This window comes from Protopterus annectens, chromosome 7.part0 (assembly GCF_019279795.1).
Source record: "Protopterus annectens isolate FY-2018-M chromosome 7.part0, PAN1.0, whole genome shotgun sequence".
Taxonomy (NCBI): Eukaryota; Metazoa; Chordata; order Ceratodontiformes; family Protopteridae; genus Protopterus; species Protopterus annectens.
Window position 1 is genome coordinate 1,369,136,106 of NC_056739.1, and position 72,089 is coordinate 1,369,208,194.

Below are 72,089 nucleotides of genomic sequence, written 5' to 3' on the forward strand. Positions count from 1 at the left end.
TATGGGTTACATAGTCAGAGTGATAGGAAGAAATGTGATAAATCTTAATATGTACTATAGGGAAAATATGAACCAAAACGTATGGGAAAGAACAAATGTTACAATGTTTTCATTGAATATTTGAATTATTTGTACAATTGCCACATCTTGATTATTTTTTGTTAATTTAATAGGATATATTTTATGCTGATTTTAATAGAAGTCTCTTCTTCTTGTCTATAAGTTTTGTGGGATCTTACACATCTGTGAAAACTACCACTAAACATATTCTCCAACTGTCCAGATATGTTTCAGAATGTCCACATTTTGCCTCATATGTTTGGTCTCTTCTTTATAAAATTTGTGATTTCTGGCAAATTCCTGAGGATTGAAGTCACTCACTAATGACACCAACGTGAGCTTTAGTCATGGTAACACAAAACCCATTATTATACCAACTTTCTAAGTTTATAAGAGCAATATTTAAAATATGTCCCTATTTAAGGGCCTTTGTCCCACTATTATTTTTGGCTTTGTTCAGATTTCTTGCTCTAAGATGTTGGGAGATATGCCAATAAAACAGGCAGATGGGTTCATTCTGAGTTTAAGATCTCATTAGAAAGGCAGTATCTTAGGAGTACAGTGACTATTGTATACACTACAGTTAAGACATAGGATCATGAATCCAAGAAAGAGGTGAGGGAATAGAACCAACAAGCTTCAGATCTTCCTGACATCAAAAGTGAGTGTGCTATATGTTTAGCTACTGACAGCTGTATTATAAAATTGAAAATTAACTATTCACTACATCAAGACACATGCAACTTAGAAGATACCTTACCACCGTTTAGCAAAAATACTTGACTTAGTAAGATATGCTGTAAAAATTATCAGAAAATTATGCTTTTATGGTTTATAGGAATAATTATGTCAGCTCAAGCTTTTCTCGTGATGTCATTTTTAGTATAATTTCTGGATAAACATTATTCTGCTATGTATTTTCCCCTAGTGTTTTACACAGCATTCCCTTTTTCTTTTCTTCATTTCTGCTGATGTTTTATTTATTTATTACATTAACATAGGGTAGGTGGGCTGGTCAGAAGACCCTTTTCAGGCATAACTTTGACCTGTGGGGCAATAGCCGAAGTAACAAAGCAAATCCATACATCAAGAAAATGTATAGTTTAAATCAACACAGTTGTGTCCACAATGCCATGCATAAGCACTTGTTTTACAATACATACAGTAAAGTTTAGAAAACAACAATGAAACAATGTGAATACATAGTTTACTAGACCTGTAAACAACAATGAAACAATGTGAATACATAGTTTACTAGACCTGTAAACAACAATGAAACAATGTGAATACATAGTTTACTAGAGCTGTAGCTAGCTTTTTTGGTAGTCTGTGCAATTTCCCGTTTTGTGGCACCCCTTCAAATTGAAGCTGAGGATAAAAAAAAAAACAAACAAAAAAAAATTGTAGTACTCCAGTTAGCCACTTGCTACAAATGTAACAAGTGGTTTGCTATAGTCATGCTGTCTAAACGGCACACAAGGGAGTGCTGAAGCACTTGATCCCTGACTGAAAATGCAGTATCATCATTCATTTTTGAATGCTAGAACTACATCTACAAAACACGCAATGCTGAAGTGCTTTAGCCCTGAACAAAATGCAGTACCATCACCCGAATGGCATCTGCTGATCATGCCCCTGACACCCTGTGCCTGGAGAAGCTGTCCCCTTGTCCCTGCCCTAGCTAAGTCACTGCAGTTTGCATCTACACAGTAAGTGCTTTGCCAATTTTTTTTTTCTAACATCTTTATAAACTAACCATTTTACATTCCTATAAATTCTCTCAAACAAAGCAAATAAGTGACGTAAAATGGATTGGTTGATTACATCATAACATATAGTATTTAAAAATATATTACAGGCACTCTATAAATAAACTGCCATGCTTTGTTGAAGCTTGCTGTTCTGTGCAGTTTCAGTTGTAATGTTCTTTTAGTAAGGCTGTGTTAGTATGCAGAGAGGTATAAGTGTGGCTTGAATGCATTTTAAAACATTGATTACTTGTGTGGCTGGGTTTTATAATACCAGCAACATTCTGAAATGTACATTTGTTGTAAAAATGTCAGTAATACTTTGTAATATTGGTTGTGATTATTATTTACTTTACTTTGAAACATTTCATTGCACTCCTCTTTTTAGAATCACATTGAATGAATTCAAGCTGATGAGGAGTGCTCAGGCCATTAGGCCTGATTGAATTAAATGTCTTTATGTGGCCAATTGCTCGATTTCTTTTATATTGAGCAGTGAAGATCAAATGTGGAACATTATTCTTTTACAGAAAAAGAAATCCATGAATGCTGGAATGACGTTTGTACTGCTATTGTTACTTGAATATTCTTAGGCTTATTAATACTTTATTGTGCACAAATTACCTATGTAAATAATGTTCTGCATTCCTTAAAATATTTATTTTAATAAGGGCTATAATACTTTAGCATGGGTTTCAAAATACATTTTCAAGTCTCATTTACCATATATGCTAATAATCACATTTTCAGTGGGCTCATTATGTATACTGAAAACAGTTACAGACTGACTCATTAGAATCAATTGGAATTTATGTAATTATCTAATGCTAAATATAGTCAGGATACAATATATCCTCAGGGTTCTGCTACCATCTACAGAGAATGGAGAGCTTTTCTATTGTTATTACAAATCATTTTCCACTGTATAGATGGGTTTACCACCGTATAGTCGACGGACGGATGGTCCAGTCCTGATGACCGAAAGGAGTGCAGCAAATATGCACATTGCCGAATGCAACTGTATCGAATCGCAAACCTGCGCCCTCTTTGTGACCCATGTTAGCACTCGTTTTGGATGTAGAGTGGTCGAAAAATGTCGCATTTGGTGGTTTTGCGACATTCCAACCGTTCGACATGCAAAAATTTGGTTATTGGACTCGATCATTTTTGGGTTCGACTGCCATGTGTTCGGTTATGCGGTGGTATAGATGCACACTTCCTTTGAAATGTTTGTAAATGCTAGGTTTGCTGTGTTTTAAACAGTGTGACTCCATTGTGGTTTATTTTTCATTTTACAAAGTGGCTTGTTTTGGATATTGTTTCTGCTTCTTACACAGCCTATATCACTAGTTACATCTTGTAGATAAGAAACACATGATGATTAGATGGGTACTAAATGTGACAATTCATTTCCATTGATAGATATTAAGAGGCATGTAGGTAACAGCTAGATATGAGACAACAGAAGAATGGACAAGACCTTATGAAGCATGAAACAGCTATTCTTCAACAAACAGTTTGAGAAGAAAAAAGAAACTTTCCCTGGTATTCAGAAACATCACTATCATGGCCACGCAATAGCTAATTAGTGCAGCAGAAGTTGTGAGATGTGGCCCAGAAATACTTTCTGTGTGATAGGAGGTAGTTAGCATTACACAGAGAAAATAATTAAAGAATCTGCTGGTGCAAACCACACAGCCCATGTAAAGAGGAGCATACCAAGATGGTAGTCATAAGGCCTATAGATGCAGAAGCATGCATGTAGAATATCCACAATTATGCATGTCCACATGGCCATAGCCGCACCACTAACAGGCTGCTGAGAGCCATAATAAAGGCTTCCTATCAAAATTCCTAACAATTTATTCATACTAATGGGGAAGAAATGGGTATAGGCAGTAATCAGGAAGGGGAAGAGAAAACAGAAGGACAAGAGGATAGAAAGATGGTGATAGATACCTATTTTTTAATTAGGGTAGAGGGAAAAGGAAGTGAGGGGAATGCATGGAAAGGAAAGAGGGTATTGGGATGGCAGCAGGGGCATGCACACCAACAAAGAACACAGACAAAGACCAACAGGGGAGGTCCTGACACAAAATGTAGGCAGGACAAAGGAAGGTCACAGAGAGATATAGGGGAGGACAACTGGTAATGGGGAGGACTGGACTGGAAACTAGTGAAGGAAGTTACACACAAGGAAGAGGAACATCATGATGGAGGATAAAGAAGATGACAGCTCCCTTTCATGTCGCTAGTGTAGCACCCAGCCAGTTGTAAGTCCCCCTCTGTGTCTTCCCTCCTCCTGGGTCCAGACTTTGTTTTCTCTGTTTTCATGCAGGGCAGGACAAGGCAGTGGTGTGACTCTGCCAGATGCAGAAGGATGTTCTCCAGGTACCAATGTCAAGGTGCCAGTCCATTGCTGCCATCATCACTGCGCACAGACTTTTGCATGGGGACTTTATGATGGTGTCCCCAGAGAGTACAAAAACACCTCCCACTTGGAGACAGATAATGGAATCCACAGTGGAACTCTCCATGTCACCCGGTACTAATGTAGGTCCAGAGGCAAATGGGAGATAGCACAGCATGTCAAAACTGGGGTGACTACTGCTACACTACAGGCACAGCTCTAGCTGACACTTCAGAAAATAGTAAATAAATGGAGAGAAATAAAACAGCAAGCATCAAATTAATATAAAGGAAGGATAGTAAGAAAATGAGAGGCACAAAGGGAGAAAACATAAATCAGGCATAGAAGTACCTGGAGAAGTAAAATGTTATTAGTCATGCAGTGGCAACGTGGAAGATATTTCTGACCTGCAGGCAGTGGGTAAAGTGGTATTGCAGATAGTGGGTCCATAGCTCTCAGCTTTCAAAAATCATAGCAGGGTGCCATTAAAAATCATAGCACTAAAACTGTGCTTATGTGTAAATTCTTACCCTGGTGGGGAAGGGAAATAATGAGTAAATTTGCCCTGTTGGGGAGTATAACCTGTAAACATAGGACCCCTTTGGGGTAGATGCACAGCTACATAGCTACACCACATGTGTAATGTAGGTAAGTTACCAGCCCAATCACTCTTATCACCTGCACCAGGACAAGTGGTTTAAAAAATTATAAACACACACACACACACACACACACACACACACACACACACACACACACACACACACACACACACACACACACACACACACACACACACACACACACACACACACACACACACACACACACACACACATACCTGTACGTATGCATATATGTGCACACACACACATAGTACATATCACATATACACACAAAACACCTGAAGTGGCTTTGCAAAGAAACAACAGTACTGTGACAAATGTTTCCAAAAAAATATACAATACAGATGTAACAGATGCACCTTGCGCTTAAAAGTCATTATTTATGTAATGGCAGGGCTAGCCACCTGGTGGTGTGAACCTTGGTTCAAAATGATTGTCACTGTTGAAATGACATCCTGATCCCATGTGCAAGAATGGGAAAAGGGGATGAGGATGGATGGATGATCAGAGATAAATCAGAAATTAACAGCAATATGTCTATGTAAAACATTTGCAGAAAATTGCTGAAATACACTTTACAGCACATGTATCTTAATCTTTTATAGTGATTCTGACTACCAGAATAAAGTGTTCTAACTTATTAAACACTAATTATAAATAGCGTTATTAAGGAGTTAATGATAGCGCTGTCATAGTTAAAGTAAGTTTTCAGAAGAAAGTTTTAATAAAATGTTTAAAAAAATACTGAAGGATGCAAGTACTACCCCAAAACAAAGACAACTTTCCAGTGTTTTTCTCTTTTTGCTAATTAATATTTACCCCAATCCTACTACATTTTCTAAGAATCATTTGATTTGTTCCTCTTCAGTTCCACAAAGTCACACATAATGTAAATAAGTGCAGTACTGCATTCTATAGTAAAAAAAAAAAAGTTGTACCATACCATGTTCAAAGAAGAATGAGAAGAAACTATGAAAGGCTGTTTGAGCTTCTGGGCTTTATAAATTCTCTGAACTCTTGCAGCCAAACTTTCACCTCATGATAATGCGGTTACCTCTTTTCTACTCCATCAATTTATTTTCCATGAAGGAAAAAATAAGTGCTGCAAAAATCAACGTTTTTCTGCAGTTGTATGCATGATTGGGAACATATTGTGCATAGATAAATAGACACAATAATCATTAGCTAGACTGGGTTTTACACTCACCAACATACTGACTCTGTATCTGTGACTGCTACTGGTCTGTTTTGACCTCATTGAGCTCCAGAAAGTTTCTCTGTCATTGTCTCTTTAGCCTAGCCAATGATATGGGGGTAATTTGCATCTGTTATGGTCAAACTGGAGTAGCTGAGAGGTATGAGTGCATCACAAGGAGAAATAAGACATGGATCTTAGCCAGTCCCCTGGTGTGTATATTGGAGTACAAAGCCAGTGGTACTGTCCAGATCATCAGGGGCCATCAAAGGTGATGCATGACACCCCAATTGCAATGTTGTATAACAAAGGTACAAGAAAGAGCATGGTAGACATATCCTAGTGTATAGATGCAGTAGATAAAGATGTGAACCATACCAGTGGGGCACAGCAAAATCTGTAAAACCAGAGGCCCAAACATGAGCACCAGTCGGTGATTGGCAGTTCAGTAAATATGATATATGCTGCACTTGATAACTTACCTTTGCTAACTACATGTCCTGTACAGTCCTGTGTGACACTGGTTTCTCACAGTAGTGATTTACATGTATTCAGATGCAATGTCAATGAGAGATAGAGTAACACCATATGTCATCTATATAGATGGTTGATAAGGGACCTTTATTCATTGCAGTTCTATTTCTTTTAATTTCATGTTACTCTTACCTACATTAAAAATGTAACATTTTGTGTATGTAACCAGATAAATAATATTATCAGTTGCACATGTTGCAAAACATTTAAAAACAAAACTGTTTATCATTTGCTGGATGAGTAAAAGCATTATTTGTGCACTACAAAATTATGATATGGTACTGTGCCCAATGCTCTAAGCTTTAAATTATGTGAGATATGTAAATATGTAAAGCATAATCAGTGCTTTAAGTTATCACTTGTATAAGCAAATATTGGTCTAATTGCTAGTACAGCACAGATAATGAGTTAAAAGATTAATGTCAACTTGCTGAATGTAATTTCGGAAAACAGAAAATTTGAAAACTGTTCACCTAAACTACCTTCAGCAAACATCAGAGGAAAACTTCTTTCAGCGGGGAGGGGGCTTGTCCTCCTACACCCCCCTTCTGGAGGTACCCCAGACCTCCCAGGCTTTTATATATATATATATATATATATATATATATATATATATATATCAATGCTGAGGTTGCATAACAGTGGAGAAAGAGGCAAACTCCACTGTCAGCAAAGGTAGTTTCATTGAATAATGTTCCTAATTTTTACCTTCGCTGAAACTAACTTTGGCAACCTGACATGCTCCTGAGTGAAGTATAGACCAATTTCTTCCACTTCTGTCAGCAGCTTGTGTCATCCTTGTATTAAACTTTATTAGATACTTCACTGTGGTGCTACTGTCTTGCACATTTTGGTTGTTACACAAGTACTTCTAAGTTAATGGCTCTGAAAAAATAGGGTTTGTCAGAGGTGGTGCATTCAGTAAGTGCCCTGTTTTTGTTTAGTGTAAGCATATCATGTTTATAACATCTCTGCTTAAATGTTAATGTTATCCTGTTCACATCATGTTTGAAATCTTAATCTTTAGCATTTAATTGTCAGGTTGCCAAAAACTGACTATGTATAATGCCATATATATATATAAAATTATGGTATATACTCTTATAATATAGGTACTTACCTGCCTGCATATCTTTTGCCTGCCATTAGCAATAGAAACCAAAGATTTCAAGAAATATAAATCAGACTTATAAATGCACAGTGGATTAACAATATGGTGCACAAATGGAACCAGTAAGATGTACTTTTATTTAGCGCTTTCATCAACTGTTAAGTTATTGACTTCATCAGAATAGGGGGGTAGCTATGGGTGCCTCATGTGGGCCCCTTTTCGCTAATATAGTGCTAGCTGAATGGGAAACCACAGTAATATTTAAGACTGAATTATTCAAACAATGTCTATTTTATGGCCATTTTTTAGATGACATTCTTATTCTATGGGATGGAAGCTTCGAGTCTTTGCAAGAATTTTTAGATATTTTGAATTCTAGCACACAATTCCTTGAATTTACCATGGAAACTAATGATAATTCTATTAATTTCCTTAACATCACTATATGTAAGGATAAAGGAAATCACAATTTTGTATCTACACTATACCGTAAGCCAACCTACTCGAACACCCTTTTACATTATTCAAGTGCTCACCCTGCTCATCAAAAAAAGATCTCTGGTTAAGGGACAAGGAGTTAGGTTGGCTAGAATGGTAAGTGATAATCAACTTTTCTTGAAAGAAATAGAAATATTGGAATATATGCTTATGGCACTAGGGTATCCAAAGAATTTTATTGACCCTATTTTTAATGAAGTTATTAAGAAGAGAACCCAAGGTCATTTTGCACCAATATTGGGCAGATCTATTGAAAATAACTTAAACACCGATGTCATGGCTATTAATACCAATACAACAAAGTTTCACCAATCCATGGTTTTGACTCATACCCCATCATTTGAGAGTATCGAGGCCATTTTAAGGAATGATTGGATATTATTTGATATAGAACAACAGTACAAAAGTAAATTAGGTGAACATCCAGTAGTAATATACAAGAGGGATGAGTCGCTTAAAAATTTGCTGGAAAGGAATATAATTACTGGTGGCAGAGGCACTACGAGAAAGTGCGGCCACTGTAACCAATGTTCCCATATCTTAGAAAATGATGGTTTCACTATACAGGGATATGGGAAAGTATACCTTTCACAAAGGTTTAACTGTGCTAGTAAGAGCTTGGTTTATATTGCTATTTGTCAAAACTGTCAAGTATTTTATATAGGGAAGACAATTAATAATTTCAACAAACGAATTTGTCAGCATTTATATGACATTAGGAAATGCAATGTAAAAATGCACTATATAAGCATATCAAATATAAGCCTGATCATTGTTTCAAGTTTACTGCAATTGAGCAGGTTAGATACAAGGATAGAGGGGGTCCTTTTGAATTATTTTTAGAGTTTTGTGAATTGATGTGGCAGCTTAAATGCAATGCTACACCCCCCCCCCAGGTCTTAATGAAACAGTCTCTATACCAAGTTATCTTAAGTTAAAAGCAGAAATTCACATTTAGATTAATTGTCAATATATTTATTTAAATTGTGTACTTTGTAAGGGATTAGATAGGTCTAGGGTCAGTGTAATATCTTGTCACGGTATTTTTTGTTATTCACCCTGCTGCTGTAATTTTAACTTGATTTAAGTCAACATCTCTATATATTGATTGGATGAAATCCAGCTAATTGGTTTTAGTCACATGTTTTAAGAGTATATAATGCAATGTAATTGAATGAATTTGTTATTCTGATGAAGTCAATAGCTTAACAGCTGACAAAAGTACTAAACAAAAGTACATCTTACTGGTTCCATTTGTGTGCCATATTGTTCATCCACTGTACATTTATTAGTCTTTTTGTGTGTTTTGGTTGTTATAAATCAGACTTAGAATAATGCATTTTGAAATTCAGAATATCTGTAGTGGTGTGCAAAAGCATATTGAATTGTTCTAATTGTTCAATGCTACCAATCCATATAATAAAATATCAATAAAAACTTTTTAAAAAGGCTATACTAGGGCCTCCAATTCTAAAAGGCTTGATGTCAGTGTAAGTGACTTATCCCAGTGAAAGTCTGCTTTATAGATTGGCTTTACACTAGAGGAAGTCACTTACCCTGACAGGATGTCTTTTGCAATCCCGCCCTAAATGTATAATTCCCATTCAGTTTAAATATATGGTTATCCTCCCAACTGGATAATGTCATATTTGCATATGTGCTAGCCACTTGGGTGCCCATAGCTACCCCACAGTTTCTGATAATAAAAAGTATAATTAAACATACATTACTTTGTGACACTATACCAAGCAGCATACATATAGGTTTCAGTTTTTCTACCAGTCGTATTTTTAGGAATTCCCATAGATAATGAATTTATATTTAATATTGCAAAGATAATGTTACACAAATCATTTGACTGTTAAGCTAAGGATGCAAAATGATCCCTTCCTGAACTTCTTAGAAATGGGAAGATTATAGCTCTGCAAAAATCAGGCCACTCATCTTCTTCATACTCTCCTCCCATAAACAGTCACACTGTGAAAAACACTCCAAACCTACAACTTTGAACCATAGCAGGAATAAAAATGCTTTACTGATGGGTGACTCTATTGTCAGACACACTGACTAATCATTCACAGGGCTAGAAATGGAGAAAGTTGCAATGAATTGCCTTTCAGGTGACAGGATCTCTCATGTTATAAGGGCCTAAGGATCTCTGATCAGGTGACAGGATCTCTGATGTTACCAGGGCCTAAGTATCTTTGATCAGGTGACAGGATCTCTGAAGTTACAAGGGCCTAAGGATCCTTGACTATGATATGGTGTCGGTGCATGCGGGGGTGAATAACCTGAGGTGTAGACCACTGAGTGATATGCAGACAGACAAGTCTCTAGTCCTGAGTGGAACCCTTCTTTCACCTTGAATGATTCCTTGATACAAAGAAACAAAACAAACTCCTTAAATTATTTAGTAAAACAAAAACCCATATACTTAGGGATAATATAAAAATACTAAAAAAAGCTAAATAAACTGAATAACACCATCAGAGTCACTAAAGGAGCCCATGAACTTAAGCTGGCATCTGAAGCCAATGATAGTTATAAATACTTCTTAAGCTATATTAGAAAATTAAAACATAACTCCCTGCATTGCTCAGAACTTTTTCATAATGGGCCTTCCTACTGTGACCCAAATGATATTGTCAATATACTTGTGAACAAATGTAGTGCCAACACCACCTTTATTCAGTGGCCCAAAATATCTGAATGTCTTATTCCCCCCAAAATTTCTGTAGATCATTTTCTTGAAAGTGCTTACTAAAACCAAAAACACTTCCTCCATGGGACCTGATAATATATCTGGTTGCTTGGTTAATAGTGTTAAATGTGGCCTTGCAGATGCACTCCTCAAACTGTTTAACTTAGGATGGCCTAAGAACCAGTCTGGAGTCTGGGTAATTACAGATCTACAAGTCTTAACAAGCCTCATCTGCAAAGCCATAGAATGTATTATAGGCTCACAGGTTCATAGGTACGCACTAGGCTAGCTGCCCTTGTAGCCCATTTTAAGCCTAGCCAATTTCCATTTTAGTGCTTGAAATAACCTATCCCATTTGGTTATAAATTGGCCTTACCCATCCCATGTTCGATTAATTATATATTACCTCTAATGAGAATAACTGGGATCATAACATAAGTAATTTGAGGGGACCCATGCATGGAATAAAGCATTTAGGAGCTCCCTCTATCTATTAGTTATACAGTATGCAGTCTTGGAGTAAATTTCCTGTTTCCCATCCATATATCTAAGTTGTGCTTGAATATGGACAGGGTTAAATTGTGTTTTATGTGGATGGGGAAACTGTTCCCGAACAGTGATATCCTCTCTGCGAGCTATACCTGTCTCACCAAACCATTCTGTTGATGTTGCAGAAAAGCTTAGATCCCTAGACCTACATTATAGCTGACCTCATAAACTGTGATATGAAGACTCTTGTTAGACTCGATCCCCAACAGTTTAGTTTAGTGAAGGGTAGATTCTGTTTATTTAATCTGGTGAATTTCTTTGAAAGGATTGCAGAGGCTGCAGGTGGTGGCCATGTAGTGCATGCAGCATATCTTGAACTGGCTGAGGCCTTTGACACCATTATCTATGCTGGCTTCATACAAAAGCTAAATGCTTTAAAAATCAACCCATATATGGTAAGATGGATAGCAAACTGGCTGGAAGATAGAACCCAAACAGTGCAAGTTGCAAGTGCTTTGTCACTAAGTATGAAAGTGGCCAGCCATGTACCTCAGAGGTCAGTGCTGGGACCTCTCCTGTGTGTTATTTACTTCTCAGATCTCCAAGTTGAGAGCCAAGACCTCTGGCTAACAAAGTCAGCAGAAGATTGCAAACTGGGGGCTGTTGTTAAAATGCTATATGACACCCAAACCCTCCAGAATGAACTCACCCTAGTAAATACTTGATGTGCTAAGAATGGGCTCAAATTAAATGCTAAAAGGTGTGGTATCATTACTTTTGGCAGACAGCCCCTCCTCTCATCAGACTGCCTAGACAACACTTCTTTATTAGATGCAAATATAGTTAAGGAACTAGGTACGTGGGTTGATAGCATGCTCTCTCTTTTAATCATCATGAAACAACAGTTGTCAGGAAATCCTTTTATTTATCCCAGCTAATTACCAAAGGAATATCATCCAGGTCTAAAGACATAACTCAGTATTGATCAGGTCAATTATTGAATACAATATCCCCATTTGTATGTATTTAAGTAAAGATATCAAAGAATTAGAAAGATTCAAATGGTTTCTATCCCAAAACAAATCATTGGCTTAAAGTTCTTGAGCTACCAAGAAAGGCTGGGAACTTTCAATGTATTCAGTGCCTTACAGAATTTTGAGAGGAGATCTATGTCCCACTTACTTACTGTGCCACTAAAGACCCAATTCTCATGGACCTCCTGATTCTCCACAGGTTGAATATCTCCACCAATAACAAAGCCTGGGACCTAAGTCATCAACAACAGATAAAACATGATGGAGGGGTATGTTTATAACCCAGCGCCTCCCAAACCTCTGCAATAAACCTCCCCTGCATGTAAGCAGAGCAACTATCTGCCTTTAATACAATATAGATGACTGGATGGACATCCACAAATTTACTCCAGGACTGACCAGTGGTGTCTGAGGGAGAGTACTGGCCAGGTAAGAATAGTTATGACACTCAGTGGCCTTGTAACATCTATAAATCTATGACTTCACATTTGTAAATATTTAAAAATATCATAAATATCTTTTATGTAGATTTTCATACAAGTTAAATACAGTTTCAATAAAGCTTCTAGATAAGCAAACATAGGTTCACTATCCCATTGATTCGCAGCTACTGCAGGTTTCATAGGTGGACAAATTTTACTTTTAGGTAGTTTTGGTAATCTATATAGGACTGGAGAAGTTCATATTCATAAAATTATAAATCTATAGGGAAATAACATTAAATAACCCATAGATCATATAATATAGTTATCACTTTAAAACTTAACTGATCTGCAAATATTTTATTAACTTTATTAAACCTGATCTCATCAGAAAACAACCTTAAGAGAACATCAGGGTATGGCCAAGATGCTGACTGATTAGTAACAGTTTTCATCAGCTCTGCTATAGTTTTTATTTTACTGACATGAAATTTCATTTTTTATCTATTCCTTGCTTATTTTTTCAACAAATATTACTAAACTAAAACATCTAAATGAGGAATATCCCAAAAAGAACAATTAACATTAATGATTTCCTGTCAAAATACCACTTGGAAAATTTCTATCTTCAAACTCTAAGATGAGCCACACAAAAGGAACCTATCAGGATTTTTCACTAAAGAAAGATATACAGTTTGTTCTCTCCAGCCTGCAAGAACTGTCACTTAAAATGGATAAAATAGACAACAAAACTGAGAACTTTAAAGAAAATACATCAAGACAAATTGAGCAGATACAGGAAATATTAAATCAACAAAAATCCCAGATTTCAGGTATGGAAGATGCCCTAAATGACTTTGAAGAAAGACTGTCTGAAGATGAGCATAACCTGGAATTCTTACTGAAACAAAATACATTGTTACGGAAAAAATAGATGATTTAGAGTACAGATCACACAGAAACAACATCAGGATTTTTGGCTTACCAGAAGACATTGAAATTGGCAATATGACAAACTTTTTATCAACTTGGATTCCCAAAACCCTTGATCTCTCGGCAGGTATGTCCTTTGGTATTGAACATGCTCATAGATCTTTATCTAAAATAACACCTCTATCAAAGAAAACAAATCCAAGATCTACAATCATAAGGTTCTTCTCTACGCAAGATAAGGACTTAATTCTGAAGACAGCATTGACTAAATCCCTTATAAAGATCCAAGAACAAACAATAAGGTTTGACAATGACTTTTCATCTGCAGTGATGTTCAGAAGGAAAACCTTATTACCCTTAATAAAAGAACTCAAAAAGCATCAAATGAAAGTTCATCTACTCTTTCCAGCCAGAAAAATATTTCTTGCAGATGAAATTAAAATTTATGAAGACCTCGACAATGCTATAACATACCTAAAAACAAAAGATATACTGGATAAAATGGAAGATATGGAATGGAATAACAGCTTGTTAAAGAGGCAAGCAGAAAGAAACAGCTGGAAAATGTGTGAGAAGAAGAAGAAATTAAAAGAGAAATAACTTAATTATTTGTATTTTACACTCAACCAACAAATAACCAAAACTGTACTTCATTTAACCCGAACTAGCAGTTCTAAGTTAAACAAGGTAAAGTAAAACTTTACATTCAAAACTATTAACAGCATATGAAAGATACCTTTATTTTCTTTTGTCTTTTAATTGGTTAAAATATATCTTGAAATGGTATATAAGTTAGTCATAGATAATCAACACAAATAGACAGCTGTATATAAAATAAAATACACGTCTTTAAATATAAAAGTAACAGCCTTTTCCCCTTTCCAGTACCAGCTATCAGAGAGAGGCATTAAGCATCAAATCTAATTAAATGAGTAGCAAATATGATGTCTAAATTTTTCCTAGCTGAAGTATAAAATAACATACTAATAATGTGAATGTACTATTTATTTCTAAGAGTTATATATTTTATCTAAAGTAATGAACATCATATAGTAAGGAAAAAACATAAAGAGGTAGCCTTAATGAAGTTTGAATTGCAATAATATAGCCATCAGTGTTCCCATGCACTAATACATCGGGACTGTGATCATTGGGGAAACTGTCTTGAATGACTGCAGTTGTTGGACTGATTTAAATGTATCTGCTGTTTATGGTGCTGGTCTAAAATATATAAGGTCAATTGGGAAGGAGATGAATTGTTTGAGGAAGTTATAGGCTGTTGGATTGTCAGAAATGCTAAAATATGGTGAAATACATGCTAATGAGGTGCCCAGCATCTCGGCAAGCATTAAAATAAACTTGCAGCATAAAATATATGGCTACGAGAGAAAAAGAAAGTTAAAAAATGCACAAGCTAGATTTAAAGTTGCTCCTACCCTTTAGTAGCAGTTGAAAACTGTATTCCCGCCTTGGTCATGAGGGTAGTAGTCTAAAGAAAGCAAGAGAAACCCTCTGATGTTCTCGACAAGGCTGCACTTGTGCATGAATGCAACTATAAGCCCGGAAATACCTCTGGTTGCTCTAGCAATGTGTGTTTAACCAGTCTAGATGTGTGAACAACCAGATTTAAGTGGAAACGTGTAATTTAAGTTGCTGATTACAATTAAAATCAAACTAAAATATAAAAATGAAGTAATGGCTCAGTTTAAGACTAAATAATTGAAACACTATATACACATCAAAACAAAAAGATTAAAAAAAAGCGTAAAAAGAAGAAAATGACTTGAAAAATAAAAGAAGTTCAGATTTTAAACTGAGCACAATAGGAAGATAAGCATTACTATACAATACATGTTTCCTATCTCAATGTTTAAGTAAACATGCATAGAGAAGGCAAAGATTTTGAATGTTGACAAAATAAACTATAAAAGAGTACTGGAGACAAATAGATTTAAATAAACAGCATACTGTATGAAAACACTTTCTTTTAATAAACATGAAACAGTTGTGTAAGGAGAGTACATACAATGTACACCAGTCAAGATTACTATATAGCAATTTTGGAATTTAGTAGCATTGTACAAGTAATGTTGCTGGCTGCATTTATGAATGGAAGAAATATGTTGGGATACAAGGCATTAATGTGTATTTGGTAACATCAAATATCATACATTTAATAGAAACTTTATATTAGTAATTATTAAACTTTAATGCATTAGATAATGTACTTTATGACTAGATTATACTTCTAGTGAAATAAAGGACAAACAAATGCAGAGTATGTTATAAACATTGCACACCAACAATGTATGACATAAAACTTACTGAACATCATATTACATTAAACAATATAGCCTATTTCTTCCACAGACCAACTGATGTCATATGAGCTAATCAGAAGTAACCACAGCAACTGATACATTTACATAGAGTTTCTTAAATATTGTAATTGCAAGTACTTTAGAGCTCTACATATCTATGTTCTGATGTTCCAATTAATCTTGAATTTTTAATAATTAGTAACAAAAGTTAATGACAAGCTGTTGGTTACAGAATTAACTTAAAGTCATAGCTCATATTCTTATGTTCAAAGTGAAATAGTATATTAGAGTGTAAAAATGCTGTAAAATAATTGTGTTAGTAAATGTTTATTCCATATTGCATGACTGAGAAAGAGGGATTGATGGGATGAAAGAGGAAGTAGAATTAAATAGGGGGAAATTACAAGCAAGCAAGTTTTTATGATGGATAAAAAAAATCTTAAAGTGAAGAGTTAAAATCAGAATGTTAAACAAAACCTAAATGTAATAGGGAACATTTATAATGATTTTCATATGCCAAAACAAAAATGCTTTTGTATTTGAATTTACTTTTATTAACAGGAATGTTATGAAATGTAAGAGAATAAGGTTTATCCTTTAAACTTTTAAAAAGAGTGAATCAATGGTGTATCTTATTGGCTCTGATTTTGTTTTTACAAAAATAAGCAATTTAACAGCAGAGTGATGATTAGTCTTACTTCACCTACGATGGAATGAAAGGAAATGCTTGGATCGTATCTCTATCTGAGCAAGGAGATTTAGACTCCAGGTGGGAGGGGGATGTTAGGTGTATGTTATTTTTCAGTTGATAGGAACTAGTTGTAAGTTTAAGGTGTCTACAAAATCTTTCTAATAAGTTTTGTAAATATAAAGTTGAACAATACATATTCATTTATATACAACCCGTTAACATACAGGAGTAATAATTAAAATGGCAAGCAAAATGATCTCCACAAGAAGATTTAATCCCATCCACTTAATATAATGGCAAGTTTAAATTGTATATCATTGAATATTAATGGCTTAAACAGTGGAAATAAGAGAGGGAATCTAGATATTTAAGATCACTTAATTCTCAGATTACTTTCCTTGAAGAGATGCACTTACTACAGACTGATATTAATAGGCTCAAACTTAAAATGTATACTGTATTAGCAAGCTCACATCATACACAAAAAAGGAGAGATATGACAATATTTTGGAAGAACACCATTCCTGTTCCTAAAATAATTAACACCTATTCAGATGATAAAGGACTAATGTGTTCAGTTAAAATAGAATTTAATAAAAACATTATACACTTATAAATCTGTATTGTTTTCCTAGGATGGGAGTAAGAAGATAGTAAATTTGTCAAAAGGAAGTCTAATGATAGCAGGAGATTTCAACTGTATAACAAAAGAGGAAGACTTGAACTCCAAAAAAAAAAGAAAACTCTCCCCACCAGCTAAGAAACTTAAAAAAAAATTATAGATATACTACAACTTATTCAGAAATTTGCAGTCCAGAATTCTCTTTTTTTTTTTACACATTGCTCTTATAGATATGGAACGCAGGCAAGAATAGACAGAATATATATATATATATATATATATATATAGATTTGAGAAATAGTCTAGACAGAGTAAAAACAATAACATGTCCGCGTTTGGACCATACTGTGATAACATATCAACTTTTATTAAATCAAAACTCAAGAATCCCAAGAAGGAGAATACCTATGTATATAACTAATCTAAAAATAAATGTTAAGAATTTATACAAAAAGAAACTAAAATCTATCCAGATTCTAAAAAAACACTAGATACTTCTAAGATATACATTTAGGATGTTTTTAAAGTGTATATTTATGGTAGAAGCATATCTTGATATACTCATAAAAAAAGCAACGGGGCAAAGAACTTATAGAACTACAATAAAAAATAGATAAATGTAATTAGAAGGTCATAATTCAAACATAGATAAAATACGACAAATAAATGAACTGAAAAGTAAGTATCTAGAGATTTTAAATGACAAAACTAAAATAAATCTAGAAAGGATGAAAATCATAAATCATTCAGTTAATCCAAAGTATATGCATAAACTGGCTATGAGAGCTAATATATATAATAAGTCCAACCATATTAGTCTCTGATTTAGAAGATATATTAAAAGAATTTAAGGACTATTTCCAAAAATAAATGAGGAGAACATATTAATAGACTCTAATGAGAATAAAAACATTTCTTAAAAAAACAAAGATCAAATCAACAATATAGATAAAACCATTTCAATTTCAGAATTAAAATCACACATTAAAAAGTTAAAATAAATAAAGCTTCTGGCAGTGATAGTATCATTCCTGAAGTGTATAAAATATTAACAAAAGAACCTTTAAATATATTACTTGAATTGTTTCATATGGTAAAAGCATAGAAACAGTTCCCTTTCATGGAGATATTCACTTCTTACTCCAATATTAAAAACAGAAAAAAAAACAATAAAATGTTCATCCTACAGACCAATCTCATTATTGAATGTGGATTATAAGTTATTTATGGCCATGAATACAGATAGATTGAAACAATATCTCCCTTCTCTAATAGATAATGATCAAACAGGATTTATCTTGAACAGGAATGTGTATAACAATATAAAACAAATAATGTCATTAATTGATTTGGTAAATAAAACAAACAAAAATTTAATGATAGTAAGCCTTGACATACATATTAAAATGATTATTCTTCCAAAAATCCTATACATAGTATAGTCCTTTTCTTTACATCCACCCAAAAAACATAATAAAAAAATTTAACTCAGTAATATTAAAATGTTTATGATTTCCCCATATATGAAGAATAGCACTACATAACCATATTAGGGACTGGTCGAATGGAGGTATTATTTTACCAAACATTGAGCTATACTCCATTCCTTCTGTCATTAAAACAACAATCTTATGGTCAAATTCCTATTATACAGCCAAATGGAAATCCATTTTTAATCATTTTTCTCAACACATCCTAACAAATCTATATCTTCACAAAATTCCTTGTATTGGATACTAACAGAAGAGTTTATGAATAACTCCAACCCTAAAATAAATTCAGACATAATCAATATAACAATAAGAGCATTAAAAATCATTTTCCTTAAAAATCCAGCATACATTATTATACAATATTATTTTCCCAATAACCTACACACAAAATAATATTACATCCTCTAACGATTTGATTATGGAAGATTTAAAATAAACAACTTAATTTATTGGTCTCAATTGATGCAAAAATAGTATCCTTTAACAGGCTCTTACATATTGGATAAATTTAACCTGGAATAAGAACTATGGTTACATGTTCGAACCTGTGTACAATATGTTGAAAAAAAAGTAGAAATTATGCAACCAACAGTTAAAAAAATATCCAAAGGTTTATTGAACTTTTAATGATTTTCACACAAAAAAAGGATAGATAACAATATATTATCTAAAATATATAAAATAACAAGAACTGAGACACAATACATTAAATAACCATACTGGAACTATTTTAAGACAATAAACAAAAAATTCCCAAGTGAAGAAGATAAACAATTAATTTTAAGATCAACTAAACATACTACATCTTCACTGAAATGGAAACTGTTCTCATGGAAATATATACATAGATCATTTTATACACCACATAAATTAGAAATTATTTCCAAATCTAGAATTACTTGTTGGAGGTGTAAATTAGATAGGAAAGCTGATTGGGAACATATATTTTGTGAATGTGTTAATATCAAAACGTATTGGGAAGAAATTAATTTTTTACAGGCCTTATTCTCTGACAAGTTCTGACTGACCAAATCATTGGGTCTTTTTAATGCTCTAATACCTGAATTTGTTACAACGGTGACATACCCAATCTTATGGAGCATAATGTCATTCGCAAGGAAAATAATAATAATGAAACTGGAAGAGTGACATAATACTCTCATTTAAGGAATTCAGAAACATTGCTACTAAAGTTTGCCAGCTGGAAGTAATCACAATGAAAACAAGAACTACAAGAATCACATCCTCTTATAATGCATGGAAAAGACCAAATGACCTCTTAAATAAACAGTGATTGACATATGATATTAACTGAATCACACACACACACATATATATATATATATATATATATATATATGTGTGTGTGTGTGTGTTTATTTGTATATTAGTAGACACCTTCTGTAAATAGTTGTTTTGTTAGTAATTGATATCCTTTTCTTTTACAGGATAAGAAACTAATTCTTGTTCTATTCGGTTTGATACATTTGTAACTTTTCATTGTTATTAAGTATTTGATATTGTTCATGTTTGTTTTAAAACTTCAATAAAAAAATTATTAGAAAAAAAAGACAGCATCTGTATAAATATCCTTGTCCTTTATCCATTTTCTAATTAAATTCTCATTAACTCATAGTTTGTTTTAATGCTACTTGTTCTTCTGTTAAATTAAAATGTCTTTTTTTCCTGGCTCATGTTTATACAAATCATAAATCTGTTGTTCACGCATGATATAAAAGGAATTCACTACAGGTTGACTTATATACATAAAGGTGCTACGGTATTTCTAGCCAAACTCAGTGTTGTCCTGTTGATGCTTAAAAACTAGTTTTAGATTCAAATTTCTAATGAACATCAATAAATAATTAAGCATTTCACTTATATCATTCCCGGCAGAAAGAGCACATGTCAAAGCTTTACATAAAAGGTTTAATTCAGATTCTGAGACATAATAGTCTGAAAGATTGAAACCACAGCATTTATTCACTACTTGTTGGTTGTCAATCAACTCCTGTTCTGAGGTCCAGAGCAGGTCCCTCGTCCTCTGTTATGTGATTGATCTCTTGACTATATTTGAAATTTCTCTGGAAGCTGTATGGTTAGTGGATGTGGAAAACATAAAAAAAAAATTTTTTTTTCTTTACATACAAAAGCATCTTTATTAAATTATCATGTATGATACAGGCAATCTTACATTTATATAAATGAAAAAAACATAACAACAAAATTTCAGTTGCAAACATTATACTTTACAAACTAAGCCAGCACAACTATAGCTGCAAACATTATAATATATCCAGTCATTATCAGTCAACCATAACATAGCTCATTCAAATCCTGCCTTCTCTTAAACATCATTCATTCTCTGCATGTATTGATCCCAACCAGGTAAAAACATATGAAACAGTAAACCAATATATGGAAAAAGACAACAACAGCGTTGAACCAAGCAATTTAATCGTTGAGCACTTCCATCCGCTGATATATCAGGACTTCATCAGAACCAGGTTCTGATGAAGTCCTGCTATATCAGTGGATGAAAGTGCTCAATGATTAAATTGCTCAGTTCAACACTGTTGTTATCTTTTTCCTTAGCATTTACTGATCTCACATTTCCCATTTCCCCCTATGTAATTTGCTCCTATGTTTGTCTAAAAATCCCAGTTCCAGTTGTTTTATCTCTGTTACTATCTTTGTTACTTTTAGTAAAGTAGGTTTAGATTTTGATTTCCACTTTCTATTAATTGCTTTTTTGGCAACCATCATAATTAGACTCAGCAAGCTCTTACTATGTCAATTGTTATGTAGAACATTAATAGCATAGCATCAATTTCCCTTCCAAAGCAGATTTTTGATGGTTTAGCATTATTGCTGACAAAAGATGAAGTCACAGATAACTCAAAGTCAATGCTGGGTGTGGTTAGTGACATACTATTTATGTCAGTCTGCAAGGAGGATGGTTCATCTCTTCTTGTATCAATCTTGTATCCATTTTAGGCCACAAGAGTAAATTAGCATTTTTAAATTAGCAACATCTCTGTATTTTTTCTGTTTTTAATTGCGGTCAAAACTGTTCAAAATATTTTTCCAGTATATTAATAAACCCAACAAGACATTGGTCAAAAGATGAGTTCAAAATCTTATTTTCTATTGTAGTGATGTCTTCTCATAGTTCATTCTCAATATTTGTGAAAAATGCTTTCATAAAAACATATAATCATGACACAATTTTAAGTTCAATTCCAGCTACTACTTTAGTTGCCCAGGACTGGGAAGCTATTGTTATATGTAGGCATTTTCACAATAAGCAAACCTCTATGCCTGAAAACTTAGTCCTTTATACTGGAGGCATTTAAATGCCTGAACTTTTCCTTTCTAAAATGCTTGTGTCATTAAAATGTTGAAATTTGCACACCGTCCAGTAACGTCCTACATGTTTTAAGATTTAATGTATGTGACAAATATAGTAGTGCCAAATTTATTTAACATAACACTTAACATTATTGTTTTACTGGGAAAGTCTGACTTGGAACGAGCCAATTTTCAGTGGAGGCCTGGGGAGAAAAGCTCCAGATGCATGTCTTTGTGACATGGGAGGAAACCGGAGCACCCGAAGGAAACCCACACGAATGAAGGGATGACATGCACACTCCACACAGAAGGTATCCCAGGCGAGACTCAAACTGGAGAACCTCTTGCTGTGAGGGGACAACGCTAACTGCTGCACCACTGCTCCATCGAATGTCAGGTATATAACTGGCTTGGTAATGTGCCTTAAATGTACTTTAAATATCATATACACAATAGTTTTCATCCCAGGTCCTGTACATCCCTGTGGCATGTTTCACTCAGTGATGACCTACATTTGTTTAGATATCATGTATGTGGCAGACAATAATACCATATGATAGCTGTATAGCTGTGCATGGTAATTTACCTGTGTTACACATTTCATTCAATGGTGGCCTACATGTATTCTGGTATAATGTATGTGACAGGTGCAATAGTGTTTATATTATCTATACAGATGTACTTAATAACTTATCTTTACTCCCCAAATGTGCTGTACATCCCTGTACTGCATGTTTCAGCAAGTGGTGGCCTACATGTATTCAAATGTAATGTATGTGCCAGATACAGAAGTGCTTAAGTCACCTGTGTTGCTGTGCTTGAGAATTTATATGTAATCCCTGCAATACCTGTGCATTCAACAAAAAGTCCTTTTTTAAATATGAAATATCTTATCTGAGGTGCTAGTAATATTCTTAGTCCTTTAAATCTCAGTAGCTCTCATGTTATTCCACCAGAGGGTATGGCCCAGAATTTGTTGCTTTTAATTTATTTCAGCAGGTGACACATCTCTGCTATTTCCACCAAAGATGTGCAACAGCTCCAAATATTGATAAGGCTATAATATTAAAATATCGATGGCTTACAAGGTTATATAATTAATAATTTATAGGACTCTGTTCTGGATACCACTCTTTCAATTGTGTAAAAACGTGTTATATTTCAGTGAGGTCCAAGAAGTTTTCATGTAGTTCCAATCTATAAGAAAGGGGAAAGTGAGTTTGTTGAAAACTACTACCCCATAAGTTTGACATCTATATTGGGAAAATGTTCTGAATTCTGCCTGGCTGCTGCTGATAATGAATGTAGTTTTACGCAAGTTAAGTTACATTTTATCTTCACCACACGTGTTGTTTTCTTTTCTGTTAGGAAGACAGACTAGATTTTCCTTGTGAGGTTCTAAGTACACGTAAGCTTGGCAAAAGAAAATGTGCTCTCAGTCACTGTAATTTATTTATTTTCTGTGAAAGCATTCACCATACTCTCACATTGTCCATTCAGTCTTATTAAATGTAACGTCAATCAATACATAATGTTCTGGATTACAAAATGGTTATCTGACTTGATGCAATGTGTGCAGGTTCTGAGACTATACTCTGACTGGCCTGATGCATAGTCAGTTGTAGCTAAGAGTTCTGTGATCAGAGCAGTTTTGTTTATGTTTACATTCTTATCCTTCTTATTTGTACACAGGTGCTGAGTGCCCAGATATGCAGATAACTCTAAAAGTGTGTCCTGGTATCTGCCTCTGGTGATTATGCTGAGATTAGCATCTGTCTTAGTAAAATAAGTGAATGGGCAGGGCAGTGAGGACATCAGTTACGTGAATGTTAATAAATGCTGTATATCATATACTTTGGATGCACTTCAGTTATCACACTGATGGCCGATCCTTGTCCGCGATTACATTCATGAAGGAATTATGGATTACTGTTGGGAATAGAGTAAGATTTTATGAGCACATTTCTGTTATTCATGCTAGAGTTCTGTAGATGGTGTGTATAGTATACAAAATATTTTTCATCGAGAAACAAGGTTTTGTGCAACTTTAATAAAACCTCAGTTTAATCCTTCTTATTGTATAATTCTTCATTTATGTACATATACAACCAAGTAGAAAAGAACATGTATGAGAAAAATGTCCGATGTGGTGCCATTTCAAAAGTCAGGAATCTCATGAGTGAGCCCCATAATATGGAGACTGAATGTCTGCAAAAATGAATTTACATATACTAAGTGCAAGATTGCCAGTTTTTTGGAGTATTCCATTTTGTTTGAAGTATGGTGATCTTGAAAAAGAAGTTTGAAAGAAAAGAGTGATGTTCAAGATTTGCTCTTCTGAATTTACAGTCTTTTTTTTTTTTGGTGTGGTGGTGATCAGTGTTACAAGTGCTGACATTTTAATAGGGAGCCATCTACTGTTTGTCATTTCAAAGACTTGTGTAGACTTGTTTAACTTGTTTAATGTTACCTATAGGCTAATGACAGACAATTTGTTTAGTAATTATTACTGAGAAAGTTCCCATACTACTTGCAATAATGGGTTTGGAAACTTATTCTCTATCAAATTTTGTCCAGACAGCTAACATTAATGTTACTGTCCCCCTCAGTAATGTCAGTAACAGGGTCAGGTTTATGACACTGGCTACTGTAAGGTTGTGAAATCATCTCTTGGTTCATATATGGTAATCAAAAAATGTAACATATCCAAAATATGGCTTGCCATGTGGGTATAAACAATATATTACTCTGGAAATAGGTTCATAAGTTCATAGATGTGTACTAGGCTAATGACCCTGGAGCCTTTACAAGCCTAGCCCATAGGATTACCCTGGCATCGTGTTACTCAACCTTAGTTCCTAGTTCCTCTGTCGAGTAGTGCCAATAGGGTGATCCCCAGGGTGAATTTTCTATTTCCCATCCACTCATCAAGATTTCTCTTGAAGAGGGCCAGTGAGGTGCTCTGCTTGACATGTATGGGAAGTCTATTCCATTGCATGGGCAGTGTCTGGGTTATGAACCTGTCCCTCCAGCATGTTCTGTTGATTGTGGTAATGAGGTTAAGGTCTCTGGAGAGTGTGGTGCAGAGGGATTGGGATTTCTTTAGCTGTAGCATTTCTAACAGAGCTGGGTCAGACATGGCTTTGTAAGTCAAGCAGAGATCGCCTCTAAGTAAGCAATATGAGACAGAGAATAGTTGGAGTGTTTTAATTCTGTCCATATAAGACAAGTGTGTAAGGCCTAGGATCTTCTTTGTGAGGTACTTTTGCAGCCTCTCCAGTTGTTGCAGGTGTCTAGTGAGGTACATGCCAAATGGGTCACTGTACTCGATGATTGGCCTAATGAGGGAAGAGTAGAGGGAGACAATGACCTCTTTCTTCCTGGATGCAAAACTCTTAGTAATGAGATGTTCAACATAGGAGGACTTTCTGACCACAGTGGCAATGTGGTGGTCTAAAGAGAGGTTGCTGTCAACCTGTGTTCCCAGATCTCTTATACTGCCTTCTGTGTTCAGTGGACTACCATCGATGTGGTAATTCAAGGTAACCGGGTTTTTCCCAAGGGGGATGATGTCGCAATTTTTGGCATTGAGCTTAAGGCCATGGTTCTGACACCAGTTGTTGGTCTCAGTGAGACCTTTCTGCAGGATGTCAACATCACTTGGGGAGTTAATAATAGCTCCCTACTTGCAATCGGCTGCGGACTTTGTCAGCCAGAGTCCCTTCGTGTTGGCCTGGACTTCAGAGAAGTAGATACCAAACAGGAGAGGACCCAGGACTGAACCCTGTGGGACTCCACTCGTGACTGGTTGACAGTCTGACTTGGAGTCAGCTACTTTCACACTGTGGGTTCTATTTGTGAGCCAGTTTGCAGCTCACCTAGTGATATAGGGATTGATGCCCAGCTTAGTGAGTTTTTCTATGATTCCTGAGTGGGGAAATGGTATCAAAGGCCTTGGCCAGATCAAGGTAGGCTGTATGAACCACCTTGCCTTCATCCACAGCTCTGGTGACTGACTCAAAGAAGTCAACCAAGTTGAGCAGGCATGATCTACCCTTCACAAAACCAAACTGTGTAGGATACAGAGTTTGGAGATTCCCTATATCCTTGTTTATTAGGTCCATGATGATGCATTCCATAGCCTTGCATATCAGACTCATCAGGCTAATGGGGTGATAGTTCCCAGGGTCTGTAGTCACTCCTCCTTTGTAGAGAGGGATGACTGTAGCAGTGCACTATTCAGTAGGGACAAAGCCTGAGGTGAGGCTGTGATTGAACAGGGCACACAGGGTAGTTCATGTAGAGCACAGCTAGGGATATTGTCAGGTCCCATAGAAGCTGTATTCTTGGTCTTGGACAGTGCTGTTTTAACCTGTGCAACAGTAATACTGGGTGCCTGGCAATCTACTGGTATTGTGATTGGTCCTTTGGGGGAGGAGAAAATGGTAAAGTTGGCACTGAATCTGTCGGCCAGTATATTGACAATATCTGTTGGCTCAGTATAAGAGGTTCCGTTGTGCAGTAGCTCAGAGCAAATCTGGGTATTGCCATGGAGATTATTTGCATAACTATAGAAGGCCTTGTGGCTGTCTTTACTATCAACTGCAATTTTGTTTTCATAGCTAGCTTTAGAGGATTTGATGAGGGATCTCAACATTTTGTTGAGGCTGATAAGGGAGTTTTTCCAGTCTTGGGACTTCACCTTATTCCGCACCAGTTTCTTCTTTCTGTTGTAGAGTTTGTTTATGGCAGGGGATCACCAGACTGGCTTCTTTCTTTTTGAGGAGAGCGTCTTGGTTCTATTGGGTATGGCGAGATCCATGCATTTGTGTACGTGTTCGTACAGTGCATTGGTGTATGATTCGGTGGTCATGCAACTATTCTCCATTTGCATGGGTGTTGTGAAGTTAGCCATCTCTGTTTTTAGGAGCCCAAAGTTAGCTTTGGAGAAGTTTTTCATGGTGGTTACCTTTATGGGGGGGTGAATTTCCAAGATGATTAGTTTGTGGTCGGATGTAACCAGGAAGTAGTTGACTATTGGTGTAGAGCAAAGGTCGCCCATATTAGTAATGACCAGGTCAAGTATGTTTCTACCTCTAGTGGGGGTAAGAATGAGATGGTTGAGGGCATTAGAATTAATAAATTCCAGGAAGCGATGGGCAGGGGTATTAGTACATGAGTAGTTTTCCAAGTTAATGAAGGGATAGTTGAAGTCACCCAGTATGAGAATGTTAGGTTGGACCCTAATATTTTCCAGGGTGCTTAGGAACATGGAGTGTGAGTCTTGGGACATGGTTGGGGACCTATAGCAGGCTACGACCTGACTCACTGTCTTACCCAGTGTTAGCTGCATCTGAAGTATTTCAGATGTGTATGTTGGGCTACCAATCTGGAGGTGTGCACATCCTTTATGACTATGGAAATACCACCAACTTTGGAGCTTCAGTCCAAGTTCTGGGGCCGAAAGGTGTGGAATGAGTTATAGCCTGGTAATGCAGGGGTGCTTTCTACTGCCTTGAACCAGGTCCTGTTACAGCACAAATGTCAATGTTCTCCATTTTAAGGAGTGCTTCTTGCGAGTGCATTTTGAGATTTAGACTTCTAGCGCTGAGCAGCATGACCCTCAGATTGCATTTGTTTGTAGCTGTTACGGTGGTAATTTGGTCTTTGGAACACTGACTAAAAAAGGCACTGTATGGGCTGGCAAGAGCCTTGGCCAGTATCCGGAAGCCCAGGGGTGACAGATGCAGGCCGTCTCTGGCAAATCATCGAGGTATGTCAAACATGTCATCCGAGGCAGATATATACCGGATCCCCTTAGAATGACATCAGAAACTTAGCCAGTTGTTGAAATCAATCATTTTCTGCTTCTACTGTGGTATAATTCTGGGCAATAGTAGGATGCTGCTCAGGGCTATGGTCATACTTGCCTGGGCTACATAATCCGAGAGCTCCTTCATGTAGTCCAGGGAGGTACGTCTCAGGTCATTCACACCCACATGTACAATGACAGAGTCATATTCATACCTGTTGTTAAGGGACCTGAGTGTGTGCGTTATGTGGCAGATCCTGGTGCCTGACAGGCAGCTGACTGTTACTTTCTCCTTAGTCAATCTAGTGAGTGGGACATCAGTTGTGCCTCACTCTCGAGTCACCTATGACTAGTGTGTTGGGCATGCTGTTTTGCCTTAGGGGTTTTGGTTGAGTGGCACACTGTTTAGGAGAGTTATGTGTCTCATGATTAGTGTTGTGTTGTGGTGGTTGAGTGCGTTTCTGCCTTGGAGGTCTCTGCTGTTTGGGTAGATTTTTATTGAGAGCCTCCATGAAGGTGGGTGTGCGGTTTGCGTTTTTATGTGAAGACAGTGCTGGTGTGTGTTCTGGAGGGGTATATGTCCCATGTGGTGTGTTGCAAGTGTTGACCTTCTCCTCTTGACCAGCTATTCCAGTCTTGGCTGGAGAGTGTGTGGCTTCCAGTTTGGATATATAAGTGCATCTCTCACAAGTCTTAGTGTTGGGAGGTAAGAGGAGAGGATTGTCAGTGTACATCAGGCAGTTGCTACATTGCCTCAGGATGCCCAACTTCACCAGGTTAATAGGGGAAAGCATAGGGAACTGACCTTTAGACATGCCTGGAGCGGTGGACATTAGTAATAAGTACTGGAGCTGTTTCCTTGTAGAACATTTAGTGCTGCTAGCACTTTTGTGTGCTACAATAATTGCTACAAGAAGTCTGGTAAAGTGCTAAACTAATAAGCTAGTAAAAGTGCAGGAGAGGAGAGAGCTAGCAGATCTAAGGGAAATATTGAAGAGCAGACTTTGGCACTGCTCAAAAGCTTACAAACAGTCCTGGATACAGCAAATCTGTATCTGGACTAGACTAGTTACAGGAAAGGCAGGAAAAAACGCAAATGCGGGCTTTTAAACTAGAAAGTTGAAAGAGATGGAAAAACTGCCCAAACGGCCAATAAACTACAATTTCTGGACCAAAAACCACTCCTCTTGTGGTAGATAGGCTACCTAGTGCCTACCACTCCCACTGACAAGCTAGAAGGCTTCCTTCCAACACAGAAAGGCTTGGTAGGAGGGCTCAGAAGTTTACTAACAGTCCTGGATACAGCAAATCTGTACCTGGACTAGACTAGTTACAGGAAAGGTGGGAAGCAAGTGCAAACACAGGCTTTTAAACCCGAAAGTTGAAAGAGATGGAAAAACTGCCCAAACGGTCAATAAACTCCAATTTCTGGATCAGAAACCACTCCTCTTGTGGTAGATAGGCCACCTAGTGCTTACCACTCCCACTAATAAGCTAGAAGGCTTCCTTCCAATACAGAAAGGCTTGGGGGGCTCAGAAGCTTACAAACAGTACTGGACACAGCATATCTGTACCTGGACTAGACTAGTTACAGGAAAGCTGGGAAATAAGTGCAAATGCGGGCTTTTAAACCAGAAAATTGAAAGATATGGAAAAACTGCCCAAACGGCCAATAAACTGCAAAATCTGAGGGAGTCTCTGTTTCTTCATAGTCTTTAGGCCTAAAACACTGGTATAGGTGAAATAACAAACTGACAAACATCTTTGTACTACACTTTTTCACTCAGTGGTGACCTACATGTGTTTGTTTGTGGCAGATACAATGGTGTTATATGTGACATATATCGCTGTGCTAGATAACCTGCATTTATTTCCCACAGTCCTATATACCTCTGCACCACACATGTTTCAGTTAGTAGTGACCTACATGTCTTTAGGTGTAATGTATGTAATACAATAATGCTATATGTCACCTGTATAGATTTGTTTGATAATTTACCTTCACTCTCCACTAGGGTTACCACCTGTCCCACTTTGCAAGGGACAGATCCTCTTTGGGCAGTTGTGTCCTGACAAAAAATATTAACAATGGCAAATGTCCTGAGATTGTAGGACATAATTATGTCCTATATTGTATGTAATAGTTGTATAACACAGTTATTCTGTATCTAAAATACCTAAATGTTATAAGAAACAGAATAAGCAACTAAAATGCTACAAGAATAAGCTATTATGTAGGCAAAAAAGTTAAGTTCTAGCCTTTGTACTGACTGTGGGTATGTATCAGCCTGTAAAATCTGATGTGTGTCCCAAAAATGTCCCACTTTGGCCATTTGAAAAGGTGGCAACCCTACTCTCTACAGGTCTTGTATATCCCTGTGCCACATGTTATAGGCAGTGGTGCCTACATATATTCTAATGTAATATATAAGAGTAGGGCCATATGCCACCTCTGTAACTGTATTTGATAACTTACCTTTATTGCCAACACTTCCTGTACATCCCTGTACAACATAGATTTCAAACAGTCAGGACCAAGATGTATTCAAGTGTAATGTATGTGACAGATACAGTAGTCCCAGATATCACTTGTATAGTTGATGTGAAATCTTATCTTTGTTTATCACATGTCACATACACCCCTTTACCCGATATTTTTCAGTCAATGGAAACCCATGTGCATTCAGACGTAATGTGTGTAACAGGTACAGTAAAGCCATATATCACTTGTATTGCTGTTCTTGATAACTTACCCTTACTCCCCACAGCTCGTACATCTTTGTGCCACACACTTCAGACTCTGGTGAACTTCATATGGCTGGGTTTGTGACTGTGCTCTCATCCTTTGAATGCACTTGTCCCATTTGTATTACTAAGGTGCATTTCGGTGCATCTCCACCACATCATGTCACTCATTGCAATTACTTAGTCTTCCAGTCATTTCTATATGCCCTGGCTATGTGTGTCATTACTGACATGGGATCATTCAAACTCCATTCCTGATAATCTAGCTAACTTAGAGTTGGATGATTCTATTTCTTTTGTGTGTGTGTGTGTGTGTGTGTGTGTTTATTTCAAGTTCCTTTTCAATGCTGTTTTTGTTGATTTTTAAGCCACAAATCTATCTATCTATCTATCTATCTATCTATCTATCTATCTATCTATCTATCTATCTATCTATCTATCTATCTATCTATCTATCTAATCTGTTTAATGACATTTGATTAGTGTAAAAGTCCACCTACGTAAGATCCCATTTTCAGCAGAGGTCCAGAGAGAAAAGCTCCAAAGTATTACAAAATGTTCTAAGAACAATAATTTTACAGTCTTTTAAAAATAATACAAAACAGCTACAGTTTAAATAATTATGCCAAATTAGACATAATATGAAAACATTGGTTAAAAATAGACATAATTATATGACAATGATTTAATAGTTAGAGAAATTGTATCCATTTCATAGAGAAATTAAAGGCAAGTTAGTATAATACAAACAGTAATTGCAATACAAAGTGAGAGAAAAGCAGGCTTATGATATATTTGACACAAAGCCAGGGGAAAGAAATTGATAGAAGTAAGGCAGTGAGTGAAGAAGGGAGAGTAAGGAGATATAAGGTATGAGCAGGTACTTGTTCACATTTAGTGATATAGTTTATTCTGATGCTGAGAAAGAACACACACGCACACGCACACATGCACGCATGCGCGCACACACACACACACACACACACACACACACACACACACACACACACACACACACACAACATGCACATTACTTGACATTTACACGCAGCTGCTGCACAGCAATCCGTGGTACATACGTAGAAGCTGTGTCCTGTGTCCTATTCACTTGTTCTCTTCTTTTTTTTCCCATATCATTGCCATTTACTGGTTTGATTACAATTATCAGTATCATTATATTCTGTTGTCTATAAAACTACTTCCTTAGTACAGTCTAAGAAAGATCTTGGCACACTATTTATCTGTTTTCCTACCTCACAAGTTTTACACTGCTGAGCAACAGACATCTGAACCCTGGCTTAAGTCTTATGTGACAGCAGTTCTCCATTAATCAGTCCATTCACTGAAAATACTTATTATGTCTGCACTGTTAGAACTGACTCCAAGCAGATGATCTATAAAGTGAAAAGAGATTAGCACTGGATGGGCACCATTGGAGAAACATTGCTGTCTTTTTATTTCAATCTGTTTCTTTCCTATTTACATGTTAAGATAAACTGGGTATGTTGGCATACCTTAAGGTCTACTTTTTCTGACTTTAACAAAAACCTCTGTTAGTTTATACAGTTTGGTTTATACCTCCCTTCTTGGCATCATAGATCAAATATTTTTAGTATTCCATCCCTTTATAGTTGTAAATATCTCAACAGTAATTTTGTTAAACAAGCAATAGTACCTAGCAGTGTGGACATAACTTAAAACTAATAGATGTCTCAATGACATTATAATCTTCCTGCAACAGGAGGAAGGCCTCAGACATCTGGATGAAATGGCCTCTGTAGAATGCAGTCCTTTATATAGAAAGTGATAGCATTATAATCCGGGAAATTATAAGGCACAGTGTTTCTTCTGTCATTCATCTTGACTATATGTAGGCTTTACAGTGTGCATATACTCTGTGTTAGAATTAGATTTACTTTGGTACCATATGTTGTATTTTTATGCTGCACTGGTTCTGGACATCTGAAGCTGTTTTTTGTAATCTGTGAATTCTTCCTAAAGACACCTCTGCCATATTGCATATACAAGGAGAATCATATGTCAGTCTTGCACAACCAAGTCTGATAACTGCTGTTCCTAGATCCCAATGGCCCATTCATTTCTCTAGTGGGGGCTGAGAACCTGACTCGTATATTATCCAACTTGAGTAACAGCTGTGCACCCCATATGTTCTCTGACCAGCGACTGAGCCCTATTAGCTCATTGTTTTTCTTGAAGGTGAGAGCGAGGAGCCATGCCATGCCATGCAAGCCCCACTCCCAAACATGGCCTTAACCCTTACCCTACCCATTGTAGATGGTGTCTGCTACATATGCTACTGCTTGGGTCAGAGGTGTGATACTGCACCTGGAGCCTCCTGGCTTTCAAGATGTATGCAAATAGTGCAGTGGGCCTAGTCATCTCTGTCCTCCTGGGAAGTGAGAGCCTATTCTATCACACTTTCAAACTCCTTTACTCAGCCCTTTCAGCAAACTGAGCTTTTAACTAAATTCAGGTCATCTGGGGCAGAGTCACAGCTTTATTACCTTGTGTCACAGGAACAACTTATTTTTGGACTTTCAGTGAAAAACAAATTATTTCAGTCCTGTTTTCACATTCTTGTATTAGTAACATAAAACATTACAGGCTTTTCACACAAAATGATGACTTTGGTCACAAATCTTACTCTCATAAATATTTTTTTTCACTTTTTCAGTCTTATTTTAGTTAAAGTGCCAGTTCTTCAGTTGCATTTCTTCAGCTTTTCTTTGAAATGTCTTCCCTACAATGGCCAACGTTCTTAACATTGAATGGAAACATTTGAACATTGGAAACTCCAGATTCAAAAGTTTAGGCTATATCTCACTGTGGTTGAAACTGCAGAAAATCTAGAAAAGATGTAGAGTGCAGTATTGCTTCATATCAAAGGTGAGGAAGCAACTAAGGTACTTAAATACTTTTAGCATTAAAGATGAGAAAAGACAAGGTATTTTCATGTGTGAAAAGTGTGACTGGCTGTAAGACAAAGACAAATTTTTCCATGTGTCATGCTTTTGATTTTCAAATGAAATCAAGGGGGATTCACGTGTCTGAACTGAAACACAGGGTGAAAAACTACAATTTTGATGACCTACATGACTTCGTAAGACAACTATGAGTGGTACCAAAATGGCTTTCTAAGGATCCGCGGTGGTGCAGCGGTAGCGTTGTTGCCTCACAGCAAGAGGTTCTCCCGTTCGATTCTCGGCTGGAGTGCGGGGAGTGTCTTCTGTGTGGAGTCTGCATGTCCTCCTTGCGGTCGAGTGGCATTCCGAAAGACATGCATGAATGGGCGTGCCTTCATTGAAGGTTGGGCATTGAGCTGGCAACTCGGCACCGTAAAAACCTACTGCCAATCATTAGCGGATCGGAGTGCCGCTGTGGCGACCCCTAACTGGGAAAAGCCAAAAGACAAACAACAACAACAACCAAAATGGCTTTCTAAAAGAAGACTATTGAAAGATGCAGTGTGGACACTCAATAAAGCACTAACTGTGTAGTAGAGCAACTGCACTTTCAGGCTTTCAGATGAAAAACAGGACTGAAGAACAGAGAATAGTCAAAATGAAAGCTATGAATGAAAATGATTGGAAAAATAAGCTATAAAGAAATAAAATAAATGCAAATAAACTTAATGATAATGATTGGATACCAAATGATTATCCACAATGGTGTCTGCTAATAAATGAAAGACATTACACCTAGCAATGGCATATGAAAGTACATTACAGAATCATTAGTTGAATTTATAGGCATGTGGAGGTCATAACATTTTGTAAGGATGCCCATAAGGCTAAATAAAGTGTTGAAGACATGCTGTAGGTGGATTGGACACTCTAAATTGGCCCTAGGCATGAGTGCGTGCTTGTGTGTGCCTTCTGTGGAAGGTTGGGCGCTGGGCTGGCAATTTGACACTGTAAAACTATACTGCCAATCATGAGTGGACAGGTGATCCGCTGTGGCGACCCCTAATTGGGAAAAGCCGAAAGAAGAAGAAGAAATAACATTAGTGTGCATGGAGGCAAAGGAGCACAAAAAACTAAAATGTCTGTAAACACAGTTGATTTATACACTGCAAGTGTAGTACAGAATCTTGGCATCAACAAGGTGGCTGTTGATGAGAAAAGTTTGTGGTCTGAGGTGAGAATATTGCATTTACGCTCTATACTGGTCCAGTGTGTAATGTACTGTCTGAAACTAGGTTTAAGTTACTGGATCTGCCTAATTATGCATACAAATATCTGTGAATTCTTTTAATGTACTCTAGCTATAAACTGAAACCTAAAGGTCAGATTTTACATAACTGAATAAGAAGCATAGAAAATACAAGCTGATGTTCCAGGTAGTGTCCTTTGAAAAGCATTTACCCAATGTACTAGTTTGTAATGCTTGTGAAACCACTGGTATAAGTAAAAGGATTTATATTGTGCAGCAGCATGAATGAAGAAATAGAGCTGATGGTGTTAAGAGTCTAGAAATCAAAGTATGTAAATTAGTTACACAGGCAGCTCTCACATTTGTGAAGTATCCTGTGACCATGTATGTGTTCTTGAGGGCCAGAATGGTTGTGCATATTTATCAAGATCAGAAAGGGAGAGTGAACAGTTGGAAACAAGCTCTGCAGGATACTGATATCTTGCAGAGCTGGCTTACTTGTTTAGGTTGCTTGCCGGGAGATTACTGTATTAAGATTTCACCCAAGGCAGTACTAGTTACATGTGAAGTGAAGGGACTCCTACAGGCTGCACTCAGAAGTAGAAATAAGCAAGAGTTGACACAAATGTGAAATATAAGTGCAATTATAGCAGTCAAACAGAATGGAATAAGTGGCTCAGCAGTGTGATAACTGTTGTGCAGAAAGGCAAACTTTGAATATGTTTAGAGCATCAAGGTCTAAAAACTGGATCAAAATAAAACTTCATGTGCTTTAAACATGTGAAGTTACTGCAGCTATGCCCAATGCCAATGTGTGCTTTGTGCATGGTGCTAATCAGAGGTTTTGGTAAATTAGGCTAGATGAAACTGCTTTGAAGATTTGCACTTTAAATACTCTTCTGGGCAAGTTTCTAAGACTGCAGTCTGGAATCACATCTACCCCAGAAGAATTTCAAAAAGCAGTAGCTGCAATAACTGAAGACCTGAAATGAGTGGTCAGTATATTTAATGATCTTGTAATTTGAGGAAATACTAAACAGAAGCATGATTAATGACTCATCAAGTTACTGATTAAGGCAAAGAGGTCTGAAAATAAATAAGAGTAAATGTCAGATTTATTTAGCAACTCTTAAGTAGGACATGTTTTGACTTCTTAAGTTCTCAGACATGTCCTATTTATTTTGGAGATGAGGTTTAGGTCTCTAGATCAGGTAATTATTATGCTATTTATTTTGAAGATGTGCAGCAGGCCCATCAGAGAGGATGCTTCATAGGCTGGGCATAGATTGCCTTGTCAGCAGTCTGTAGAAGACCGAGTACAGGATAGGGCTTTGAGGCAGTCTGTGTAGGGCATGATGTTTATTCTCAGTATTATTTTTTGAGGAACCTTTGAGATGCTCCAGTTGTTGCATATGCATGGTCAGGTACATTTTGAAGGGGCATTGTACTCAATGACTGGTCTGATGAGGGCCAAGTACAGTGGAAGAGGACCTAGATGCTATACCCTTGCTTATAAGATGCATAGCATAGAATGATTTCCTTACTGCTGTAGACACATAATGGTTAAAGGCCAGGTTACTGTCTATATGCATTTCCAAATCCCTAACCACTGGATCAGCACATAGGAGTGCATTATCAATGTAATAGTTTCCAGGGCTAGTCATCGTCCCAAAAAATACTTCTACTATTTTGGTGCCCCTTGAGGCATAATTTAACTGGCCCAGCCCTTCAGTGCCTCATGTCCATGCTGAGTCTACTAGCTTATGTCCGGCCCACCCTGAACTTACTGGCATTACTGGGGGCTGGTCATTGATCCTAAGGACATCTTGGGGGCTCAGCCATCTTTGCATCCATCTTGTGATTATTTTTTTAATATTCCCTATGCATTCCCTGCCCTGCCTCCCAATTTTGTGGATTATTTCTGAGGTCAACCATGCTTTCCATAAAGGAGCATCATCAACAAAATGGCACATCGATCCATCCCTAATGAAACCTGGGTCAACTGGGCCATAGTCAAGGCTTTATCCCACTACGCCACAGAATGGCTTTCCAAACAATGCTATTATGCATTTCTTGGCAATGAGTTTTAGACTGTGGCTCTGGCACCAGTTATTAGTCTGTGTAAGCCCTTCTTGGTGGGTATTTATATCTTTTGGTGATTCTTTGATTGTACCTTGTTTGGAATCACCTGTAAACCTGGTCAGCCAGAGGCCTTTGACATTGGCCTTGACTTCAGAATAGTAGATACCAAAAAAGGAGATGGACTCCACTATGCTATCTGTAAGCCAGCTGACTATCCAGTAGGTTTCATAGGGTTCTTTTACCTAATTTGATGAGTTTATCTATAATGCCCAAGTGGGGTATTGTGTCGAATGCTTTGTCCAGGTCAAAGTAGGCAGTAAATACCGTTTTGCCCTCATCCATCGCAAGGTTGCCAGGTTAAGTGGGCATGACCTGCCCTTGAAAAAAAAAATAAACTGGGTTGGATCTAGTGTCAAAAGGTTTCCCATGTCATTGTTTGTTATTTCCATGATAACTCTTTCCATGGCTTTGCATATTAGACTAGTCAGACTTATGGATTTGTTGTTACCTGGGTCCATTGATGTTCTGCCCTTGTGCACTGGGATGACAGCCGCAGTCCTCCATTTGCTTAGCATAAAGCTTGTCTGAAGGCTATGGCTACATAGTGATTCTAGTGGTCCTGATAGGTTATATTTCATGCTATCAAGGAGACAGTGTTCCTGGCCTTGGAGAGTACATTGAGGACCTGTTTTCTAGTAATAGTTGGAGGAGTTATGAGTGAGAGTATTTCCTAAGGTGGGTTGGGGGAGGGTGGTGTCAAATTGGAGCTAAATTTGTCAGTCTGAAGATTTGATATATACATTTACAATTAGTTTGGCACACTTTTGTGTATTGCCTTTGAGGTTGCCTTATGAATATACTTTGCTTGGGGGGGCTATTTTTGACTCAAATGTGGCTTTTGCAGACTTGATTAGCCTCCAGAGTTGTTTGCTTAAATTTTATGAGGGAGTTTTACCTTGCTAGACATTGCACTTCCTAATTTTTGTCATGATTTTCTTTCTTTTGTTAAACAACCTGTTGATGTTGAGATTATTCCAGGGCAGCTTATTTTTTGAGTTTGTCCTGTGCTTATTCCGGATAGGTACAGTTATCTCTATGCAGCCATTAACATGATTGTACAGGATTTCTTTGATGAAAATTTCTGCATAGGCCATGGTGTTCTCATGGTTGGGGGGGGGGCTTAAAATTTTGCCATTATGTTACTTAATATTAGGAAGTTATCAACATCAATTATAAATATTTTTATTACAAAATAAAATAAAACAGTACTAGCTCCAAATGTTAACTAGATAAGTGCAAGTTGCAAATGAGGTTTGGTAACAAACCGATTTGTCCAGGGATATCTTCATAGTGGGGTTAGATAAGTATACTAGCGGGAATTAAGAGGGTAGGGAGAAGGAAAAGGTTAAATGGGAAGGAGGGATAACTGGGATGGAATGAGGTAAGGGTAGGGAGAGGCTTAAGGGCTTTGTGTAAGTGTAACTGAGTAAGGAGTCAAATTTTGGCGTGAACTTGCTAAGGCAAGTTGTTTGTCCGAGATGACTTTTGGGTATTTCTCAGAGCAGGTAAGCCACGGCTCAAAAGTAGTGGGATAGTCATAACAAGTGGGTGGTCTATTCATATAAAAAAGCTTACTTAATTGCGACAAGGAATGGTGGTTCTATTGGTTCGTCAGCCAAGGGGATGGAGCAGGTAATAGTTTGTGGGGTTAAGGGTTAAGGTTATTGGCATAGACAGTATTTAGGGCAGGCGGTCACTGAATTTTTAGGTTAAGACAGACATTGTTTTTGTGGTGGATTATGTTATTCTTTCGTTGGTGGTTTAGCACACTTCATCTGAGGCTTGTTTTTTAGTCTACTGCATTGCTGAATGCTCGTTCTGTGATGTGCTTGCCACTGTGGTATTTTCTGTCATCACTGCTGTCTTTCTTTTAGTGTTTACTGTAGTTGTTAAGTATTTTGGGTGGGGAGCTTTAGCTGAAACCACTAAGGGCTTTTGCATTATTGCTGCTGTTGAAGAGCTCCTTTTTTTTTGGATGCTTCTGCTGTTTTGCAATGATGTACGCATAGCTTTACAGTGGGTTATCTTCTGATTAATGTTTGGTTTGACAGTATACTGCAGAAGTGAGCACAAGCTTAATGCATTGTTACATGAACTGAACTAGTAAACTTTAGTAAAGATGATTTCAGGAAGCCGAATAGCCTAATATGTAGATGATATTCTGTACGGCCACCCTACCTTCACTTTCTGACTCTTAGATGTAGAGGCTGCAGGGTGTGACCTATGAATTATTTATGAAGTTTCTGACAGAGTCTTGGAGGTGGAAAGTTATTTATGTGAAAGAAAATGAGTAGCAATCTGTAGGAGCACCAAACCCTCAGCTGTGGAGGTGTGGATATCAAATGTACTAGTAACACCATGTGACTTTTATCAGAGCCACTCACTGGAAACTTCTACTGGAGTAGTGGACAAGTAACTAAAAGGGATGACCTAACTGTAAATCAAGCAGCATAAGGAAGCTTAAGAAACATGAAGTGGAAAATAATGTTTTTGTTTTTGAGTTATGCATCATTATTTAGCTTGATTTGTCTCATTCTGCTGCATTCAGGATTGTGTCTGGACTCTACCCTTGTTGTTTCATGATGTTTTCTCTTTCCTCTCAGCTCATTGGTGGTATTGGTTTTGCTTTCAGGTTCCCTGTGAGTTTTGCGGGCTGTGAGGCATGGTTGCTTCTGTCATGCGTATCTGCCTAGACACCACACAGACTTTTCAATACTTAATTGAATAAAAAAAAAAAACACAAAGTTATCTAATCTTGCAGTTTTAACAATGTTATCTAGTTCAAATGTCCATTTAACCGATAAGTAAATGTTTGCTGGCTGTAGCAGTACAGAGTAAAAGGATTATGTGACCATTATTTTGCCGACTCTCCAACTTCTTCATACTGTTGAATGATATTCCATCAGAGGCAAAAATCGGTGAATTATTCTCAATAAATAATGCAAATAATTAGGAGCTGAAGAATTATTTTACTTCAGGAAATGTATATTCACATTCTCTAATTCGGTTAATGCCTCACGTTAATAGAACTAATATTTTAAAAGTGTCCCTGATTGTCCCTGATGTTTTCTGGATTTGTCTCTGATTCTGCTGAGATTTCTCCCTGATTGGTTTTGAGCTATGCGAGAGGTATCTGGTAAACTTTTGGCAGTTAGGAAGGAGTTGGTGTGAGGATGATGATGCTGATTTGGGTTGCTGCTGTGGTTAACTGGCACCTGAGAAGTCGCCAGCATACATCTTGAATGTACAGTTCTTCATGAAAGGTCTAGTTTTGCTTGGTTATATTGATTACTCCATAAACCTGTGTTTTTCAAATTAGTGGACATCAGTGAAGGCGGAATTTAGAAGGTGCTGACAGACATTTGAGTTTCAGACTTTGTACCCTTTAATAAGTACAAGCTAAAGCAAAACTGTTATCCTACCAATTTTCTCAGTTTTGTAATAGCAATACTTAAAATTATGCATAATTGTGTGCTTCTATTACATTTTATTTATGACTTTGTTCAGATTGCGTGCTCAAAGTGGTTGAGGGGTATGTTGTTTGGAACGTCATGGGGTGCTGCACCTGGTGCTTCTAGGGTCAGGTAGTTGGCGATGGTGTCAGTCTGTGCTTACTACTCTGAACCCTGATGGAATGTGGGAAACTTTTACTGTCACATTCAGGATGTCAACCTATTTTGTCAGTAAGTGCTTCAGTTTCCCTTTACATCACTAGTTATCTAGAGGTAGTGTTGGGGGTTCAGTCTGCAATTGTATGTATATTTATTTATTTAAGTTTCTGTGTCTGTTTTGTATGTTTAATGGAGCGGTGGCTAGTTGGCTAGGCATCAGTGACTATTGACATCTGTTGGCAGTGATTAGGTTTGCGTCCATCGGGGATGGTTCATTCTTGAGGGTGGTTCAGCTGGACAGTGAGTGTTGTGTAGCAATTTTCACGGGTGTGTCGCAAATAACGGGTGCCATGTGCTATGAGTGTTAGGGTGAGCTGTGATTGTAGGCTAGCACAAGACCACTGGGGATTACAGCTAGAACTCACTAACAACTTTACCTAAGAAGCCCATAGGATGGCTACAAATGTGCTGATTTCAGTTTTAGTAGGGGCCTTGTAATGAAATAATGCTTCAGTTTTGTTTACCACTGATACCCTTTAAATGGTTACCATGGAATGTGTGACTGGCTTAATTGGCTATGCTTAAAATGGCCCACAGGGGCAGTTAGCTCAGTATTAATCTATGAATCTATGAATTTTGTTTTACTGCAGTGTCTGAAACCTTTATTGCAACACTTTTTGGAGGTGGGGGTTGTTGGGATTGGGGGGCTTACTCATCCTGTTTTGCTAAGGAGGGTGGAGATTTAATTCTGGTGTGAGTCCAGGCTGCTTGCTCCAGGAGGTAGGGACATATGACAGCAGTCATCAAATAATGCCTGCATCTGCGCCTCATGTCATAAAACTGTTTTACATCAATATGTTTCTTTCCTGATTGTGCACTGTGTTGCTAGGCTTCATCGGTTCATAGGCTGGTACTAGGCTATCAGCCCTAGGGCCTGTACAAGCCTAGCCATAACAATTCCTTGGCTATTTCTTCCCACAATATTTACTTCCCTGGACCCCTGTCTAGCAGGGCGACTGATGTGATCCCTGGGGTAAATTTCCTATCTCCCATCCAGTTGTCAAGGTTCCTTTTTGAAGAGGGAGGATGGAGGTGTCAGGTTATTGGGGATAGGAGATGTGGGGCAGGGTAGCAGCCATGCAACTAATGAACAAGGTAGGCCCTTGGCAGCAACTAAGGTTGTCATGTGTTGTGTGTCAAGAGGATTTACAGTTTTCTTTGTTTTGCAGCTCACAATGGGGTCACAGATGGCAGAAGTGCAGAGTGGCAGCAGTTATTGTCTCAGTTGATGGCCAGAATGAAGGAGGCCTGTTGCAGTGGATGTCCCAGTCACCACAGTGGTGCATACCGAGACCACAAAGGGCAGTGTGCAGAGGGAGCAATGGTCAGTGGCCTGAATGAAGTGGAATTGCAAGGTAATGGATTTTGCTAGGACGGGTGCTTTGGTGGCTGGAGTGGTGCACAATAAGGTCACAGGTAATCTTCCTTATTTGGGCTCATTAATGCATGTTAGAGTACTGCGTTTGAGTAGTGTGGGAGCAGAGTACTGCGTTTGAGTAGTGTGGGGACAAGTAAGGAAGAGATAGGTGGGGGCCAGGGTACAAACTGTTGGGGATTGTTTATGTGGAGTGTGGGGTTCCCATGGGTGGAGTTGAGTCACAACACTCACAGGAGCACAGGAACTTATTAGGCTAAAGCTCTAGGGCTCGTGCAAGCCAGCCAAGTTCAACCCTTACTTTCAGGTGGTTGGAACCTTGGGGTGAATTTAGTTACTCATCCAGTTGTTTAAACTGCGTTTTGTGGAAAGGACAATGATGTGTTTTGTTTGACAGGATGCAGGAGTTTGTTCCTAAGGTATGGCATCTTTGTGGTGACAAATCTGTCCCTCGAGTAGGTATTGTTAATGTCACATGCCAGGTTAAGGTTTTACAGAGAGTAGCACAAGGATCATTTCACTTGTGCTTTGGGTGAATTTTGTAGGTAGGGTTTTAGGAAGCATGATAGGTATGTGACTGTTTTTGGGGTAATTTAGGAACTGGGTGCTTTGTTTACAGGAGAGCTAGAAGGTTTAAGCGAGGCATGGTTTTGGCATTTTGTAGATGGAGACCATAAGGGAAGAAAACCTTTGAGGGAAAGGCCAGGGACAAGAAGTGGTTAAGGATGTTTAGCAGTTTGTGAGGGCTCTAGCTAGGACTATCACTAAGAAGGAGTGAGTCGGGGGTTAGGTTAGTTCTGAGTGTGGTGGCAAAGGTTCTAGTCAGGATTGTCATTGTGAAGGAGTAAATATTTTGGGGGTGTTTAAGGTTAGGCACATAGTGTACGATAGGTTGCTGGAGTACTTCATCGCTGGGGATCATAGGTGAGTCTTCAGGAACTTGTTCATGGGGTTCTGGTTTTCTGGCACTTAGTGTTAGGTCATTAAAGTTTGGAGTTAGACTATTTCCTGCAGTAATCGTGTTACTGCACATCCAGAGCTGTGTGGTTTAGTGGATTAATGTGACATGCTGTAGTTAACAGGGTCCTGGGTTTGAGACTTGCTAGGGGTTATTATTTTACTGTTCTATCTTTCTAAGTTTGCGATGGCAATATTTAAAATGGCCTATTTGGGATTTTGTCCCACTTTTCTTATGGCTTTCTCCAGATTTCTTGGCTAACAAGCTGAGAGGTTTGTAGTGAGTTGTATATAATTTTCCTGGAAACTTAATTTTGGTGAAGCGGGGTTACAGGAAGAACAGCACTAAGTTAAGCCTAGTAAAGGGGAGGTAGGGTAAGACTGATGAGCAGTTGAGTTGCAGCCATGACCTGATGGTTCATGAGTGAGTGGTTTCAGGAGAATTGCATTGGTAGGCCACCACAGGGGCATACATGTGAGTATGTGAATTGGGGCGTAGATGCAGGTGATTCACCTGCTTTGCTGGAATTATAGTTTGGGTGAAGGGTAAGGTTGCTAGAAGAGGAAATCTCAGTTTGGTCATGGGTATATACATTGGGTGGAAAAGAGGAGGCAGTTAGTGATGTTGGTCTATCATTACCGTTGTGTTGTTTTGGGTGACATTAGGCTTAGCCTTCTGGTGGTACATTTTTTTGGTGGTTTTACCTGGCTTGGGTTTAGTATTTTGGTGGTGCATTTGACAGGTAATGACCTGGGAAACATGGTGAAGCTACTATTGATGGTTAAGTGTAGCCAATATAATGAGGTTATATTAGGTTAGGATGCTATGGTTTGTCACTTTAGCATTGTACAAGGATTAGGGTTTACTTTTAGCCATTTAGGCAATTGGCTACTTTGGTTATTTGTGAGTTAGGACTTTGGGAGGTGGAGACATGGCTCTAGTTTGGTTAGAGAGGATGCCATACACCGAATGATGTTTGGTGTAATGGTTTTTAATGAGTGATTAGGTTGGAATTTTGTTAGAAGAGGGGGGAACAGCCTGGCCAGGCTGTTGGGTGGAGAAGAGGGACAGGTTTGCCCTCTTCTGTTCTCTACTGCTGGTTGTTCATTTTAATGAATTTTGAAAGGAAAGTGAGTAGCTGGAGGCTGCTTGATAAATAAATAAGTGAGTGGAGGTAAAGGAAGCTACTTATTTGGTTGGATATGTAATTCAATAAATGGTAAATGAAGTGAGTGGTGGGATGCTCTTCATAAGTAAAGTAAATGAGTGGCAGTATGGACATTGCTTACTGGGTCAGGATGAGCAAAGTCACACTGTCCTGATTAACATTACATGGATGTTTATGCTGGAATTAAAATCAGCTATACTATTTTTCAGTTGTAGTTAATAAATATTGTTTAACAAAGCATGTTTGTGGAACTTTAAATAAAAGTCGTGAAACGTCATTCGGTGTGATGTGTTTATTGAAGGGGACCAGGACAATATTCTTTTTCTCTTGTCTTCAAAATAATCAGATGAAGTAAATGTTCTTAAAAATACTTTATGAAACATGACAAATTGAGTAGCCTCACTATGGTGTGGTAGTATTAATATGTTTTAAATAACGGAAAATCTGTAGCTTCATATAGTTAAACCTCACCATATTCAATATTATTCATCTAGCTAAAGCTGGAAGTAAGAAACACTAGCAAATAATTCCTTACACTTCTGGATGTTGACAATATACGCAATTCAAAATCACATGATTTGCTAAGGATCATTTCTAGTTACTGTCAAAGATTCTGGGAAGCTCAATTACAAGCCAAGTAATTAACTTTGCATCATAATGGTCAACAGCAGTACTTATTAAGTAATCCAGAGAAACGTGAACTAGGAAAAAGAACAAAAAGCATTAATGCTCCATGATCACTGCAAACCACACCACATTTATTAAGAACCTGGTTCTAAAGAAATGTGGTGTGGTTTATAGTGATCACAGAACATTTGTGCTGTTTGTTCTTTTTCCATCAGCAATATTTATGAAAACTTTTACTTGCTTAACCAATGCAAAAGCTCAGATTAGCTCTCCTTATCTGTTCAGTGAGTAACTTTTCAATAGACACATGTTAAGAGACCTCCTCAGAGTGCACATTTCAAGTACAAGTCTCTTTTTTAGCCTCTTTGGACATCTTGTTTCAGGTAGCGCAATTACCTTTTCTCACTCATCCTCAATTTCTTCAGCAGTATCAACATCCATCAGTTTACCTGCCTCATCATCGTGTTCCACCTGCAGTTGCCCTAGTTAGCTCTTTTATCTTATGGATCCCTTCATCTCATATGCCTGTATTTTCCTGTCCCAGAACTTCTTTACCATCTTGGTACCTTTGTCTTGAAACTCATACATTTCCCACTTAACAGATTTCACGACTACTTGGTGGTCATAAAAAAACTTTATTTCATCCAATAAACAGCTTGCTTGTAGTTTTCAGTGTTTAATTAAATGGTGCAACTTGATGAGGCAACAAATTTAAACCAGCGCTGTGCATGTATTCTCCTCCTCCTCTGGCGTAATTTGGTTACTACTTGTAAAATAACTCCATGAATCCAAGCAGAAAAAAGCAGTAAAATATTTAATAAATCATTACAAGCATGCACAATACCAATATAACAGTGAGTGCTTTCTTCATAATGTTTTTTTTTTTTGTTTTTTTTTTTTTAGAAAATAACTTCATTAGGCTGCTAAACTGAAGAATAATTTGACCAAGAATTTAAAAATACTGCTGTGTTCACATGATTTTAACAAACTAATCAAAACAGCTACATTCATTTTCTAAACATGGTGTAACTTTCTGTTTCTTAAAATACATTTAAAATTCACCATTTCATTTAATTTTGGAGCTGTTGTAGTGTCTAAAGTACCATGGTAGTGAAATACATGCACCTCCATTTTATTTTCTCTGTCACCACTCCAAATATCCATAGGCTGTGTATCAATTACATAAAAAAAATAATACAAAGTGTGTCTATATAAGGGTCTACCTGAGAACACCTACAGATTGAAATGCCAACGATGAGAACACTGACACCAGAAGACCGACAACGGAAATAACTGACAGTTCGAAATCCCGATGCTGAAAACACCAACATGCGAAATGAGTGCAACTGTGCAACTATGCAATAGTGACGGATGTTAGGGTGCGGGTAAGGTAAGTGTGCATTAGTGACGGACTGTAGGGTTAGGGTGTGGGTAAGGTAAGTGTGTGTTAGTGACGGACTTTAGGGTTAGGGTGCGGGTAAGGTAAGTGTGCGATAGTGACGGACCTTAGGGTTAGGGTTTGGGTTAAGGTTAGTGCATAGATAGTTGTGTATGTAAGGTTTAGTGTAGGTTTGTAAGGTTTTTGGTGTGCTTGTGTTGTGTGTGTGTTGTGAGTCGGTGTTATGGTGCTCGGTAATGTGGACTGTCAGTATTGTGTGGTTTCGGTGTTTTGGTGTCGGGTTTGTGGTGTGTTGGTGTAGTGTAGGGGATCCCTATATAATGCATTATCAACATATTTTTTCATTTTATATCATAATTATGCCAATATATGTGATTGCAGACCATCCTAGTGGTCTTAACAGCATTGGATGCTTCACATTACTATAGACCAAAAGAAAGGCAATGAGGGCAGAAATGTTACTATATTAGCAAATATTAATTTTAATACAAAATTCCACATGAATGTTTACCAAGAGCTGAGTTACTATTTATAGCTCTAGGTCAGGGCATTTGATGGCCAGAAGTGTGGGGTAGGAACCAAATTATGCCAGGTGAGGAGGAATCATGCACACTACTAGTTGATATTGGTTGCCTTCTGAAGTTGTACTATTTCATTAAATGCTGAAAATGTTAAATACTGCAAAAAAGTGAAACATCTTTAAAACAGGAAATAAATGAGCAGTGAACTAAGATGTATGAAAGTTCTGATGGGTTATGAAAAAAATATTACATATTTGTTAAAAGGGAATGAAGTTGCATTGTACTTGTTTCTTTAATAAATTTGCAATATATAAAATAACTGTGTGGAACTGTATATAAAAAATAATTGTTACCATGGGAATGTACTGCAGTTTGAGAGAGAAACCAATCCCACTTTGCATACAGAGTTAGACATTTTAACTCTCTCAGAAATCAGGCTATTCAAATCAATATTTTCTATTTGCCATATTTAATGACACAAGCATTGCTTAAAAGTAATCCAGCTTATAGCAATAATATAGTGACATGGTTATGGGGCAGTTGAATCCTGGATACATGTGTGATGGTAAGATACATCTGTCATGTTCTGGTGATTTGAAACCTTGGGAGGTAGATACTACTGGATCCATATTTGGTTTTGTTTTCTAGATATCCCTCTGAGGAGACAGTCAGTCCTAATGAATTGTATGACATCAAGGAGACTGATACTGTCAAACTGGAATCAGCCAATGAGTTATTTTCCTCAGAAGGAGTTGTGACAACTATCAATGAATACTATGACAAAGATAAGTTGTTGTTGTCTTTCAGCTTTTCCCGGTTAGGGTTCGCCACAGCGGAACTCTGATCTGCTAATGATTGGCAGTAGATTTTTGACGAACGCCGAGGTGCCAGCTCGAAGTTCAATCTTCAACGAAGGCATGCCCATTTACACATGTCTTTCGAACGCCCACCCAACCGTGGGGAGGACATGCAGACTCCACACAGAAGGCACTCCCCACACTCCAGCCGAGAATTGAACAGGAGAACCTCTTGCTGTGAGGCAACAATGCTACCGCTGCTCCACCGCGGCATAGCAAAGATAAGAATTTTTTTTTTTTGTTTCATTTACCATTTCTTGATTGGGATAGAGCACTGATCAAGGTGGACTGTTTTATGGCTCAGCTCAGGAAAAGTGAGTACCAAGTAATAGTAGACAAAATAATTTACCATACAGATGAAGAAAACAAATATGATATTAAGAATGCAAAAACATATAACAACATTGTAGAAGTCTGTGTAATGCAGGAGGAGTCTATATATAAATATTCAGCATGAAAACTCATTATAAGAATATAGCAAAAGTTTGCCTAACAAAGTAAGAATCTGTCTAATATCAAGGTATATATAATTCTATTTACAGAATTATTGTAAGGTGGTTTCGGCTGCAGTGACATATACGATGATAATGGATCAATGAATTGTCAGTCTGGACTGCCCATCTGTTATATTGTAAAAAACAATTACGTTCAGAAATTAGGAGTATACCTTTCATAGAATAATCAGCTTTGTTGTGTTCTGGGCTTAATGTTTAAATGCCATAGAGTTGTCATTTCTCATTGGGAGATGCAATGTCACGTAAAATACGAGTCACTTCTAGGAACTATGAAAGGAAAGAACACACAGTATTATTTCCTGGCTTAAGATGCCTGAAAAGATTAAAGAGATGATTCAAATATGTAAAATGTGCAGTATGCCCTGAAATCAGGGTCAAAAGGAAAGGAATGTGTCAGTTGAATGACAACACTTTCACTGAATGCCAAGAGACTGAGGAAATTTGGGCAATACAACATTCACTGACAGTGGACTTCTCTTTTTACACCACTGTTGTATGACCTCAAAGGTTGGGGGTGTGGAAGTGTTCCCCCATATTCGGCATATAGAAGGACAAGATCCATGCAAAAACCCTTACCTACAAGGTTTGCCAAAAGCTGTTTTGTTTGGTTTTCATCGAGTAACACTCAGTGATATAGCTGTTGATTGAATGGCATGATTCCAAAAGGAAAAGATGTGGTCACATAACATATCATCTCTTCTTTGGATGAACACAGGAGTAGTTTATGTCAGTATAAGTATGGCCATTATCTTGTGTGCTGTTATTCAGGGTACCCAGAAGCAGTACATTTGCATAAAACTATCACTCACAGTGTTATCACAATAATGAAATCTAGTTTTGCTAGACATGGTATGCATGAAGACATATTATCAGACAGTCTGTAAACTAGAAAACCCATAATTTTATGAAACAGTGAGAATTTAAACACAGTACCTCATGTCTTAGATATCAGGGAAGCAATAAGAAGTAGAAAAAAATTGGCCAAGCTACCAAAACGTGATAATTCTGAAAGTCTGCATTACTATCTTTCAGTTTTGGAATATGGAAATGTGCCTTTGCAGACTACTGGAAGATGTGTTAAAGGTAGAACTCATATCTCATGTTCATAATGAGTACCTGAAAATAAGGAGAATACAACTGATTTATTGAAAGAAAGACAATCTGGGCAGCAATGTTATTCTGTCAGATCCATGACAATTTTTTCTGAATTTAAAAAACAAAGAAAGAGTGAGGATGAATTTGGATTTTGGACTTTGACAGAAAAGCAATCTACTTGATGTAGTGACTTGACAAACAAGACATATGAGACCACATTTTGTGCAAGGTCCAACATAAAAGAAAAAAGATCATTTGATTAAGTAACCTGAGCTGGAGAAAGTGAAAGTGTTCATATATCAGAATTCCTGTATGAAACCTCATGGATCTGGGCTAGAAAAAGAACATTACTATCTTCTCCATGTGAAAATGTCTGGAACTCACTGAAACTAACCCTTATGTAAGTGCACTCAAGCTACTTTGCCAAATACCATTGTAGTTCCTGATCCACCCACTATAGATCAATAATCATAATTTTAAAATATTTATACCAATGTGATTGAATGAATGCACATTAAGAAAACTCTCTGTATTCATTTTGAGATATTTTTTCTCAAAGCACTTCAAGTTTGCTGTATTACTGTAGCTCACATTGTTTATTTAGTATATGGATTGTAACAGTAATGATAGTCAATGCACACCAAATAATACACACACGGAAAGTGATCTGTACCCACTTTGGACCATGGTCTTCATGAAACTATATAAAGCATCATAGGTCTTATATGTTCATAGGTTCATACTAGGCTATCTGCCTTAGGGCATTTATAAGCCTAGCCAGAGTGTGTTTGGCTTTCGCCACCCATTTTAAATTAATTTTGCTATGCCCTTTTTCGAGGTTAGTATACAGTGCCTCTGTCTAACAGTGACACAGAAGTGATACCCGGGGTAAACCTACGATCTCCCATCCACTCATCAAGATTCCTCTTGAAGAGAGTCAATGAGGGACTCTGCCTAACCTGGACTGGGATTTTATTCCAGAGTGAAGGGAGCCTCTGGGTTATGAATCTGTCCCTCCAGCATGTCCTATTTATTTCAGTGCTGAGGTTCAAGTCTCTCGAGCGCGTAGCTCGATGGGATTTGGATTTTCTGAGGTGCAGCATGTCCATTAATTCCGGATTGGACATGGCTTTATACATCAGGCACAGATCGCCTCTGAGCAGGCAATATGCCACTGAGTAGAGCTGGAGTTTCTTTAACTGGGCAGCATATGGCATCTGTTTGAGCCCTTTGATCCTCTTGGTGAGGTACTTTTGGGGTCTTTCCAGTTGCTGCAGGTGTCTGGTAAGGTACATCCCAAAAGGGGCATTGTACTCAATTATGGGCCTGATGAGGGATGAGTAAAGAGGCATGATGACCTCCCCTGATCTAGATGTGAATCCCTTCATGATTAGGTGGGCTATATAAAATGTTTTTCTAACCACTTTGGCCATGTGGTTGTCAAATGAGAGATTGCTATCAACTTGGGTCCCCAGGTCCCTAATTACTTCTTCTGTACTTAATGGATTACCACCTATGTGGTAATTTGTGGGCACTTTGTTTTTGCCAAAGGGGATGACTATACACTTTTTGGTGTTTAGCTTGAGGCCATGGCTCTGGCACCAGTTGTCTGTTTCTATGAGGCCCTTTTGGAGGATGCTTGTGTCAACTGGAGAGTCGATTATGGCGCCCAGTTTGCAGTCATCTGCGAACTTGGTCAGCCACAGTCCTTCCGTGTTAGCCTGTACCTCCGAGAAATATATACCGAACAAGAGAGGTCCCAGGACTGAGTCTTGTGGGATGCCATTTGTAACTGGTTTGGAGTCTGACATGGCTCCAGCAATTCTAACCATGTGGGTTCTGTCCTTGAGACAGTTTGCAACCCATCTAGTGACATAGGGGTTTATATTTAAGCTGGTGAGCTTATCTATAATGCCTGAGTGGGGTATTGTATCGAAGGCTTTTGCGAGGTCCAGGTAGGCTGTGTGGACCACCTTCCCTTCGTCAATGGCCTTGGTGACTGTTTCAAAGAAATCAACCAGGTTTAAGAGGCAGGATCTGCCCTTAACAAAGCCAAACTGGGTAGGATCCAGTGTCTGTAGGTCCTCAATATCTTTATTTATGAGGTCCATGATGATCCTTTCCATAGCTTTGCAGACCAAGCTAGTCAGGCTTATGGGGCGATAGTTTCCAGGATCCGTTGAGGCACCACCTTTGTGGAGAGGGACCACTATTGCTGTACATCACTCTTTGGGTACATATCCTGTAGTAAGGCTGAGATTGAACAGTAGTTTTATGTTTGGGTTTAGCTCTTCTTGGAGTTCATGTAGGACGCAGCCCGGGACACCGTCTGGTCCCATTGATGCTGTATTTTTTGCTTTGGAGAGGGCAGCTCTTATCTGAGCATCTGAGATGTCAGGGGGTAGCACTCTGCTGGGATAGATATTTGCCCTTTTGGTGGGGAGTGGGGGAGAAGTTTGCGCTGAACCTGTCAGCTAGGATGTTGGCAATGTCTGTGGGATCGGTGTATTTTTTGTCATTTTGGACTAATTCTGAGCATATCTGGGAATTCACACCCAGGTTCCTAACATAACTAAAGAAAGCCTTGTGATTATCCTTAGTGTCCTGTGCAATTTTTCTCTCAAAGCTGGCCTTAGACGATGTTATGAGTGCCCATAGTTTTTTGCTAATACTGATCAGAGATGCCTTCCCTTTTTGGGATTTTGCTCTATCATGTAGTAGCTTCCTCCTTCTATTGTATAGTTTGTTTATGGTTGGGGTCCACCAGGCAGGACATCTGCCTTTGGAGGATTGGGTCTTGGTTTTATTTGGGATTGCATGATCCATGCATTCCTGAAGGTGTTCATAGAATGCATTTATAAAGGCTTTGAAGGATTCCACCTCGGTTTTGAAGAGTGTGAAATTTGCTTTAGAGATGTTTTTCACTGTGGTTTTCAGGGCAGGGGGTGGAGTTGGGATGTGAATATCCAGTGAGATTAGTTTATGGTCTGATCTTACCAATGAGGGATACACTTCTGGTCTGGAGCATAGAGTCCCCATGCTGGTGATGATCAGGTCCAGTATGTTTTCCCCTCTTGTGGGAGTGGTAACAAGTTGTTCCATAACATTTGAGTTTATAAATTCTAGGAACCTCTGGGCTAGGGTGTTGGAGCTAGAGTAATGCTCCCAGTCTATGTTTGGGTAGTTGAAGTCGCCCAATATAATGGTGTTTGGAGAGACCTTCATATTTTCCAGTGTTCTCAGGAAGGCCAAGTGGGGTTCCTGGGTTTGGGAGGGTGGCCTGTAGCAGGCTATAAATTGGAAGGCAGTTTTATCCACTGTTAGTTGCACATGGATAGTCTCTGATGCTTTGTGCTGTGCCACCAACCTGGAGGTGTGGGTATCTTTGACGAATATTGATACTCCCCCTCCTTTTGTGGTTCAGTCCAAGTTTTGGGGCCGAAAAGCATGGCATGAGGTATAACCTGGTAGTGCTGGGGTGCTCTCGGGAGCCTTGAACCAGGTTTCTGTTACTGCACAGATATCAATGTTCTCCATGCTAAGGAGAGTTTCGAGTGCATGCATCTTGAGGTTTAGACTTCTGGCGTTGAGTAGCATTACTCTTAGTTTCTTATCCCTTGTGATACCTATGGAGGTGGGTTTGTCTTTTGAGCCTTGCCTAAAAAGGCACTATGGGGGTAGCAAGAGCCGTTGCCAATATCCGAAAGCCCAGGGGTGACAGGTGCAAGCCATCCCTAGCGAAGCATCGTGGCTTGTCGAGCATGTCATCCCAGGCTGACAGGCATTGGATCCCCTTTGAATAACACCAATACTTAAGCCAATTGTTGAAATTGATCATCTTGTCTTCATATTGTGGCATCATTCTTGGTGAGGGTAAGATGCTACTCAAGGTCAGGGTCATACCGGCCTGGGCTACATGCTCAGAGAGCTCCTCTATGTCTCTTTTCATGTAGTCCAGGGAGGTACATCTCAGGTCATTCACACCAGCATGGACAATGACTGAGTCATATTTGTACTTGCCTTGGAGTGACCTGAGTGCTTGTGTTATGTGGCGGATCCTAGCGCCGACAGGCAGCTCACCGTGACCTTCTCCTTGTTCAGCCTGGTGAGCGGGACGTCAGTGTGCCTGATGATAGAGTCACCTATTACAAGTGTATCAGGTGTGTTGCTTAGCTTTAAGGGCTGTGACTGTTTGGCACACTGGCTTTGTGAGCTATGTGTTGCACGTGTTTTGTTTTGGGGTAGCGGTTGCTTGGGTGTCTGCTTTGGAGGTCTCTGCTGCTTAGGTAGATTTTTATTTAGAGCCTCCGAGTATGTTTTTGTGTGTTTATGTGTTTGGTTTGCTGTCATGGTAGGTCTATGTGAGACTGGAATTGTAGTGAGTGTGGTTTCCTTCTCCTCATGACTGGTTTCGCCAGTACTGAGTTGAGAGAGCTTAGCCTCCAGTATGGCTATATGGTTGCATCTCTCACATGTGTTGGAATTTGTTGGGAGGAGGAGAGGGTTGTCTGTGTACATGAGGCAGTTGTAACATTGCCTCAAGATTCCCAGATTCACCAGCTGGACCGGAGAGGAGATTGACAACTGACCTTTGGACATGCTAGAATAGTATTGGGAATTCCTTTATAATTGAAAAAAAGGGCTAATGGGGAACAAGGTACTCAAGGGGAGTTTGTGAGGGTGTAGTGCTTTTAATTTTTAGTGCTGACTTATATAATTGCTTTAGTGAGCAAGTGCCAGGTAACTTAAATGCAATGTGTTACAGGTAACTTAAATGCAAAAACGACAAACAGTAACTTTCTTTCAAGTGAAACAAGGAAGTAAGTACAGTAAGCAATGCAGATATCACTAGGGATCCACAGAAGCACTGAAAAGCCGCGTTTTAGGTGGAATTAGCGTTTCAGGGAAATAAGCAAACAAACAACAAGCATACAAATAAAGCTAGATTCAGCAGGCCTGGATCTAGTCTATGCTACAGCAAACAAGGTGTACCAATTTCAGTAAGAAACAGTTCAAATATGCAGGCACTATAAGCCTTTAACCAGAAATTCCCAGCTCAGAAGGGCAGAGTCCAGCCTCTCCTCCCACAAGAGTGCAGACCACGAACCTTCTTAATGTAAAATAACTGGCCTGAAGCCCAAGTGCTTAAACCAGAACTAATACACTTTTAGAATAACAGACACTGAGCCCTCAATCAGCAGTTCACAACTTAGAAGGATGTAAGCTACCTGTCCTGCCACCACAGTGCAGGCCACAAACCTTCCTAATGTAAAACAACTGGTCTGAAGCCCAAGTGCTTAATCCAAAAGACTTAGAATGATAGCTACACTTTAATCAAGTTACTACCAAGCAGTAACAGATACAATTGAATACTTTAAAGAATGCCTGGTAAGTGCTCAAGTTATACAAACAAAGCTAGATTCAGCAGGCCTAGATATAGTCTATGCTACAGCAAACAAGGTGTACCAATTTCAGTAAGAAGCAGTTCAAATATGCAGGCACTATAAGCCTTTAACCAGAAATTCCCAGCTCAGAAGGGCAGAGTCCAGCCTCTCCTCCCACAAGAGTGCAGACCACAAACCCTTTTAATGTAAAATAACTGGCCTGAAGCCCAAGTACTTAAACCAGAATTAATACACTTTTAGAATAACAGACACTGAGCCCTCAATCAGCACTTCCCAACTTAGAAGGATGTAAGCTACCTGTTCTGCCACTACAGTGCAGACCACAAACCTTCTTAATGTAAAACAACTGGCCTGAAGCCCAAATGCTTAAACCAGAATTAATACACTTTTAGAATAACAGACACTGAGCCCTCAATCAGCAGTTCCCAACTTAGAAGGATGTAAGCTACCTGTCCTGCCACCACAGTGCAGGCCACAAACCTTCCTAATGTAAAACAACTGGTCTGAAGCCCAAGTGCTTAATCCAAAAGACTTAGAATGATAGCTACACTTTAATCAAGTTACTACCAAGCAGTAATAAATACAATTGAATACTTTAAAGAATGCCTGGTAAGTGCTCAAGTTATACAAACAAAGCTAGATTCAGTAGGCCTGGATCTAGTCTATGCTACAGCAAACAAGGTGTACCAATTTCAGTAAGAAGCAGTTCAAATATGCAGGCACTATAAGCCTTTAACCAGAAATTCCCAGCTCAGAAGGGCAGAGTCCAGCCTCTCTTCCCACAAGAGTGCAGACCACAAACCCTTTTAATGTAAAATAACTGACCTGAAGCCCAAGTGCTTAAACCAGAATTAATACACTTTTAGAATAACAGACACTGAGCCCTCAATCAGCACTTCCCAACTTAGAAGGATGTAAGCTACCTGTTCTGCCACTACAGTGCAGACCACAAACCTTCTTAATGTAAATCAACTGGCCTGAAGCCCAAGTGCTTAAACCAGAATTAATACACTTTTAGAATTAACAGACACTGAGCCCTCAATCAGCAGTTCCCAACTTAGAAGGATGTAAGCTACCTGTCCTGCCACCACAGTGCAGGCCACAAACCTTCCTAACGTAAAACAACTGGTCTGAAGCCCAAGTGCTTAATCCAAAAGACTTAGAATGATAGCTACACTTTAATCAAGTTACTACCGAGCAGTAATAAATACAATTGAATACTTTAAAGAATGCCTGGATTAGTGCTCAAGTTATACAAACAAAGCTAGATTCAGCAGGCCTGGATCTAGTCTATGCTACAGCAAACAAGGTGTACCAATTTCAGTAAGAAGCAGTTCAAATATGCAGGCACTATAAGCCTTTAACCAGAAATTCCCAGCTAGAAGGGCAGAGTCCAGCCTCTCCTCCCACAAGAGTGCAGACCACGAACCCTTTTAATGTAAAATAACTGGCCTGAAGCCCAAGTGCTTAAAACAGAATTAATACACTTTTAGAATAACAGACACTGAGCCCTCAATCAGCAGTTCCCAACTTAGAAGGATGTAAGCTACCTGTCCTGCCACTTCAGTGCAGACCACAAACCTTCTTAATGTAAAACAACTGGTCTGAAGCCCAAGTGCTTAAACTAAAAGGCTTAGAATGAGTTACACCAAGCAGTAATAAATACAATTGAGTACTTTTAAGATGTCGCAAAAGCAAAATAAAGTAGGAAGAAACACAAATACAGTAAAAGCAGATTTTTTTTTTTGAGTGAGCAAATGAGATGGGCCCATAAGTTACAGGACAGAAACATGTGCAAATGCAGGCCTTCAAATCAGAAAGTTGAGAGAGATGGAAGACCGCCCAAACAACAAATAACTACAAATTCTGGGCCAGAACCACTCCTTATGTGGTAGACAGGTTACCTAGTGCTTACCACTCCCACTGATAAGCAAGAAGGCTTCCCTCCAACACAGAAAGGCTTGGGGGCTCAGAAGCCTACAAATAGTCCTGGATACAGCAAATCTGTATCTGCAACACTAATTACAGGAAAGGTAGGAAACAGGCTTACAATTTTTTTATTTTTTTTTTCAGAAAAGTAGCAAAAACAGTAGTAAAAACAATTCACATGCAGTGCAAGCTGGCACACTTGAGTATGTAGCAAAATTAGTCCACACACAGTTTGAAAAAAATGTAATTAAATTAAAAAGGACTAAAAGAAAGTGCAGAAATGGTTTATTAGGTAGAATGCAGTAAAGAGATAGGACTGGGGGAGTGTCCTAGATCAAATCTACAGTGGGGCGGGCACTGCAAAAGCCACCAAATTTAAACTACAACCAAGAACAGGGAGGGGGGGGGAGTTTCAACAGAGATGTGAGGAATCAGAGTGCAAATTATAAAACCAAAAAAATATATACTGATCTCTGTATATTTGCAGAACACTAAGACAACAGATATCTAAGCAACAATTTAGCTCTATAATACAGAATAATACAGAAAAATATACTCAGCTCTATATATTTGCAGATAGTCTTGTAAGGCTGTCTCTCAACACACAGGTCCACTTTAAATGCAGACTGCTGCTATTAACAGTTCAAATTAGATTATAGTTTTAATATGAGATACACACAACACACTGCAACACCATTTGAGCTGTCAGAGTTGATATATCTGACCAGAAGAAGCACCTTTTGCTCTTTCTTTACCCTTATATATTCCTAAATTCCTAAATCTGACTTGTGAATTATCTTCTGCATTTCTGACTTAGCTGATTAGGCACAATTAACTTCATTCCACTAAACAGCAGACCATAGACACAACATATTTCTTATTTGGATAACCTGTAAAATAGGGTATCTTTTTGAATGCAACTTTTCTCATAAGGCCAATCTTTTATGGACATTTCCTTCAATATCTTCATTTACAGAGTCTGTTTACTAAACCTCTGAAACTCCCTCAAGTTCCTTCATGTCATGGGTTACTGAGGAATAATCCAAAGCATCTCCCTGAGAGCCACAATTCGTTTTTGAAGATGTAAAAGACTCAAAAAAAAACCTGTCTTGAACATTTGATCATCTGGCTTTTAATTAACTTGCAGATTATACTTTTGCAGAAGTCACACTTTGAAAAATCAGAGATGCTGTTTGTAATTATTTACAAAAGACTCTATAATGACATAATTACTGCCATCTTGAACTGCCTTACCATAAGTCACACTTTGAAAAATCAGAGATGCTGTTTGTAATTATTTACAAAAGACTCTATAATGACATAATTACTGCCATCTTGAACTGCCTTACCATAAGTGCACTAAAAATGTAACCATTATCACAAATGGTTCTTTCCCAATATGTGAATCTCTCTTCTGACAGGGATTCATTATTCCAACCCAAATAACAGCTCCTATACTATCAGCACTGACAACATCATCATAAACTCACTTTTTATTATTTACTACACAAAGTCAGGGTCTCACATGAACTGTTGCCACCTCTCTCGATTCAGTAGTACACTCCAACCTTCTTCAACCATCATGCCTGACCATCACAGATCATCTCACATGCAATCTATCCATCTCTGAACTGGATGCCATGTTTTCTCATGTCTTCTTCCTATCTCTCCCAAATCATCTTGTACTTTGCTGCATATGTGAAAGAGCTATTGTAATCTGTTATCTTTGACTCTCTCTGCAGCTGAGGCTACTTTGTCTTCTACTTTGATGTCCCCATTTCTTCATCTGCCCCACAGTGTACATCCTACCACGTCTTAAGCAATACATCTTCATCACCTTAAACTTCGTCTAATGCTCTGCTGTCACTACCCAGATAGCGGTAACATCAATTGATAATTTGACAGGTTAATTTGCAGCATAAAACTCCTTTGTAGGCTTGCTGTGGCCAGTGGAGAGTATTTCAAAACTATTTTTCCTGCTCCACATTTCATTACCACACTGCAGTTCCTCAAAGGAATGAATAATGATCTCCCAAAAGTATTGTGACATGCCCCAACATATCATTAGTTCTTATCATGTGTTTCACTGGTGATAACTGCACAACCACTTTTTCCTTATCATCTGGTTTGTCATTTTCTGATGCATGCACATGACCAATATAGCTTACTTAGTTCTAATCTTACACTGGCTTTTGTTCCATTTGAAATTATATTCTTTCATTCTAATAATCAATTGAGTCTGTCCTAAATTATTTTCTTATTTGCAGTATTTCATGGTAGAATATCATCAGAAGTGCTAATTAAGCAATCAAATACTTCAGTCACCTGAGTTACAATTCTCTAAAGTACTTTTAATGCATATGAAACTCCAAATGGTAATAATCTATACTTTCTAAAAGGCATATTAAATGTACCCAGCTTGAAGCTCCTTTCCTTTAGTTTAGCATTCCAAAATCCATGATAATTATCAATGACAGAGAAGCCTTTTACATTTTGCATGCTACCCACAAATTCTTCTGCAGTAGAAAATGGATAATTTTCCATTTTAATAGTTATACACAAAGGAATTTTATTGGATTTAACCACAAAAAATCCTGCATTTCATGTTCTCAATTAATTTAGTTTGGTTTGTTTTGTAGTCACACCTATGCTTTCCATTCTATGCCACTCATCATGGCTCTGCCTTTTAAATCTACTAGAATGTTTCTAAGAGCATGTACAACTAGAAATATGCAAGGATACTCTGTATGATTCAAACCTAGCAAACAACAGTTTCCTAACACTTAGTTGAGGTGGTTTTGTAAGTGTGTTTGAATATTTTTTTAAATCAGTGGTATTTTATTTTTTTATTTTTAAAATAGAAATTACATTTTGTCTAAAATAAGTATTATTGTCTTTGCTTTGTTCTCTAGCTACTAGGCAAACTTTGTTTTAGTTTCTGTGTCTTTCAAGCTGCTGGTTATGGAATTACTAGTATTTTTTTTAGGTTAGTGTGTGATTTGTGTCCACTCCTTTGGTCAAGTTCGGCTTTACATATGTTTTTTAATCAGGTTAGGGTCGCTGTTTGTGTAAGTGCAATGTGCATTGCTTTTTTTGGATTTCTCATTATTTCCACTGCTCTGTGACCATGAAATTGTTATAAATAAGGTTGTATGGGGAAAAGTATCTCATGTGGGAAAGCCCCTGCAAAAACAGTTATATCAGTGCTTACTCACTGTTTTTTTTTTTTTTAGAAATTATGTTTTGTTATATACAAATATTGACAGAGAGTTCCTTGAGAATTAATGAGGCAGTTAAGCAAAGGGAAGCACAAATATTCCAGAACATCAAACAGGTGTTCAAAAGTATATAATAGTGTTTTGCAGCTCTACCTCATGAGTTCTATCTACCATGTCAAACTTCTGAGAAGTCAAACAAATCAGTTTAAAGACAGTTTTATTCACATAATTTGAAAGCAAATTATTATTCTTATTTTTACAAATAAGAAATTTCTGACTTAATGGGTCACTTTACACCCAGAATAAATATGTAACATACACATGTATGGATTTAAGGTACTTCACAACTTCAGCAACTGGAAAGTTTAAGCAGACGTAAGGTTGCACCCTGTCCCTATATAAAATGTAAACACAGCATTTTTATTAATTTTCCTGAGTTTCTCCATCTTTTTATCTCACAGCACTCCTTTTGCTCTGATATAGTAGGTGATTTCTATTTGCGCACATTGTACACTAAGGCCTTTCTATATCTGTAATGCCTTTAATCAAATGACTTTTAGATTCTCTTTCATGATGTGATTCTACTTCAGTAGTGATTTATTTCTCAGCATTTTTCAGGATTTAGCAAAATGGCACATCTTACTGCCTAGCTTGCATAATAACAAATACAGTGCTGGATATCATCTCAGTAATTTTCTTATATTCAGACCCCCTGTAACACTTTCCGGTCACTTGCTCTTCATAGTATAGTTTCTATGTATTTTTATCACTTCATTTTACCATGCTTCTAGCAATTTTGTAAGCTACTTTACTTTATTCAAAGTAATGCTAGCTCTTTGCACATTTATACTTTTTATTAATGTAAATTAGTTCCTCACAACAATGTTACCAAGTATATATCTAATCACTAAGTCATGTAATTCACAAAACACACAGTATTTGGCTTTATTATTGAAATCAATAACATATGCATTAATGCTTTCCAGTGGAACTCGTGGTACCATGATAAACATGTGATAGAATCGATGTTCTGTTTTATCACAGTAGTTTTATTATTCTCTGCTTAATTAAAGTCAGATTTTTTTTTAATTTTTACCCTATAGCCTGTAGAAATGTGGCACATTTTTTCTTCTCAGGATTCTTGGCTATTCCTCTTATGATCAATGACTAATTGAACTTTCTAATCAAATAATTTAACTTTTCTGATAAACTCCAGCATGTCTCATTCTAAAGTTTTTAACACTGTGCAACATTTGAATGTTCAAGCCAAATAAAGAGATGGTCATGAGATGAAGTGCTAACAGCTGTATAACTGCTTTTCAGCTGTGACACACACAAAGCAGAATACCATGCTGTCTTGTACATGCTAGTATTTCACACTGAAACATTTAAAGATACAGTGTCATATATTACAACCTATACCTTTCTGAGGTCTGAATAACAGATAGGCAAGGAGTAATATCTGTCATTCAGTGGGAGCCTATGTTATCCTTTTGTCAGGTATCAATTCTAACAGAACACAAACCTAAGATAGTTAGCAAGGATTATGATATATCAATCTGTTGCTAAACAGCAGAGCCAAAAGTGGACCTAAAGAAGAATAGATTCCACTCAAATATCTCCATGGACATCACCATGAAGTAATTACCACTCCTGTTCCAGTGCGGTTTATCTTTCTGTGGTAGTAGTTTCCATTCATCCATGCTTATGAGTTCCATATGACTCCTGCAGCAATTTCATTTACAACTCTTACTTTCCAGGGAGTTTACTAGGCAGGTAGGGTATGGAAGTAGATTGCCAGGCCCTTTTACTGTAACACACACATGCACTCCTTGGGACGATTTAGATTCACCAGTATGCCGCATGTGTTTGGGATATGGGAGGAAACTAGACCAGCCAAAGAAAAGCCACATGATATTCTAAGATGCTGTAATAAGTGCATATTAGGCAGGATCTAATGTCTTACAACCTTTCATTTCACTATGCTACACTTATTTTATTTAAACTTCAAATGTATCTCCTAACAGAAATTCCTTGTAAAGTCTCATTAATACATGTTAATGAGCTTTGGGTACAATGTCTATTTCTTTATATATAATCTCATTACTATTAATCCTTTCTCTGTAATATAAATATGCCCAAGTATAATGCTCTGCCTAGTTAAACCTGGACTCGTGAAAGGAGGAGGCAGAAACAACCATATATCATTGCATAACGTGTATGTGATGGTGTATAATGACTATTATGTATAATTTCACATAACTCACACCAGACATCTTGTACGAACATATGTCTTTCTGTTTTGCCATAATTACAATCCATGCATCTTTTTCACTACAAGCATGTAGTCTGAGTCAAGTTCAATAACTTACCTTCCATAAAAATTAAACATAAGTCTTTGTACACTCTTATTAGGTTTATTTTTACACTTGATTTTTTAGCACATTAGTGTTCTCATTAAACTATAGGTTGAGTTCCTGCAACACTGTTAGGATACACTTTTTCTGTCTTTCTTCTCAGCCTGTTTAACAACAAAGAAGTGTTCCAGTATTTGAGAATATTTTTCCTCATGTGGCTATTTTTATCAAAGGCACTTAAGATACATGCAGTTCCCATTTTGATTTATTCTCTCCTCCTTTGAAGTTCTTGCAAGTCTTTGAAATCCTTATAGCCAAAGAAATAGTCATTATATATTGTACAGAATGTCTGTGTGATCCAAACTCCATATACATAGCAAAATCAACAAGATCCTGCAGAAGTGAATAAGCTTCAGAGGCAACTGCATCAGTGTTAATACACAATTCAATGTAAATGGTTAAAACACATGCACTATCTAATAGTGTATTTCAGCACTGTAATGAAATAATGTGACATGGATACAGATACAAGATTCCAAAATGATGTAACCAGACATTAGGCTATCAGGGAAAATGTGAACTGTCTTAACACCAAATTTTTATTTTTTAGGCAGGGTAATGGACATATTAGTTTGTATTTCTAATTTGCCATCATGCAATGCATTTCTTCAATTCTGTCTCAAGTTTATTGCTGTTAGTAGCTAAGTGAGGGTGAAATAGGTAACAACACTTTCAAGCTTACTTTATTTAGTACCTTGGGTAAATACTTAAGACTAAGGACTGACATTAAAAACAAGTTAAAAATGGCATAAAGTTCTCAGCACAAGTGTTACAGAGGGGAATACTGACCAACAGAAGGCAGCTTCTACAGATGGAATATCTTCTCCTTTGCCTAGGAACTTATTTTAGGGGTGTAGGAACAGTACTGGGAGAGTAATCACAAGGGCCATAAGATGCCTAGCCACATAAACCTTTCAGTAGACACATTAAAAATTTCCTGCCTCCCATTTGAAGCACTTAATAGTGTTTAGCTCCCAAATTGAGCAGGGCTGAACATAATAATCATGGTGTAAATTTGTGTCTACCCATCCAGTCATCAAGAATAGCCTTAAAGTGAGTCTAAGTAGTCTTTCAGCTTCTCTCCTTAGGGGTTGCTACAGTGGATCACCAGTCTGCAGATTGATTGGCAGTGGAGATTTTATGGTGTCAAGTTGCAAGCCCAATGCCCAACTTTCACAGAAGACACAGACACACACACACACACACACACACACACACACACACACACACACACACACACACACACACACACACACACACACTGCATGCCTTTAAAACTCATTTGGCCTCAGGGAGGACATGCAGACTGCACATAAAGTGCTCCAGCTGTGAATTGAACTGGAGAACCTCTTGCTGTGAGGTGACAATGGTAACCACTGCACCACCAGGGCCAACTAAATGAGGAGTACTATTCTTTAACCTAGGTATAAGTTGAGTTAGGAACCTTGCTTTCCAGAGAGGCTTGTTTGTTTGTGTAGATTTAGGTCTTTAGTGAAGATGGTTTATAAAGAATGAGGAGGTCAACTAGGACTGGATATTTCATTGTTTGAAAGGCAAGACACAGGTCATCTTGGAGCAGCATGTACATTACTGAATATAATGAGAGGATAGCTGACAGATTTAAGACCTTTGATTTTCTTGCTAAGGTATTTTTGGCACCTTTCTAGTTGATCAATATGCTTCAATTTAACCGTACCAAATGGGGCATTGTATTCAGTGATGGGTCTGATAAGGGACGAGTACAGTGGCAGGATGACTTCTTTAGATCTTGAAGATATTTCCTTAGAAATTAACTGGGCCAGGTAGGGGGACTGTCTAACTATGGTGGAATCATGATGAATGAATGAGAGAGAATTCTCTCTGAAAGTACCAAGCTCTGTTGTGGCAGTGTCTGTTTCAAGAGGAGTACCATTTAACAATGTTATTGGAACAGCTTTCTTATTGGTTCCCACTATGATGCACCTTTTTGGATTTAACTTGAGACCATTTTCAGTACACCTGGTATGTGCATATTCCTGCCCTTGCTGGAGATGTTTAGTATCAGTAGATGAGCAGACAGCAGTACTCAACTTGCAGTCATCAGCAAACTTGGTCAACTGCACTTTTTGGATATTGGACTGGATGTCTGCAAAATAAATACTAAACAAGAAAGGACTCAACACTTATTCCTGCGGTACCCCATGAGTTATAATGTTATCTTCAGAGAAGATATCAGTAAATTTGACAACTTGCAATCTGTTGAACAGCCAAATTGCAGTCTAGCAGATAACATGGGAGCTTACATTAAGTTTGTCTAATTTGTTAACAGTGCCTGCCTGGGGGATCACTTCAAAGGCTTTGGCCAGATCAAGATAAGCAGTGTACACTGGGTCCACTGTTTACAGCCTCTTTAACCTTTTCAAAGAAACGTACTAGGTTCAGGAGACAGGACATGCCCTTCAGAAAACCAAACTGCTTGGGATCTACACCAGTTAAGTTGCAGATCTTTGAATGGAGTTCTGCTATGACACATCCCATGGCTTTGCACACATGGCTGGTGAGGCTGATGACCCTATAATTGCCTGGATTTATAGAGGAGACAATGTTGAGTTGAGGAGTCACAGTGGCTGTTCTCCAGGCATCGGGCCAAATCCTGTGGATAGATTAAGGTTGGAAGCTTCAAGTAGAGGCTCAGTTAGTACATACTTGGCACTGATAAGAATGCCGACTGGTATGTAGTCCAATCAAATTATTGATGTTAGTCTTTGATAAGGATTTTAAGAGTTGTGTCATGAGAAACTACATTTTTGAGGTTAATGGGTAAACAATGTGTGTATGGGGATTAAATATAGCACTACATCTGTCAGCTAATATATTAGCTATGTGTTTGGGATTAGAATATGTGATATCATTATAGATGAGTTCAGTGCATTGTTGAGCATTATTGCTTGAAGAAATATTTGTAGTTTCCTTTGGTATCTGTATTGACCTTAAACTTGTATTCTGCTTTACATTTGCTAATGGTACTCTTACATTTTTTGCTGGCGTGCCTCACTGTAGTCCAAAGATAAGGTGATGGGGATTTCTTACAACTTTTCATCATTTTCCTTCATTTGTTATACAATTTATTAATAATGGATTCTACCAGAGCCGTTTATTTCTGAATTTACGGGTGACTGGTATTGATTTTTTTTCTATGCAGCAGTTTAAGTGTTGATAAAAGTTGGAGGTGAATGTAGCAGCCTGCTCAGTTGGATCCATAGCTCTCAACCTCTTAGCAGAAAAAATCTGGACAAAGACAAAAATAATGGGGGGACAAAGCCCAAAAAATAGAGACAAATTTTAAATATTGCTCTTACAAACTTGGAAAGTTGCTAGAATAAAAGGTTTTGTGTTACCATGCATTTTATGGAAGATATGAATAGTGAAAGTCAAATGTTGTCATTATTTAGTGAATTCTATCCTTGGTGATTTGCCACAAAAATCCAGAAAATCACACATTTTATGAGGACCAGACCAAAAATATGAGGCAAAAATCTGGACAGTTGAGAGGTATGGTTGGATCCATTTGCAGGGGATTGTTGGGAATTTTGCATAGTACCAGTAGGCCTGACAGAGAAAATGACTGATTTGTAGTTTGATTTAACTAGGATGAGGTGATGCAGGGGCTAGGCTGGTAAGGATAAAGTCAAGGATATTAGACCCCCTAGTGGTTAATTTTATAATTTGGTCTAGTGCATTGGCATTAACAGAGTCCAGGAAATATTTGAGCATATATGTTTTAAGAGGTGTTAAGTGTACTAATTAATGCTTGGAAAATTGAAATCCTCCCCTAGCAAGAAGGTATTTGGTTTGATATTTCATAGGCTCATAGGAAAATAGTAGGCTAGCAACCCTTGTGGCTGATTTTAAGCCCAACCAATGTTCCTTTCAAAGGTGAGAAACAAACCATGTACCTTGTAACTGTGAGGTAAACACAACATCAGTAATAAGAGGTGAGAGAAATTACAGAAGAGAAAAAAATCATATGCAAAGATAATGAAAGAAGGCAAGAAGCAAATAAGAGAGGGAGAAGGAGGAAAAGAGGTCATGAAAAAGTTTGTTGTATACTTAACAGTAAGGAGGAAAAAGAACCTGAAGGATATAAGATATGGGACACAGTTATTGCAGCTTTGGGAATATCACCTAATGAGGCAAGAGCCTTTATTCATCTTAATAAAGAGACTTATTGTGATACTTTATTCCAGATTGGACCATATATGGAGAGTTTCTTAAGAGAAATTTGAAAAAAAAAGAAAGACTGCAGTTCCTGGAACTCTTATGAAATGCAGACTTTTAATAGAGAGACAAAAAAAAAGAATTGCTATGCAATTTCAAAATGAGGTGGATAAAGAAGCATTGAAAGAATATTTAAAAAGTGTATGCAAAGAAATGTTGGACATTACGAAAATATATGATAGAGCTTTATGGACTGGGGTGGGATTGTGGGATCATTTGGAAAATTAAAAATGACAAGATTGTACATATAAGTGTAATAAATGTTGAGGGCAATAGATGTTTTGTAAGATATAAGGGACAGCCAAAAACTTGTTTTTTGTGGAAAGAATAACCATTTAATAAGCAAGTGTGATAAGAGAAAATGCTTTGTTTGTGGAAAGATGGGACATGAAGCAAATAAATGTGATTTGATGTGTAAAAAATGTGGAAAAATGGGATATGCATTGATTAATTGTGAACAATTTACATTATGAAAAACAAGAACAGACACAAGAACATGTGCATGATATAAAAAAAACATGAACATGAAAAACAAAATAATATACAAGAAGAGAATAAAAAAAATAATGTATAAAGAAAATGAGAATAACGAAGGTGAAGAATTAATACTGGAAACAAGTGAAGAAGAGGGATTAGCTGGACAATAGTCAGAGGAAAAAAGAATTCAATAGGGAAAAGGGTAAATGATAGAAAAAGAAAATTTAAAGGTGTGTTATGAAAGAAAATAATAAAAAAAAGATAAGGGGTAAGATGGAAAATACAATAAATTTGAAAGAACCTGAGGATTCTGTCCATAAATGTTAATAGTATAAAGAACATTAAAAGAAAGTTAGGTTTCTTGGAATGGGTTTATGCTAGTTGATATGCATGCAATTATTGTGGAAGACACATGATTATTAGCAGAAGAAGAAAGGATGCAAATGGAAAGTTTATGGACTAAAAGTGTTGTATGGAATATGGGAAAAGATACATGCTCAGGAATTTCAGTGTTATGTAATGAAATAGTTAAGATTTTAGTTTATACTATAGTTGAGTTAGGTAGAATAACAGCGTTAGATATAAGAAAGATTATTATACACAATTATTGCAATATATGCACATTACTAAAAATGAAAGAGAGGAAATGTTTAAAAAACTTAATAGGAGTAAACATGGAAATAATATTAATAGGAGATTTTAACTGTGATCTAAGGACAATAAAGAAAAAATGGAATAATGTTAAAAGGGTATCTGATATAATGAACCATGGAAAGTTTTATATATATATATATATATATATATATATATATATATATATATATATGGGATAATATACATTGGACTTATAAAAGAAATGAGATTAAACCAGAGATTGATTACTTTACAATATCTGATGGTTAAAAAAATTATCATAGAAGGAACAAATGAAATAACAACAATAAAAACTGGAACCCAACACCAGAAATAAAAAAAAAAACTCAATTCTTTTAATCCAAATGCAAATAGCAGTGCTTTCAGGAGTAATCCTTTTTTCGATGCATACAAAACAAATTTCAAATACAGAGTTTTTAAATAAGACACATGATCCCATTTCCCAACAAGAGCTCAGCTTGTTATACAGAGAACCTAAAGTTTAAAGACAGAGCAACGTATATAAAAAATAAATTCAAAAGCAACTCAAAACATACACCAGATACAGGCAGTTGTAATGTAAGATGCAATCAATTGTAAATAATGTATATAATGTATGTAAATAGTGTATATAAGCTGTTATAATTAATAAAGACCCCCTACCCTTTCCTGTAGGTGCCATGAGATCTTTTACATCTACCTGAGCTATGACCAACTCAAATAGATAAGACCTCAGTTTAATGTCATCTGAAGAGAGACACAGCAGTGCAGCACCCTCAAATGCTTCACTGCAGTGTGTCAGCAATCCAATCACCTGAAGTGTTCTGGTCTTCTGGCTTTCTCTCCTTTGACCATTGGCAACAAGCTTCAGAATGCTAACATGATTTTTTTTGTGAGATACGTATACTGACTGCAAACAGATCATTTTAAATAATACTGTTATAGAGGGTAATTATCAATTTGTACTGTTGTTGGCATCAAATGTAATGAACAGCATCATAGATTGTGCCATGTCAGGGATAGCTCTAGGTGATTTGGTGAAATGACTAATACTGCCAAAATGGGCATGGACTTATGCAGATGATAAGTGGGCTAAAGACCTGGCCTACTCTGACCTGCACCAGGGACCCATGCTAACACTGGAGGTGGGGCATTTGTGCCTGCATTAACCAGTGTGTGTGTGTGTGTGTATGTGTGTGTGTGTGAGTGTACCCACCATAAAACCCAGCAGACCTGTGTCAATAAACTACTAGCTGGCCAGTGTCCATTTGCCCAGCCTGGGTTACCTGGGATAGGTCTGTTGAGTTTCATTTGGTGTAAGACCAATCAACCTGCAAAAAATTAGCTAAACCTTGCTGCATTGAATATAGGTTCATTGACAGGATGCAGTGTGGAAACGGGTGGCATGATGGTAAGGAGGAGGCTGGACATCCTGTTTATCCAGGAGACATGGTGGAAGGGCAGTACAGCAAAGCCACTTGGTTTGGGATCCAGAATCTAGTACTCAGGAAGTGGACAGACTAGAAGTGGTATGGAAACTGTGGTGATGGAGAGTATTCTGAAGATAGAGAGGAATGTCATCAGAATTCATGATAGATTCATGGTAATGATAGGGCAGTATTCATAATCTCAGCTAATGCACCACAACAGGGGTAGGATGATGAGGAAAAGATTGCATTCACACAAGATATGCAGGACCTTCTAGGTAAAGCAGGACAACATGAGTTAGTGCTGATACTGGGGGATCTGAATGCTCATATGATGACAGAGGGAACAGGATATGAGGACTGCCTTGGTCCACATGAATGAGGCAATAGGAATAAAGAAGGAGATACCATTCCAGACTTCATTTTGACAGATGGCTTGATGGTGGCTAATACATGGGTTCATCAAGAGAGGCAGTCACAAGATCACATACTAGAGTGGTCAACATGCAACTGAATTACCCTCCCCCCTAGTAAGGAAAGGGCATGATGTGGAATCAAATATTTCAAAGTCATCCCCAGTGAAATAGTAGGCCCACAGCATAAACCATTGGTGGCAAACAGTGAACAGAGAAGGCTCTAAGATGAACAGAAACTAGGCTGAAGATCTGGAAGGTGGCTGGAGTGACAGTACAAGGGTTCAAGGAAAATCTCGGGGCTCTAGCACCACAGAAAGAAGAGGCAATTGATGAAGCTGAAGAAGAATGTTAATGTCTCAAAACACTATGTGTGGAGACTATAAAATAGATGTGCAGCCAACCTAGATGTGAACATAAGGTACATTAGGAAAGCTGGTGGTTGAAATCATAAGTTTAGGGAGTTATCAAAAGAAAGAAAGAGTTTAAAAACAGAAAGAAGGAGTGAAAGAAAAAGTGACAGAAAACATGGATCAGACTAAGAAATCATATTGGTTAGCTACCAAAGAGGCTAAGAGAACAGTTTCAATAGCAAAGAACAAATAATCAGAGGCACTCTACCAGCTTCTGTAACTGACTCAGTAGATGGTACAAAGAAACTCTATCATGTTGCAAGGCAAAGACAGAACGATAAAGAAGCTAGTCATCAGGCATCATCATACCTCTCAACCTGGAAACGTCAAACGTCTTCATAAAGGCCCATGAATAGTAGGGACAACTGGCCAAAAATCTGTATGCTGAGTAACATAAAATCTGAATACATAATTATGTAATGCTGGCCTCTACAATGGAATTGTGGGATAGCCAGCAAAACCCATCAAGTGATCCAAAATCCAGACTTCTGATTCCTGTGAAGTGCATTCCAGAACAGTGTATGACTTTTGCTACCCTTGTGCTGTTGCTTTTCATAACATAAATCCTCTGCACTTCCTCATTTTAGCATGAACGTTTGAGATCACAGACAGCAGGAACGAAATGCAGAAGAAATTTGCTCTCTCAGGAGCAAATCTTTGAACGTAGCACAACACAGAAGAAAGTGAAACTAAAGCCACCCTTTCCAGAGTTGAGATAAATGACCAGACAGAAAGATGGGAGTACCATGGTTCACATATGTTCCTCTAAATGATATTACAGAGATCGTGTTGCTAACAATTGCATCCTTTACTCACAAATCCAAGCACTATTATACATCTAAATATTGCATGCCTGTATTTTCCCAGTGTTACACTGTTTTGATGTTGTAGCACATTAGTATACATTTCTGTAACATTGTTAATCAGCAAGAAATACTGCTAAGTAATATGCACCAACTTAACTACTTGCAGTTGCTTCTTCCTTTTTGGCTAGGCTGTGGCTGGCAGAAGTACACAGAACAACTAAGTTAACTTAAATATAACAGCTTCTCCACTCCACTCACTGTGTGTGTGTGTGTGTGTGTGTGTGTGTGTGTGTGTGTGTGTGTGCGCATGTGTGTGTGTGTGTGTGTATGTGTGTGTGTGTGTATGTGTGTGTGTGTGTGTGTGTGTGTGTGTGTGTGCTGCTGTGCTACCTGCCCATTCAATGTACAAGAATGGAAGCACTACGAACATACGTAAAAAGGAAGACAGTAAACACACAGTACAATCTGAGCCCTCAAATGAATTCCGACTGGCTGACAGTCTGCCTCTCAAAGTTGATGTCATTGCGCATGCCTCTGAACATGACGATGTCAGCAACAACTTCAAAAAAATTCTTAGCACCCCATTATTTTGACCTCAAAACTGGTAAATACCAAGGAATTTGGTGCAGTTGAGAGGTATGGACATACTTCATAGGGTATATTAGCAACAAACTAATTACCTTTTTTCAGGACATCAAAGGCAGATGTAAGAACTTTAAGCAGTTTCTGCATGAAGAAAACCCTGAAAAGGCTGTACTTTCCCATACAGAACCTCCTATGAATGAGGAAGAATAATCCATCCTAAAAAAGGTAACAACAGCACTAAGAAAATTAAGTTAAGGAAAGCAGCAGACGTAGATGATGTCACAGCACATATGATCAAGATGTTGGTTGAGTTATGAATAAAATGGCTCCTGAGGGTACTCAGCAGTATGGAGAGAAAAACATATCCCAAATGACTGGCAGATAAGCATTATAGTGCCAGTGTACAAGAACAAAGGAAACCTTCACACCTATAGTCAGTTCAGAGGTATCAGACTCCTGTCACACTGCATGAAAGTGCTGGAGTGGGTGACTGATATATGACTATGTTGAGTAAGATGGAATATGAGTAGTTTGGACTCAGATCAGGGTACAGCACAGCTGTTTGATGTTTGCAGTGGGACAGAAAGTGGTGAAGAAACTGGAGATGAGGAGAGAGTCCAACTGGGCATTCCTAGACTTGGAGAAAGTATGTGATAAGGTCCCAATAAAGTTGAAGAGACAGAAGGGAAAACAGTGGAAGAGATTAACATCTTCAAGTGTCTGGGAGGGGTGGTTGAGGAGAATGGAAATCTGAATGAGAAGGTTAAAGCTGGAAGCAGAGGGACTGCATAGAGTGTAAGAGTGAAGAAACC